General features: G+C 44.2%; 1 long non-coding RNA gene across 1 annotated transcript; it reads right to left on the reverse strand.

The window, feature by feature from the left end:
* Positions 1 to 25,534: 25,534 nt before the first annotated feature.
* On the reverse strand, positions 25,535 to 28,472 carry LOC147679907 (uncharacterized). Its single transcript, XR_015301016.1, has 3 exons — positions 28,367 to 28,472; positions 27,487 to 27,615; positions 25,535 to 25,694 (listed from the first exon to the last, which is right to left on the reverse strand). It is a non-coding gene; the product is annotated as an uncharacterized LOC147679907 (long non-coding RNA).
* Between the last annotated feature and the right edge of the window lie 43,617 nt (positions 28,473 to 72,089).

A 72,089-nucleotide genomic window follows, 5' to 3' on the forward strand; every position in this document is an offset into this window, starting at 1 on the left:
TGTCCAAACGTACCCATGTGTCTGTCTGCGTCTTCAGAAACACCTTAGTGGATCCTAATAAAACGTAACAAACTGGCCTCAATACACGGCGATCTATATATCTGGCAAAGTTTAAACTGACTCACTCTTGCATCTCTTGCATAGGCAGGGGCCCCAGAAAAACCCATGGAGGTCCCTTTGTTTTGCAAATAATAAGCATTGTCCCATTTGAAATAGCTGTGATGTAAACAAAAGTGCAAAAGTTCTAATAAAAAGATCTTATTGACAGGTAAGTCTTCTTGTTTCAACAGGGCCCATTCCACAGCCTCTATTCCAGCGGAGTGCGGTATAGAGGTGTATAGGGCGCTGACATCCATAGTGCATAGCAGCATGCCAGGTTTTACTGTGACTCTCATTAGTTTTTGTAGGAAATGAGTGGTATCCTTGGTGTAGGAATACCATGACTGTACAAATGGTTGCAGAAACTGATCGATGAATTGGCCCAGAGGCTCGAAGATGGTGCCACATCCCGTAACTATAGGACGAAACGGTGGATTGGAAAGATTCTTATGGACTTTAGGCAGCATGTATAGTCCTGGCTGTTTAGGAACTGAAACTGTGAGAAATTGTCTTGTTTTGTTGTTAATCCATTTCATGTTTTCAGCAGCATCTAGTATTTTTTCTAACACCTCCTTAAGTTCCTTGGTAGGGTCATGATCTAACTTGACATATGTATGAATATCTGAAATATGCTCAATCGCTGTTTGTGTTTGGTTTTAGCGGTATGTACGGATAGCCAGAGGGAGCGGAGACAATTTTCGCATTCTGCCACATTAACGAGGCGCAAGCCATTTATTTGGGATACTACGCATCTAAGTAAGTTAAACAGTGAGATGCAAGAGTGAGTCAGTTTAAACTTTGCCAGATATATAGATCGCCGTGTATTGAGGCCAGTTTGTTACGTTTTATTAGGATCCACTAAGGTGTTTCTGAAGACGCAGACAGACACATGGGTACGTTTGGACACCGTTGATTCTGCCAGCTCTTATAACCGTATCACGCCGTGGCTTCTAGCAGTAAGTGTCGTTTCTGGTCAGTGTTGTTCGCCACTTCCGTATTTTTGATTCCACAACTCCTTAACGAGAGTGCTTGTTTTTTTCAGGCACAACTGAACAGACTGTCACCTTTTTCCGTTTTACGAGGCTTCATTTTTCTCACACACGCCTTTTACGTATACAAGTGAGTGTGCAACAATGCATTGTTTTGTCTATGTTGTTTTCACGTGATCACATTATGATTTTTCAGAACAAACAGACATTTGATTAATTCATGAATTATGACCAAGATAGTGACACTCTATGAACTTTGCATCTGGAGAGCCAGATGTCATTTATGTGACCCAGTTTTGTATCTTTTTATTTCAGGTATCGCCCCTGAGGAAGGGCCAAACAGGCCCGAAATGCATTGGGCAGGGCTTAAAGTGTGGGCAAGAAACTTTATTTTTCATGATGTGAAATGAACATTTATCTGTATATACATTTTCTGAAATTTATGAATTCGTGGTATTTACTGATATTCAAGTGAATTTCATGTTTTTCAAATCTGAAATGTTAGTAAAAATTCAATACTTGCAAACAAAAATGTTTATGAGTTTTCATGTGATAAAAATGTGGTGAAACAAGCCAACCGATTTAGGTTGAAATCGCAACAGTGCGTAGAGGGCAAGCGGTTTCCGCTTGATTAGTTTCACCTTAAAAGAAACCCCTTTTTATTTTCCCTTTTAAATTAAGTTATTTCATTTTATTGATGTTCTCTCGGAGAAAACAGAAACCTCACCTTTAAAGGCCCGTTCAACAAGGTCATTCTACATTCCTCAGAGGCAAAGTCCTAATTAGAGGGTCACAAATGTCAACATGACAGCCTTCTTCATTGTTTACAGGAAAACTAAAAGATAACATCTCAGCAGCACTGAGCCAGCCTCTGCGATTCTCTCAGCCCTCAGTTTCTGCCACATTGAAGCTGTCAAAGCCAGAAGGCTCTAACCTGCAATAATTCACTCTATTTTGAAAAATAATTTCTCTTTTTTTAGGCGCTAAAATTATCTCTATTCCCAGATCATTAAACTACATTCACTGTCAATAATTCTCAAAACCTAATGACACACAGACCAGTTTTTTAGAGTAAATGCTTGTTGCAATCCTATGGTACACAATTCATCAGTCTTAAATAAACAAACTTACCGTAGGCCTAGCTGAAGCTAGAACCTTCAACCCTGATATTAAAACAAGCCTTTGTACTGGCACATTAACACACTGAATCATAAGAAGTCACAACCTGCAAATATATATCAAAACCTAAATGTATGCATTTGCTTAAGCCTGAGACACTTTAAAAAGTACTCTGAATGAAAGCAAAATGCAGTTTAAACAGTGCTTTTACTCAAAATCGACTTTCATATTTTGGGCACTAAAAAATGAATATCCTACAATTTCCTTACATAATATGCATTACTAGAATGTCTATTACATAACCCATGAGTCAGGCATTTGAAAATAATAACTTATACTTTATAAAAATGATCTTGCTTGCGCCTATGCCAAGGGGAAATTATACACAAAAATACTTGTCATTTTAGTGATGCAACATAACTTAAATCAAATTTTAATGCTAGGAGGTCATAGTATGAGTGTTAAGCTTTATAAATATTAAAAAACGATTTTTGTAGCACTTATTTTTAATAATTATTTTTCATAATTAATAATTTTTTTCTTCTAAAAAAACAATTATTCCTTGTTGTGATTGTTCTACATATAAGAGTCCGCTGCATCCCTTGCCTATCATTTAGATGCAGTAACTCACAAACCTAAGCGCATATGCCTAACTTAAAATGCGTCACATTCCTGCGTCACATTTTTGCGCCACATTTATTTAAAAGGACGGTTATGCAAAATGCCACCCGTGTTTAAATGGAAAAGTGCTGGCTGAATGAACATTCCGATCAAATATACTGCAGCTAAAAGGTTTGCCTGTGAACATCTAATACAATGCATCTAAGGAAAATGCTGTAAATTTATTTATTTTTGCAAAATAGGTAATTTCGTTTTTGTTTGGGGCCTTATTTATATCCATTGAATGTGACCCACACACACACATTGAGCTCATTTCAGACATAAACAGAAAGTGTTGAAACATTCAGGACACACAATACAGTGCTTTCATAAATTGCGCGAACGCTATTTACATACTGAAATTACACTAATGAGAAAAACCACATAAACATTTAAACATACATTAAACCCACAAATCAACACTCAGGACGAAAACAGGACAGTCCATACTGTACGTAAACCAAACCATTTGTAAATAGTATTTGTAAGGCATATTTACAAGAAACACTTCTCAATAGTGTTCCAAAAGACTGCAGAAACAGCCCAACAGACCACCGTATGTGCAGGAAACCAAAAATACACTCAATTCACTAGCTGTAGCTGGCAGAACACCAAAAATCGTTCTGCATATCTCCATTCATAAAATTGCACAGAGAAAAGGATCCTTGTTTTGTATTATGTCATATTTTAATTCCTTGGGGATACAAAATCACCAAGGAAGAAATATGTTTGTAAATCTAACCTATTTAGATATTCCCTTTAGGGGAAGCCGGCTAATCCAAACATCTACAAAGTTGGCTAACGCAAACCTTCAAATTTGCTAAGATCAGGCATCTTATAGCTCACTAATCTAGCTTCAAACTTCAAGGGGCTATCTCTATCGATACACTCGTAAATATACAAGACCCTTGGTTATTGAAAATTGCAATCTTCAAATAGTACTAAGGACAAAATAAACTAAGCAAAGAACGACAGAACAAAGGACTGGGAGCGACCCACTTATACTTCAACTAAAGCAGATGGAGAAAAAAAATCCCTTCATTACCTGCCTACACAAATTGCAATTCGCATATACAAATCTATACAAACCTTGTCCAAATTCTAACTGCCAAGTTCTAACTGCACTAACAGTCTCTTTTTTTTTAATAAAAACTTACGCCAAAAAGATTCCTCAGTCAGGAGTGACATCTTTTGGAGAGTTTAAGTCAGAAAAATCAAAAATATACCGGGCCGCAGAGACAAAGAATCCCCCAGAACCTCTGTGCACAGAGTACCTCTTTTAGTAGATTTCTGTCTTGCCTTCCCCAGTAGATTTCTGTCCTCTGACAAGATTACTCCTCCAGATAGTCACTTCTTGATGAGGCCCATCGTTGGTCGCGCCATCTGATGTAACTAAAAACTTCATACTCCTTCTCAGGGGTCTTACCAATAAGCAGTCCATTCAAAAGCAGCAAAGAAATCAACAGAGAATCTGAAATATAAAAAGACATCTTTATTACAATTAATTGTGAGGCTACGTCGCCCAGTCACACCTAATGCAACTGAATGAGGCAGCCTGCTGAATGGTCTCCGCAGAGACCTTTTATACCATTTATTATGCCCTAGGCACACATTTTCTCTTTGAAGTACATTATTGTTGGTCACTCCCAGGACGTGCACACAAAGCACTGTATGATGACAAACCCACTTTCAAGATAAGTCCAGGCCATAAACAAGGTCCACATAATGCGTACATTCTCTAGCTGACAAGGCCGGATAAACCTAAAACAGTAAGGTCACATCCAATGTCATAAATAGCTTGTGGAGGCAGGAAAAGGAACAGATGGAAGTAAGATAGGCACGTTTGTGTGTAGTAAATCTTTACAATGTCCTGTGCTCTGATCTATAATCTTGATCAGCTAAAGGGCAGGAACTGGCTTGGCATGGTTAGCCTCAAGCAACAGGGTCAGCTTTCGTCAGGTCATGCAGAAGTCAGCACAAACCCATGCTAGGGTTATGTCCTTTAATACTTGTTCTGCCACGGTGAGGGCCTACTGTAAGGGCAATGCACAAAATGGCTGCTATTCACAAGATAGAACCCGAGGGTTCAAAACAAAACCTTCAAATACACAGTGAATTCATTGGTGTAACATGACGAAAACACTCGCACTTGCTGAACTCACTGTTTACGGTCTGCTGTTACCAAATTCATAACAGAATCATGATATTTAAAACACAGGTTCAGAATTTTCAGTACCACAACCTTCATTGGGCCAAACCAGGTCATATAGGAACTCCAAGTATACGTGCAAATTATGGAAAATCATCAATAATCACTGAAGGTCTTAGCTGAAATCTAAAACCTTGCATATTATTCTACATTGGTAGTTGCAGAACCAGAGCTGAAGGAATATTTCTATTGAACTCTCTTGAAATTCTTCATATTCTGCACTGGAGCCTGTAGGGCTGGGTCAGTTGGCTATGCCATCCCATTCTGTGACATCTGATTCATATTCTGCTGCATTTGGGGAACCATTTGCAAATCTATTTGGATTAAACCTACGATGTTATGTGTATTTGTAAAGCGCACTATCACACGTGAGGGTACAATCTCCTTTCCAGTGATCAGTTTTCCCATAGACGTGGCACGGGTCATTTCTCATCCATCCATTATTAATATTTTGATTAGTCATGTTGTCAACAAAGTCCCTATCTCTGCCATGAGGATTCGTAGTTCCAACTTTTTCAAATTGCAAACCATTGCCTTGTGCAGTGACACCGACACCAGCATCAGAAACACAACCAGGACGAAAGTTCGATGTCTGAAAATCACCTTGACCACCCTTCGGAAAACCTTAGTTTGAGCCATCAGCAATTTCTGCATTCTTGATTTCTTCTTGGCATTGCAACAATCAATACAATACTTTACTTAGGGCTGGATCTTATCCAAAGACTGCAGTCACATCACACTAAAGGTGTATATGAAAAGCATTTCTGAATGTAATACCAACACAAAAGTCAACACAAATATAGAAACACCCTCTTTTGTGGGGGCCCTCAACTCTGTTAATCTTCCTATAAATCTGCATCAATCGCTCATAATAAGGTAGGTCGTGGCTAGCGGTCAAAGGAAATTGTTGCTTGCTAAGGGGGCTCCACAGCCCTTGCCAGAAAATCAGTTAATTTCTCCATCTGTCGATCTGGAGACTTCCCCAAAACACCAGGGAACTCTCCATAAGCCAATCCGACCCGAAGGCGCCGCACGAGAAGAACAACTCCCTAACTTTTGCCTAACATTTTTACCGGACTTCACTGTCAAAGTTCAAGCACAAAGTCGCAGTTTTACAGCAGTTAAAAAAGCCCTCCATGACAAAAACATCAAATACTCCATGCTATTCTCGGCCAAACTACTGGTGGAGTCCAAAGGCAAGACATGATTTTTCCTGTCCCCCGAGGAGGCTTGGGACTGGATGGTGGGGTGGCGCCGAGTGGGGAAACAATCGGATGGATGGAACAATGGCGGCCCTAGCAACAGTCACCAGGCCACTCCCACAACATGAGAGAGACATCCAGAGGGGGACCCAGAGCACATTGACTCAGGCAATAGGATCCTACTGCTTTAACCCACATCTATTAATCAGATCTACAATTACTGGCTCGGTGACTTGCAATGACTCTCTGAGTGAGTGCAGACTATATATTTGAGGTGGGGCTGACGGTACCGAGCACATGCCTCATGGACTTGAAGCTCTCATGAATTACACAAGATGATTGGACTGCACCAAACAGCGTTTAAGTAAACTATGAAAATACTAAGTTGAATTGCGAGGGATGGAGGTGGTTTGCCAGGCACCTCACAAATGGGAATGAGGGCAACAGGCACTCTGCCTTGTTGGGGAGTGGATAGTTCAGATTCCACTGGCAGAGGGCAGGGAGGGGTTCTCAGGAGGAGGGTGGGGGGCAGTTTGGGGTTTTGACTGTTATGTTTTCTTTGCACAGAGCATACGAGTAAGTTGGACGTCACCAATCCACAAGACTACACAGCAGTGTTTGTTGGCATACAGTGGGATGGGACAGAGGGGCTCCCGCTAACACCCTGGTCAAATACCACTTTTCAACATTTAATTCAATGTCAGTGCCACCATTACTGGCACAGGGCTCCACACTTGCTTCCTTTAACTTCTAGACATGGCGGACTTTAAAGACAATAAACTGTCAATATTGACTTGAAATGTCAATGGACTAGGCAGCAAAAAAAAGAGGGGGGGTTGTCCTGCAATACCTTAAACAACACTCGCCAGATTTGATATTAATGCAAGAAACTAACTTTGTGGGTAACAGTTGTAAAGCTCTACAAAGATGGGGATACAGACTTTTGGCCCATGCCGGGTTTACGTCTGGATCTAGAGGTACAGGTATCCTCATCTGCAAAAATCTAGCCCTTACACCACCCGTGTTTGGGACAACACCCAGGGAAGATTCGCTGTTCTAGAGGTGACCTGGGAGGGCAGGCAACTGAATATAATTTTGGCCTATCTCCTGCCAGCGTTGGGGAAGACAGCACTACAAGATCTAGGCAAGATACTCATTGATCTTTCCCCGGGTATTTTTATTCTAGGTGGAGACTTTAACATGACTATGGACGATACGTTTGACAGACACCCTCAAAAACCATCTTCCTGATGTAACACCTCCATGGCGGACTTCGCCCAAGCACTGGGACTCACAGATATATGGCGAACACTGAATCCCTATATAACTGATTTCACGCACTACTCCAATGCACATAACAGTATGTCCCACATCGACTATTTCCTTACGTTCTTCACAGAGATAGGGCATTTCCAACATCCCCAGGGACTCCCTAGAGGCATCTCCGACAACTCTCATCTCAGGGTTGAACTCACTTTTTACCGACGCTTTGCCCGAGGCCCCATAATCATCAATCCATGGTTCCTTACAATTCCAGATATCAAAGAAGACCTTGCTGAACACACAGATCATTACTTCACTGAAAATATTGGCTCCGTCGACTCGGCAAACACTATATGGGAGGCCTATAAGGCAGTAATTAAGGGTTGTGACCTAGCCTTAAAAATCGGATATCTCCGAAACCACAACAAACAGCTGACTCAGATAGAGAGTGACTTGTTCCTCCTTGAGACGGAACACAGTGCCTCTCCCACTGAAGCCACAACCCGCAAACTCCGGATTACCAATTAGAATACAAAGCCCTAGCATGAGAAAAAGTCCAAGCCAGAGTACTTCAGACACGCCATAGAGTCTATGAACTTAGGGAATGGGCCGGCAAAATGCTGGCATGGCTGGAAAGACGAGATCAGGAAGCGCGATGGGTTCCTGAAATCCTACTGGAAGATGTGAGGTGGGTAACAGACCCCTAGGATGTAGTGGAGGCCTTTGCAGATCACCTGGAGGCCGTATATACCTCTAGGATTACATCCTTCTCCAAAGACTCTCGTCAGCTCTTGGAGGAAATGACTCCACCTACACTCTCAGACACTGACAGGGACGCCCTAGATGCAGATAGAACTGCAGCTGAAATCTGCAAAGCTATCTTTGCTATTAACTCTGGAAAAGCAATGGGGCCTAATAGGATCCCCATTGAATTCCTCAAAGGGATGGCCCTTAAAGTAGCTCTGTAAAAGAAAGTGTTTCCCTTGGAATAAACTAACAAATAATTCACATTCATAAATCACAAATACGCAACATACTTAAAAATATGTGTCAACAATAGAGGCACCCATCGAAATTACAAATTTACAAAACAACATATAAAATATCAAAGGAGATTTTATTAATTTATCTTTAAGTACGAACAGTCATTGAAATCACAAATTATTAAAAACACAAATCCATAAAACACATTAGTAATAGCTAACAATGAAAAATATGCAAGAGACAACAGCATGTGATATTATAAAAAATCATAATAAAAAAGTTAATTCAACTAAATCTTTTAATTCTAATTTTAATTAATTTTAATTCATAAGCTTTTATTCGATTTGAAGATACAAATCATACAAGCGACATTAAATACAACACCCTATATATACAATTGGTACTCAATATTCACATTAATGGTGTATAAAAAGCTAATATAAATAGAAACATATACATCAATCATTGGGCAGCAGCTGAGTTAAAAAAAATAGAAGCGATATAGGGATATATACAAATATGTACAGACAGATAAATTTGACACACAAGTGGAGTTTCCTGGCAGCTGTACATTAAAATGAACCAAATCCAAACCGCTCTAATGGTATAGGAAGGTGAGTGTTTAGAGTATAAAAAGGACCTTACGATATATACTATGGGCATAAAACACAAGTGACCGTTCCGAAATTCTAACCATTTAGAAAACTGTTATGTACAGACAGGGATGTATAAAAAGAAAGCAACATTATACATTTCCTGGCAGCTGTACGTCACAAAGATTTACAGACAGGTAAGTATCAAAAGGTTACAGTACTATACTTTTCCTGGAAGCTGTACATTTCAAAATATAGGTGGCCATAAAAAAACAGATATCCACATTCTCCATTGAAGTTAATAGTATTAATGCGGTCTTTGTGGTACGAGTATTGTATTTTATAAAAATAGGCTTAAGGTATTTTAACCTAAGGAAATGGTAAAATTTACAAAAAAGTAAAAAATGGCAACAACTCTGGCGTGAAGTGTTGTCACATGGGCAGGGAGTCTCTGATCTGACTTTCTGAGTTGGAAACGCAACAAGGTGGTGGACAATACCCAATCTAACACGGGTTAGTACAAATTGGTGTGATGGGCGAGTCACGTTCACAAGGTAAGATTGTAGCCCCGGAGTTAAATTCAGGTCTTTATAAAACTTCACGGTGGCTAATTTGCCGTACACCTGGTCCCGCTCCCCTTTTTTAAAGTTTAAAAATGTTAACTTAATTTCTTTTTTGGGGGATGGCAGCAGCTTGCTCTGGATCAAGAAAAACATCGATGTCAAATAGAAGGTTATACCAGAATTGAATATATCACATCCACTGTATGCGCAATGAGTGGTCAAGACCTATACAATCAAGAATAATCTCTTGAGTGAATCGAGTCTCTGACTTAGCCCAAATAGAACGCCACAATAAGAGTGGCCGAACGGCTGCTAAGTCAGATATAAACTCGATCCCTACCTCATCATGAATCAATTGTACTGAGGCGGAGGAAGGAACACATAACAATGTCTTTAGAAATTTGTTTTCATCAGCTTGGAGCGAAGGACCTTCACTGTGGCCCCATACACCTGCCCCATACAGTGCAGAAGAGACACAGCGAGCGTTATAAATGTTAATCATATCTGGGATACTTCTAGAGCCAAGTTTAGAGGCAAATCGAAATATGCTGGTGGTGGACCGCAACATTTTCAATCTGATGTTGTCAAATTCAGAGATCCAGGACCCACAGTTATTATACGTAATACCCAAGTAACAGAAGGTTTTGACGTATGTCATTTTATCTTTGTCCAGGAAAAAGCTATGCTTAGACTTATTTACAGCCTGCTCGCATGCCATGACATACGTCTTGGATTTGTTCACACAGAGCCTCCTATTTTGAATGAACAACATAAATCTATCAATTAGGCGCTGGAGACCAATCTGTGTGCGGGATAAAAGAACAGCGTCGTCCGCGTAAAGTAAAAGTGGGATAGGTTTTCCTCCAATCAATGGGGCATCTGCAGGAGTATCAACCAGGTTACGGTCGACGCCATTAATAAAAAGTGAAAATAAAAGAGGGGCCAAAATGCATCCCTGGCGAATTCCCCGTGAAACTTTGAAAAATGGTGTACATTCGCCTAGGGTGCCATAGCGGACCTTACATGAAAGTTTTTCATAAAGCCTGGCTAAAAAATGGACTATTTCCTTCGGTGCCCCAGATTCAATTAAAACCTCCCAGAGAATAGCGTGGTTAACTAAATCAAACGCGCTGCTCAAATCAGCAAAACATAAAAAAAGGTTGCCTTTTTTGGCCACAGTATATTTATTAATAATAAGGTCCAAGTTAACACATTGTTCCAAGGTGCCCATACCTTTACGGAACCCATATTGTACTTTGGTTAAAATATTCGAATCGGTTGCCCAGGTTTCTAGCCTTTTAAGCAAAATACGACTCATAACCTTAACCGAAGCATCCAACAGAGAGATCGGACGGTAGTTGGAGGCCTCAGATTTACTGCCTTTTTTAAATAGGGGAATTATAACTGATTGGCCCCAGGAAGGGGGGAAATTATCTACTGCCGCACAATTAAAGATCCGCACCAGGATGGGTGCCCACAGGTGTGGTTCGGCTTTTAGCAAGTCGATTGGGACCCCATCCGGGCCCGGGGCTTTTCCTCCTTTGCTATTGGAGAGCCCATCATAGAGTTCCTCCAGTGTTACTCCCAAAGGTAAGGGTATCCAAGATGTAGCCTCGAAAGTTAGCTCGAGGGGTATCCCATCAGGATTAAGGATGTTGGAAAAATGTGTAATCCAGTCATTGCATGCGATATAGGAAGTTAATTCCGGGATGTCGTCATTGTTGAGAAAAGGGCTGTTAATCGTTTCCCAGTATAATTTGCAGTTTTTGGTTTCTGCTGCTTCCTTTAACTTATCCCATGCCTCACACTGCAGGAACTTTTTCCTGTTGGTGATGGCTGTTTTATAGTTAACCCTGAGGAGTTTTATTCCATCCCTATCTCGTGGTTTGGTACCCAAAGCCCTCTTTAATTCCCGGAGTGCAACCATGCAAGGTTTATCGAACCAACCCTGCTTTACCCCTCGGGCTGATGATGGTGCCCTAGTGAAAATACTTTCAATGGTAACATTGATATTAATAAAATTTAACAATAGGGACTTGGGAATAACTACATCGCTTAAACAATAGCATATTTGGATTTTACAGCTGATTATTATCTCCTTCTGTTTGACTTTTGAGTTTGTTCCAGACCATCTGATCCTTTGGCCATTTGGTCTGATAGGTACTAGGTCAGTAGAGCACTTTTCTCCTGACTCAGGTGATGATATACCATGACCCAGGAGTGTAATACAAATACTATTGTGGTCACTGAGACTTTCTACTTTAACATATAAGTTAGTGAAGTCTCCAGTGCTGGACAGCAAGATATGATCTATAAATGTCCCAGCATCCCTTCCTGTAAAGGTAGGACATGTAGCTGCCTGTGCATTTTTATTACAATTTAACAGATAAAGGTCTAGCTTGGTTGACATTTTGTTAAGCAATGTGCCATAATGACAATGTGGGAAATGGGGGAATTCCTCACTCTCACCCAGTCCCCCCCATTGATCAGACGTTACTGCTCCTAGACCACAGGGATTCCCATTGGGCAAATGGCATGGCTGTAAGTTAAAATCCCCTGCCCATAGGATCTCGGCCTTTCTATTCGAAATGCCCATGACCCTTACAATCTCCTTTTCAAGGGGGTATAGAATGTTCCCTCTAGTGGCATCGAAGTTATTGTTATAGAAGTTAACAATAATCAAATCGATCCCCTTACTGCACTTAACCCTCACTACCTGGCTGTGGGTTCCCACAGTCGTACTGCTTCTAACTACCCAGTTATTCATCCTGTTGGACAGGAGCAGCAAGAGACCCCCCTTAGCCCTACCTGAGCTGGATTTGGTAGCTTTAAGGCAATGAGATGAGTACCCTTCGATATTAATTTGTTCCTGGCTCCATGTTTCCTGGAGGAGGATTATATCATATCCTTCCCCAATAAACCTGGTCCAAAAGGGTGAATCTAGTTTCCCTGCAATGCCAGCGATGTTCCAAGAAATAAGGGTAACACCAGCTGGCTTGGTGGAATCCTGGATAGCAGCTCCCGGCTGCGTAACACAGGATATAGTTGAACTAATATTCAGGGGACTAGCAACTGAGCCTATTGTGGGAGCGTCAATAGGTGTGTTCGCATCAGGACTAATGCAGTAGGTGCCTTTAAAGGGGGGAATGTTTAAGTCGTTACTAGAATCAATATATGAGGTAGGCTGTTCGTTGGGACTTCCCTCATTTACCGTATCATATCGTCTGTCCACCCGTGCAACGGCGGGTACACAGTCCGACCTACGGGATGTCATAACATTAGCATAGACTGATACCTTGGTGGCAAGCTCGCTAGAGGGTGTTGGGGCACTACGTCAGTCGACCATCTCCAGACAATCGAATCTGTTGCTAGTATGGATACCTTGCCATCCTTTCCCCATATGTTGGCCTTTGTTGGGGTACCAGGGACGTGATAGCCAATCCTTGTTCCTACTTTTTTGTGTTGCCCAGGGGCCTACAAAATTCCATGGTTCTTCATGAGGAATAACCCAATTAGGGGCTGATATTGGAGCGTGGAAGTTAAATACTGATGGATAGAAAAAGGAGAGCCGCTGAGTATCGATTCCCCCTTTCTTCTCCAACTCAGGCCAAGAACAAATGTGGTTCACAGAGGATGCGTCTTCGCAGGTAACAATGACGCAATCCCCCTGAATACTCTTTGGAGTCGCCCCCACCCATGGAACCCTACGGACAGAAGATATTCTACAAGTATTAGTAGGCTGGAGTGGCCTGTTGATGCTAAGCCATTGTAGGATTTTGTTCAGAAGGGACCAGGAAGGTTCATCAGTACCCACTGGAAGTTCCCGAACTCCCGTTAGGATAACCGTGAATGGTGTAACCTCTGGTGGAAGATGAACTGGGCGTTTTGACCTGGGCCCCCTCTTGGCATCCATATAATGTGATTTTTGAGTGACCGGGGCTTTATCTTGAGATGGCTGCAGTGACCCCTGTGCAACGGTGATATTAGCAACAGGGGGTAAAACTGCAGGGGACAATTGGGTAGGGTTTTGTTGACTGATAGGATGTGACTGCGGTACTGGTTGTGATACAGGTTTAGCATTAGATTTGGCAGATACACACTTGTTTGGAGCAGGTACGGAGGTAGTTGGAGGCTCTTTGGTTTTTGCCTGTGCTTTAGGCGTAACCGGCGGCCTGGCTGTAAGCGTGGGCGGAAAATCCGTTCCGCTCGCGGATTTTGCGGATTTTCGGGAAATCCGCAATCCGCGAGAATTGCGGATTTCCCGCAAAATCCGCAAATTCGCACGCAGCGGATTTTTTTGGCGGCGCGCGGCGTTGGTGATACAATTTTTGCGGCGCGCGGCGTTTATCATCGTTTGCCGAGTTGTTTTTTTCGATAGTTTGCGAGTGCTGCGCCATTTTGGATCTTGCTGTGTGATCCCGCGGGAATTGGCGAGCGCGATTACGTCATCGCGGCTTGCCAGCGATAGTTTGTCAACGCGAGTACGACGAGATCACGTCTCGCGGTACTTCGCAATTGCGAGATTTGAGATGCGGCGAGCGAAAATATAAATTTGCAATTCTGCACAAGAAATCCACCAGCAAGCAGCATAAACCTTCTAGAAATGATGATTTTTATGTGAATAACTCCTTAGTTTGACATTTGCCTGCACTTTTTTAGCGAGGAGTCCATTTTGGGGAGGGGGGCAGGGGGGTGGGAGGAAGGAAGTGCCCCATAGTCTTCAACTTCCTGTTCCTGTTCAGCAGGCTCCTCCCAGTGCTTTGTCCATCTCCTGGTCACTTTTCATTCGGATGTGGACCTGGAAGGATTACTTTTTGTGGATGCTGCTGGATCTTTGGATTTGAGGCCTTTTTGACTTTCTTTGGATCACTGTTGGATTAGAAATTTTACAAGTAAGTTTGTTTGGGGCATTACAGTTGCTGCAACTAAAATTTTGGGATTTTCGATTTTTGGGCTGTTTTGGGGCCTTTTCCCCAGGGGTACTCAGTGGTGGGTGGACTGATTCTTTCTGTGGGTTGTCTTGAACTTAAACATCATGGAGGCCATAGATGAATTGGGATTGTGCTGATTTTTCTGTGTTTTTCGATTTTTTTTTTTTTGTAAAATTTTGTGTTTTTCGATTTTTGACCTGTTGTTGGGGCCTTGACCAGGGGTAGTGAGTGGTGCATGGGCCTAGTCTTTCTGTGGGCTGTCTTGAATTTAAACATCATGGAGGCCATGGATGGAATGGGATTGTGCTGATTTTGCAGTGTTTTTCGATTTTTGGGCCTGTACTTGTGGCCTTTTCACCAGGGGTATTTGAGTCTAGCATGGGCCTAGTCTTTCTGTGGGCTGTCTTGAATTTAAACATCATGGAGGCCATGGATGGAATGGGATTGTGCTGATTTTGCAGTGTTTTTCGATTTTTGGGGGTGTTCATGGGGAGGGACATGCCATGTGGCTGGTGGCCATTTTGAGTGCAGCTACAGGCACTGGCCATGTGCTGGCAGGCAAGTGGCCATTTTGAATGCAGGCTTTGTTGTTAGGCCTCCAACCATTTTGCCTACTTTTCAACCTTTATTTATGCCCAGGGGTAGTGAGTCTTGCATGGGCCTAGTATTTCTGTGGGTTGTCTTGAATTTAAACATCATGGAGGCCATGGATTGAATGGGATTGTGCTGATTTTGCAGTGTTTTTCGATTTTTGGGCCTGTACTTGTGGCCTTTTCACCAGGGGTATTTGAGTCTAGCATGGGCCTAGTCTTTCTGTGGGCTGTCTTGAATTTAAACATCATGGAGGCCATGGATGGAATGGGATTGTGCTGATTTTGCAGTGTTTTTCGATTTTTGGGCCTGTACTTGTGGCCTTTTCACCAGGGGTATTTGAGTCTAGCATGGGCCTAGTCTTTCTGTGGGCTGTCTTGAATTTAAACATCATGGAGGCCATGGATGGAATGGGATTGTGCTGATTTTGCAGTGTTTTTCGATTTTTGGGGGTGTTCATGGGGAGGGACATGCCATGTGGCTGGTGGCCATTTTGAGTGCAGCTACAGGCACTGGCCATGTGCTGGCAGGCAAGTGGCCATTTTGAATGCAGGCTTTGTTGTTAGGCCTCCAACCATTTTGCCTACTTTTCAACCTTTATTTATGCCCAGGGGTAGTGAGTCTTGCATGGGCCTAGTATTTCTGTGGGTTGTCTTGAATTTAAACATCATGGAGGCCATGGATTGAATGGGATTGTGCTGATTTTGCAGTGTTTTTCGATTTTTGGGCCTGTACTTGTGGCCTTTTCACCAGGGGTATTTGAGTCTAGCATGGGCCTAGTCTTTCTGTGGGCTGTCTTGAATTTAAACATCATGGAGGCCATGGATGGAATGGGATTGTGCTGATTTTGCAGTGTTTTTCGATTTTTGGGCCTGTACTTGTGGCCTTTTCACCAGGGGTATTTGAGTCTAGCATGGGCCTAGTCTTTCTGTGGGCTGTCTTGAATTTAAACATCATGGAGGCCATGGATGGAATGGGATTGTGCTGATTTTGCAGTGTTTTTCGATTTTTGGGCCTGTACTTGTGGCCTTTTCACCAGGGGTATTTGAGTCTAGCATGGGCCTAGTCTTTCTGTGGGCTGTCTTGAATTTAAACATCATGGAGGCCATGGATGGAATGGGATTGTGCTGATTTTGCAGTGTTTTTCGATTTTTGGGGGTGTTCATGGGGAGGGACATGCCATGTGGCTGGTGGCCATTTTGAGTGCAGCTACAGGCACTGGCCATGTGCTGGCAGGCAAGTGGCCATTTTGAATGCAGGCTTTGTTGTTAGGCCTCCAACCATTTTGCCTACTTTTCAACCTTTATTTATGCCCAGGGGTAGTGAGTCTTGCATGGGCCTAGTATTTCTGTGGGTTGTCTTGAATTTAAACATCATGGAGGCCATGGATTGAATGGGATTGTGCTGATTTTGCAGTGTTTTTCGATTTTTGGGGGTGTTCATGGGGAGGGACATGCCATGTGGCTGGTGGCCATTTTGAGTGCAGCTACAGGCACTGGCCATGTGCTGTCAGGCAAGTGGCCATTTTAAATGCAGGCTTTGTTGTTAGGCCTCCAACCATTTTGCCTACTTTTCAACCTTTATTTATGCCCAGGGGTAGTGAGTCTTGCATGGGCCTAGTCTTTCTGTGGGTTGTCTTGAATTTAAACATTATGGAGGGCATGGATGGATTGGGATTGTGCTGATTTTGCAGTGTTTTTCGATTTTTTTGTGCTCTATAACTGAACTGATGTTCCTCTGTCTTCCATTTTTTTTAGGTGCACAAGACTCAAGAGAACCACCAGTGCCAGGAAGAAGTCCTGCAGCGGTGTGTGTGTGCAGCATAACGTCACGCGACGTCACGTCTGGCCTCAGACAACTCTACAATTCGTGCAACTGCGGCCTGCTGTCTGACCTGCTCTGAAGAAGATGGCCCCGCCCCCAAAGAAAGTTCTCCGTAGCTCCTCTAGCAAGAAAGTTGCTAGTAAGGAGCAGAAGAAGCAAGTTACCAAGGAGGCTGGTGTGCCACCCGCCACTTTTTTTGGGAGCAAAAAAAAAAGTACGCCTGCAGCAGCAGGATCTGCTGGGGACCAAGCTGAGAGCAGCACCCCTGCTCCATTGGGTTCAGTGCCTCCACCACCACGCCAACTTAAGTCAAAGCCCTTGAGTGCTTCAGAGGCAGTCAGTGTACTTCTCCAATCACCATCGACCAGTGATGTTGGCTCATCGCAAGAAAGTAGCAGCAATGTCCCTGAATCAACACAGGTTGTTGTAACTCATCTGACAAGTGTTGAACAACCACAGCCGCAACAACAACACCATGTGCAAGTACACGCCCAAGTACATGTGGAAGGAGAGGCAGCAAAAGGAGATGCGCAAGCAAAGGTGCATGGAGGTTCACAAGTGCCCACAATAGTTGTTCCTCCCGAAGTAGGGGCACATTTGGAAATCGACAATGAAGCTGAGGTATCATTGGAAGCCATTCCTCCTGATGATCATTCATTGTCTTCCACATCCCTAGCAAGGAAAAGATCAAGGGGGGTGTCTACATCTTCTTCAAGCCCACCGCCTTCTGATGATCTGGATGACGAATGGGTACTACCACCACGGCAGCCTGAGAGTGAGGCACACCATGATCTGACACCGGTACCTCCTAAGCGTAAAAGGAAGGTCGTCCAAAAACTCAAACCTATGGAGTGTGATGAGGCTCAACAAGAAGTGACAGATACTGCTGGTGATGAAGCCTCTCACGATGACGACGAGCCAGTCATCACAAAGCTCACTGCAGCCCCACCGGGCATGCAGCAAAGAGACATTTTGACCCTATCCCGAGAAGCTGCTGAGCGTGATGATGATGTCGGCGAGGAGGCAATGGAAATGGAATCATTAGATTTGGAGTTAAGTAGTACACCAAAACCTACCGCTTCCATATTTCTTCGCAAGAAGGTACCCACCTCGTCCTCGACCTCAATTCGTGGTGGTGAAAGTGCAAAACGTACTGAAGTTCGGCAATCCACATCCTCCACTTCATCTGTCATTAGCAGCAGGACCACCACCACCAGTATCGCCGCCTCCTCCGGCCCCCGAAGACATTTCAAGTCTCCAGTTTGGGACTTCTTTAGTGTTTGCCCAAAAAAGGAAAACGTAGCCATTTGTAGCCTTTGTAAGCTTCGATTTAGTCGTGGTAAGCTTGGTTCTAACTATGGTACCGGAGGCCAGAGAGGTCATCTTGAGAGAAGGCACCCTGTCCAATGGTTTCCGCACCTAGAGGCGGTCAAGAAAGCCGGAATTGCACGTAATGAAAACGTTGATTTGTCATCTGCTGATGACGAGGAGGTAGAAGAAGACGATTCAAACACTTCACTTACACCCAGTTCCCATGTCAGCAGCACACCCCATGGGAGCCACACTAAGAGTGTGGGAGAGAGTGAGACATCAATGCGGGAAAGTTCATCAGCGAGCGTAACTGGGTCGAAGAGATCATCATCATCCCGTAAATCATTGGTCCAGGGCAACATTAAAAAGATGTTGTTTACAGAAGCGCAATATGAACGCAACCACCCAATGACCCGTCTGTATAACACTAAGCTGGCTAAAATGCTAGCTCTGGACCTTCTCCCTTTTTCTTTTGTAGAAGGGGTTGGTTTTCTAGAATTAGTGACAGCGCTCTGCCCTAAATGGAAGGTTCCTAGCCGGTTCTATTTTGCCCGAGTTGCGGTTCCAGCACTACATGAAGATGTTCTGAAGGTGATTGGGGCAGCTTTGCAGAAGAGTGCTGTTCACACTATACATCTGACAACAGACATGTGGACCAGTGGCGCAGGCGCTGATTACATGTGCATCACTGCACACTGGGTCTCTTTTTCAGGGGCTAAAGCAAAGCTAAACTCAGGTGTTGACACTAACATTGTTTTTAAAGGTGCTCGGAAACATGCAACACTAGCCATGTTTGGTTTGGAGAAACGTCACACAGCAGAAAACATTTTGGATGTCTTTAACACAAAGGTCCTTAACTGTCTGTCCCCACTAAAACGCAAGGTTGGTTATGTTTCCACGGACAATGGCTCCAATATAGTTAAGGCCATGAGGGACGGTTACTATTTCAGAGTGCCGTGTTTGGCGCACTGTATAAACCTGGTTGTCCAAAAATTCTTGGGTAATAAACGCAGTGCAGCGTACAGTGTATTGGAGAACTGCCGAAAAATTTGCAAGCATTTCAGGCATTCTTTTAAGGCCCGGAAGCAGCTGAGGAGCATGCTATATCAATGTCAAATGCCAGTGAAAGCACTCATCCAGGAGGTGGTAACACGTTGGAACTCAACCTTCTACATGCTTGAGCGTCTGTATGAGCAGTATACGCAACTCGATCAATATTTCTTGAAAGAGGGTATAGAGGAGCTGAGGATGGGTGGGCCGCAATGGAACATAGTTGAAAGCCTAACACGCATGCTTCGTCCTTTTAAGGTCTTCACGCGTGCAGTCAGCAAGGAGAACTCTAATTTGGGAAAAGCTATCCCATTGTTGTACATGCTGGAGGACCAACTGAAGGAGGTGTGTTCTGTGTTTGGAAAAGATGACAAAAAGAAAGACTCTTTGCTTCTGGCTGAGCAATTATTAGAGCTCCTACAAGGTGATGAACGTCTTAAAAAGATCCACTCAGAACAGCATTACATTTGTGCTACTATTCTGGATCCACGCTACAAAAAGGCGCTGGCAGGCAGAGCATTCTTTCCTTTTGGTGATGAAGATGTTACAAAGTACAAACGTTGGCTAGCCTTGTCAGCCAAGAAGTTTGAAACAGAACGGCTGGAAATTGAAGGAAATGGCAGTACATCAGCAGGCCATCCCCAGTCAAAACAATCCACTTCTGCACCTGTGGCTGTGGCACAAGTGACCTCTCAGCCGTTAAAGACACCGGCAACCGGATCATCTGCACGAAAGACAACAGAAACATTGGAGGCTGAAGAGGATTGGCTAGCTCTGCGTGGGTTTGGTTCTCAAAAGGTCAGAGGCACAGCAAGAGCTACGCAAAGTGGAGGAACCTTGGAGGAGGACCTTGAGTCGATGGTGAAGGACTATCTGAATGACTCCACAGAGGTCTATGTTAATTCTGACCCATTGGCGTATTGGCATGGGAAAAAAGAATTGTGGCCACAGCTCACCAACCTGGCTTTAAACTACTTGTCTTGCCCACTCGCAAGTGTGTCTTCTGAACGGGTTTTCAGTGCGGCTGGTGGGATTGTAACTCCCAAACGGAGCCGCCTCTCGCCCAAAAATGTGGAGAGGTTAACAATGATCAAGATGAATCAGCACCTCATACCACCAGATATAAGAGTACGAGAGAGCGTGCCGGATGAAGAGGAGGTGGCCAGCAACATAGATGAGGGAATTTCTACTCTGTCAGGTGCCACTGACCTCACCCTGGCTGAATTCGCAGAGTATGATGACAAAGCCTTATTCTTATTCCTGGACCGTGATACCGACTTCGAGCCCTGAAAATGAGACAACGAATCAATAACTTTCTTTTTCATCCTTATTCACTTTTATTCCTGTGTGTCTGTCTTTCTTTGTTGTGCACAGTTAATATAATTCAAACTTTAATCAGATAATCACAAAAACAAGCCCATCAGCAGAACTGTCTTCACTTGTTTGCTAATTTATTTGAAGGTGCCGCAGTCTGCATTCCTCAGGTTCACAAGTTCAGAAGAACATGCTCCTCTATCCTCCTCCTCCAGACTCCTATTTCCATCAAAGCAGAGGGCTGGTTTACGCCCAATGAAGAAAGACTCAGCACTTGTGGGGGTGTTGTTCTACCTCTTTGCAGGTGAGTTGACGGGTCTGGGGCCATTGCTGTGAAGCACTAAAAGTGGTTTGGACCAAATCCGAGGCGGAAATTTTTTTGTGTTTTTGATGACTTGCTTGCCTTTGAGGTGCTCTTAGGGGGGGTTCCGTCTGTTTGTGGGTGAGTTTCGTGGTCTGAGAGCATTGCTGGGACACTCTAATCTTGATTGCATTTGCTTTTCAGGAAATCCGTCGTGCCAACCCCGACTTATGGCCTAGCTACGCAGCGCGTTTGGACCGAAGGCCCAGAAATATTGCAAGTATGAGATTTTGCTTTTGGCCTGTTTGGGGGTGTTATGCTTCTTGGCGGGTGGGTTGCCGGGTCTTGGGGCATTCCTGGGAAGGTCTAATACCGGGTAGAAGTGGTTGGGACAAAATCCAGGCCGATTTTTTTTTGGGCTATTTCTGACATTTTGCTCTATGTAGCGTTTTCGGGGGCCTGTTTGGGGGGCTTCCTGGTGTTTGTGGGTGAGTTGCGTGGTCTGGGAGCACTGCTGGGACACTCTAATCTTGATTGCATTTGCTTTTCAGGAAATCCGTCGTGCCAACCCCGACTTATGGCCTAGCTACGCAGCGCGTTTGGACCGAAGACCCAGAAATATTGCAAGTATGAGATTTTGCTTTTGGCCTGTTTGGGGGTGTTATGCTTCTTGGCGGGTGGGTTGCCGGGTCTTGGGGCATTCCTGGGAAGGTCTAATACCGGGTAGAAGTGGTTGGGACAAAATCCAGGCCGATTTTTTTTTGGGCTATTTCTGACATTTTGCTCTATGTAGCGTTTTCGGGGGCCTGTTTGGGGGGCTTCCTGGTGTTTGTGGGTGAGTTTTGTGGTCTGGGAGCACTGCTGGGACACTCTAATCTTGATTGCATTTGCTTTTCAGGAAATCCGTCGTGCCAACCCCGACTTATGGCCTAGCTACGCAGCGCGTTTGGACCGAAGGCCCAGAAATATTGCAAGTATGAGATTTTGCTTTTGGCCTGTTTGGGGGTGTTATGCTTCTTGGCGGGTGGGTTGCCGGGTCTTGGGGCATTCCTGGGAAGGTCTAATACCGGGTAGAAGTGGTTGGGACAAAATCCAGGCCGATTTTTTTTTGGGCTATTTCTGACATTTTGCTCTATGTAGCGTTTTCGGGGGCCTGTTTGGGGGGCTTCCTGGTGTTTGTGGGTGAGTTGCGTGGTCTGGGAGCACTGCTGGGACACTCTAATCTTGATTGCATTTGCTTTTCAGGAAATCCGTCGTGCCAACCCCGACTTATGGCCTAGCTACGCAGCGCGTTTGGACCGAAGGCCCAGAAATATTGCAAGTATGAGATTTTGCTTTTGGCCTGTTTGGGGGTGTTATGCTTCTTGGTGGGTGGGTTGCCGGGTCTTGGGGCATTCCTGGGAAGGTCTAATACCGGGTAGAAGTGGTTGGGACAAAATCCAGGCCGATTTTTTTTGGGGCTATTTCTGACATTTTGCTCTATGTAGCGTTTTCGGGGGCCTGTTTGGGGGGCTTCCTGGTGTTTGTGGGTGAGTTGCGTGGTCTGGGAGCACTGCTGGGACACTCTAATCTTGATTGCATTTGCTTTTCAGGAAATCCGTCGTGCCAACCCCGACTTATGGCCTAGCTACGCAGCGCGTTTGGACCGAAGGCCCAGAAATATTGCAAGTATGAGATTTTGCTTTTGGCCTGTTTGGGGGTGTTATGCTTCTTGGCGGGTGGGTTGCCGGGTCTTGGGGCATTCCTGGGAAGGTCTAATACCGGGTAGAAGTGGTTGGGACAAAATCCGCGCGGAAAAGCCTTTAGTTTTGGCACTTTTTGTAACTTAGGGTTCGTTAGGGTTAGCCCTAGCAGCAGGATTGCATGTGTATCGGGGTGTTCTAGATTTTTCAAACTGAGTTCTGGGGTCTTAGAGCACTCGTGAGAATGTGTAATTTTGGTTGCAAGTCATTTGAAGAAAATCCATGGTGGGAAAGGGGGGATTTGGCATAGTTAAAGAAAGCCTTTGCCACTATTCTTAACTTAGGGTTCGTTAGGGTTAGCAGTATTTCTATTGCATGTGTTTGAGTGGGGGGGATTTCGAGTCTTGGAGCGATGCTGGCTATGGCTACTTTTGCTTGGTTGCTTGCAAGTGGTTTGAATGCAATCCACGGTGGGTAATGGGTAATTAGGGTACTTCGGCCTACTTTTACTTTCAAAGTAAGTTTTGTCACCAGTTTTCTGCTAGGCCTCGTTTTTTGAGATTTGATTGGGGGTCTTCTACATTTTTGCGACTGGCTTTAGTAAGGGTCTGGGTGGGAGCACTGCTAGGAAGATCTATTTTTGTTCTAAAACACAGTTTACAGTACACCTAGCTTGAGGGGCAAGATCCGCTACATTAATTTGCCCATACTTATTTATCCTTCAAAAGGTGACTCAGAGTACGCACTTTCAAAAACATTGTACTGTCTACTAGGAAAAACAAATTGTGACTTTTTGCACTCCACAGCCTACATACCTTATATTTATTTATCAGTGGTGTTGTAATATTATATCACTTCCTGTTTTTCGTTGAATAATTACAGGCCGGGTTTCAGTCTCTGCAATGGGGAAAAAAGGATGGAGTCAGGCTTCACAGTAGCGAGCCACAATTCAGCATCAGGCAGGCAGTGGACAGGGTGTCTTCTGGTGACCAACATCGGTGGACGAAGCGTCGGCTGCAATGGAGGAGTGCCGCTAATAGGAGGATTTTTTTTCTGCGGGCAACTTACTTACCACTTCCAACAGGACCACTACAACCACATAGATACAGTATCCCTTGCCTTTTTCTCTGACTGTGACTGCATTTCTTGGCTCTCTCTCGGCTTCTACATTGATCCCTTAACACATCACTTAGTCCACTCCACTATCTGCACCACACATAGTCATTTGTAAGTGCTCCTACGTAATTCGCAAGTCGCAGCACACCCCAGGCCGTAGAGGACTGGGATGGCCCCAATGATGAAGCATGTCACCAAGGGGCAACCCTGGTGAGTGAGGGGACACCTAGAAAAAAAGCAATTTCTCCTTTTCTATCTACTATACCTTCTGTCAGGTTACGCAGCCCCTAAGCGCCTACCGTACTATGAAACTACATTTCCCATGAGTAGGCGGGAGACTTGCAGACTATTTAGTGAGACTATATGAGAGTACCCTTGTATGTTAGGACATCACTTCACTGATGCCTGTCTTGTCTTCTCTTACAGGTATCCTTTCCCTGCTGACCCTACCTTTACCCATCCCACATTTTTTATTTTAGTTTGTTATTTTTCTCCCCCGCCTAATGCCTCGAACACCCTGTGTTTACACTTCTGGGTGTTGGTGACATTTGGAGGTGGAACCATATTTGCATCGACTGGATCACGGGGAGTAAACCTGACACCTTCCAGACCAACCCCATTGAGTGTTGTTGTGAATGGATTTATAGTGACCAGCAAGGCTCTCGGGTATCTGGCTACAGAGACCTTATGTTGAATATCATTATCAATAATTCCACACAGGCCCTGTACTGTCGCATTCTTTCTTTCCACAGTTGTCGATGATATATTCTTACTCTGCTTGACAAAGAACCATTGCTAATGTGAAAGAACTTCAACCGAATTAGTAGTTATACTTTACCATTTGTTAGGCTACAATGTGGCACTGCTCTACTGTACTTCTGTCACCTGCTATATTCTCAGTTGTACCGTTGAATTGCTCAGGAGGACAAACCAGATTTCATTTTCTTTTTTTTCATAGGCATGCAACTGCCACTGTGTCACACCACTAGTACCACCGCTATGAGGAAATTTTATCCGACCAAGATTGCCAACGTTATTCGGTGTTTCCCATGGAGCCAGCCCTGGGCCTAGCCCTACTTTCAAACACAAATTACAGGTAAGATAAGCGTTTGGTGGTTTGGGGGTATAATGGAGTATTAGTACGAGAGACGAGAGACTGAAGGTAGTACTACTAAAGTCCTAGGACTCTTGGATTCACTTCACTTAGTCTGTGAGAGGCACTTAGTGTTGAAAACATTTGGGCATTTACACTTAAAGGAAGAAAATGGAACTAAACTTTCAGGAAAACAGTCAACGTTAAACCCCCACCCACCAGGCAACCAGTAAAAAACAGGTATGCTCAGATAAAGTTTGAAAAAGTATATTTATATCCCTAACAAAATAATCTCCCGCAAGACCCTCCCTAACCCCAACGATTGTCCTTCAAAAGTCCCCAAAAACCCAACTCCCAATTCCCACCCCCCAAAAGTCTCTAAAAAAGGGGCAAGGGACACTATGGGTGGATGCTGTTAACTTTTTGGGCCAGGGCATCATGCTCCTCGCGGAGCAAGGCGAGCTCCTGCTGAAGGCGGGACACCATCAGGGTAGTGCGGCGCAGGCGTGCCTTCACTGCCTTGCAGGTGCAAGGCCTGTGAGAAGCAGCTGTTGGCCTTGCTGCTCGGCGGTGGCGTTTGCCTTTGGCAGCCCGGCTCAGTCTCGGTGGACCACTGTGCTGGGTGGCAGCCCGTGGGGCCACGGAGGCCGATGCAGACGACGTTGTCGTAGTTGTCGACTGCACACTTTCCACGTCCTCCAGGGCCACCAGCCGCCGATATTCCGCAACAGTGGCCTCGATCCTCCGTTGCCGGGCCGCTCTAGCCAGCTCCTTCCTCCTTGTTCGTTTGGAAGGAGAACCTATATGAAGAAAGAAAGACATAGTCTGTAACCAATGCTCTTTAAGATTAACTCAATCATTCAGCAGAAATTTGTGCTGCAGTACAACTAGCAACTTGCAAGCGCATTACATAACTATTGAGGCCAGTATCTATCTAACCTCACACTTCTTCATCCTTGCTCTAACATTAGTGGGAGTTTAAGGAACAAATTCTATGAGCACTGTGGACTTCCATTGGAGTCGACTATGAAAGTACACCAGTCTTATTCTTCTTCTTATCTCTTGTTTTGGAAAATTGGTACGTTATTTTCTGCAAGCCGGCATAATGCCAGCGCGGTAAACTTGCACCCGAGAAAAAGAGACGCACGCCATGAGGAGTGACCTAGACTTGCGTTGCCGTTGCGTTACTGTACCCGTCCAGTACATGCAGGTGGTGAATCTCTTACTTTTCTATTACGGGTGGCACTGAGAATACTCTGTTACAACTCAAGGGCTACTGCTTAATTAATTTAACTTTCACCCTACAGTGGAAATGAGTACTAGAAATGGAAAATTGAAGAAGATAAATAATCTGATTATCTATCACTTCACATGGGATGTTTTTGCTTATATATGGGATGACTTTAGGTGCTTTGCTTTTTATTGAGTGACCAGTGATACATCCACACATGAATGACTGAGTACTACTAAACTTATTAAGAGAGGTAGGGAGTGGCCACCATAATAACCGGATCTATGCAGTGCTTGCAATACAAACTACTGCTACTATTTATGGTAGTATTTGGACAAAATTAAAAGTTCTTTTCCTTGCCTTTCCTACACTGGAACGGACGTGCGGGTGCAGTGTTACATGCTCTTCAAAGTTACACTTAGTTCATCCACTGACCATCTACTCTCTCTAGATCATGGGTACTCACAAACTTTCTCTCAGGGGCTACATTTACAGTGTAGTTTGGGGCCGAGGGCCGCACTGGTGGGGGCGGAGTCAGAGGGGGCGGGGCTAAAGCAAAACGATAACTTGTGACCATGAGGTTGCACACAGGTCCCTGCAGCAGATGCCCTCATCCACTGAGCCACCAGACCCAGCATTTACATACATCTCTCTCCCTCCTGCTCTCCCTCCTGCCCTCCCTCCATCTCTCTCTCCCTCCTGCCCTCCCTCTCCCTCCCCCTCTGTCATCTGACTGTGTGTGTGTCTATCTGTGTCAGCCTTCAGCCCGGGTTGAGACCGCTTCCTCAACGCGCACACACAGACAACAACACCAAAGTACTTAACAGGTCTTTAAAAGACCATTAACATATTATTGAGGCTTTGTTTGTTTTAGCGCCCCTGCTTCTCCACCCTGACAATCACTGCTTGCCCGGCCCCACAGAGCAGAGGCTTTGTTCTATTTCACCTCTTTGTGGCCTTGCATCTCCACTCTGCTCTGTGGGGGCCGGGGGAGCAGTGATTGTCAGAGTGGAGATGCAGGGGCGCTAACAGGTGAAATACAAAAAAGCCTCTGCTCTGTGGGGGCCGGGGGAGCAGTGATTGTCTGCAAGGTCTGCGCACCGCCAACGAAGGCTTGCCGGGCCACCACCGGCCCGCGGGCCGTACTAGGAGTACCCCTGCTCTAGATACACATATGCTATCTAAGAGTCAGATAGTAGCATGATCCAGGTATATGGACACATACAGTTTCTGTGTCACCCACCCAGGCTGTTGTCCTTCCACCCATCATTGCTTCATCATTCACCCAGCCATGCATCTCATATTCTTGCCTTCCCAGCTAGTCTTCAATCTCAATAAGTAAGGAATATATAAGAGCTTACCTCTGGCCGCCACCACCACCGTCTCAACTCTCACAGCTGCCGCCGCCGCCTCCTCCCCTGAAGAATCGCCCTCCGCCTCCGTGTCGAGCACCACCACCTCCACACTGGCCCCGCCACCAGATGTTCCACCTACAAAGTACATTTAGGAATGTTAGAATAAAGCACTCACTAGTCACTAGTATTTGGTCTAGGAATGAAGACATGTGAAAACAATGTAATTTGTGACTGTCTACGTTAAACTTAAAAAAAATGTCCCTTTTTCCAGGGAAGGTTGTCTTGCTGCACTTTTAGGCACAACTGATGAAATCTGTTTTTTTAACACGCACCATTTTTCTCCACACAGACAGAAGATGGACTTCTAACAACAAGATCAAGTTGAAACCAGGTGAGAGCTCGGCTCGACCACAAGAAATGTCTTCAATTAATCGTCAGCACTAACCACTTTTCCATTATCAGTTAAACGTTTAGTTTTATTATGACTTCATTTTAATAAATGTGTTTACTTTTAATAAAGCTTTTAAACTTAAATACAATCTGTGTTTTTTGGTCCAGACTAGAGTGACTGAGCGAAAGGTTTTGCAATTTTTGCAAGCATGAGTCCAGATAGAACAGTTCAAAAGACATTATGGACAATCCCAGAGGACTGCACTAAGTTGATAGAGCTATTGCTGACTAGAATCATGGGAGTTTCGCCAACCGTGCAATCTTAGTTAGCTACACAGACAGACTAATAAGAATAATCTAGTAATACCACAGGGAGTCATAGTAGAGGCAGGATAAGAATTTAGATACAGTCTACAAGAAGAGCAAAGACAATTTTGAAAAAAGTCAAATGAGGAACGCTAGGAAAAATGGGTACTAGTCTAAAATGAAAACTTACTGGGGCCAGCAGAGGAGCCCTCGCCTGCCCGATCCTGGCCCTGTTGATGAACAGCATCCGCCGCCTGCTGCTCCTGTGTCCTCCTCTCGCCCCTGGGGGGAGCTGACGTACAACATGAAAGAAAGAACAGAAAACATGGATGATTGTTGCTTGTCAATGTCAACCAAATCAAACATTTCAAAAGAACAATAACAAAATATTTCTGCGAAATTATATTGATTATGGTTACTTTTCATTTATTTGCGGACCTGTGACTTCGAAAGTCACGTAACTCACTAAACAAAGTACTGAAACATTCACCTAGGACTGGCAGGCAGCAGTCCGCAGGCAAGACGCAAAGTGACAGACAAACTCCATTGTGATTTCAGTCAGATCAGTGACAACACTAACAGTTGCCTGCTACATTACCAGTCATTTAAATAGTCAAACTATCAATCCACCGCCACTATTTTTCTTATTGTCAGGGTTACAAAGGAAGGGACAGATTTAAGCCCTTGCGGCTCTTTTGCGCCGTTCTTGCGTGACTTTTGTGACGCAGCAGCTAAACAAAAAAGGGCGCCATGGTGCGGCGTATAATATTATAACAACGTGACGCGTTTGGGAGATGCATCCCGTTATAAAGCCCTGCGCCATCAGGGGGCGTTCCGGCGCAAGGGAGGGCATTCCTGCGCTGGAACACATCCTAATAGTGGCTGAGGGAAATCTACAAAATATCAATCAGTCACCTTTAGGACAATGATGCGTCACACAAACCCTGCACCTGCTTGAAGCAGACGTACGGCTTGACCCAGCATTGGGGAGATAGGGTACCCCAGAGCATTGATGGAGCTGCGCCATCGTTGCGACGCAACTCCAGCAGTAAAGCTTCGGTGACGTTTTGGGCCCATGGTGCGCCGCATTGCAAATACGGCGCACCATGTTTGGTGGTGGTAGCGGGCCGCACAATTAATGGCGCATCCCTGCTACTTTGCAGGGATGCGACGGTAATTGCAATTCTGCCCCTTAGGGGCATACTTACTTACGCGTTCTGGCGCATCTCCAGAGATGCGCCAGATCAAATGCGTCACGCAAAACTACCCTTGCGACACGGCAGATGTGCCTCATTTACAATGCGGCGCGCCCTGGCGCAAGGGTAGGCACTTGCGTGAGGCATCTCGTCACGTAAGAGCGGCGCATCGCTGGAGTCACGTCGCCAACGCAATGCAACTCCAGTAATGCTCAGGGCCACCCAATACTTAACATGCTGTGTCAGTCCTTTCGCCTGCTTCGAGCAGACATAAGGAATTGAATTGACGTAGCAGCGTCGCAGAAGTGCCTGCGTTAAATCTTGTACATTTCACGCAGGCAATTTTGCGAGGCGCACAGCCGCTGGACCGCGGCGCCCACCCTGCGTACTAGGAACGCACCCATTGTGGTGCAGGCCCATGGCTTTATAACATGACGCATCTCCCTAGATGCGTCATGCTGTAAATGACTCGCAGGGATGCGGCACGTTTACGCCGCTGTTGCGTCACGCAAGGCAACGTAAACGTGGCGCAAGGGGCTTGTAAATGTAATCTGCCCCCTAGTGTCTAGCATTACGCAGTTCTGTAAAGTACACTCATACATAATAGTTACTCAGGCCAATGAGACCACGAAATAGAAAACAAATAAGCATAGTAGCAACGCCACTGAGAAGGAGAGCAGTGCACCTGAAATGCACAGAAGATTTTGAAATATAATTTAACTACAATGTAATCGTCATCAGCGGCATTATTGGCTTGCTCCATGTAAAAAACAAATATTTGCAATACAACAACACAGAGCAGGAGAAAACATCATAGTAGTGAGTGATTAAATGGCTACTACTACTCACCAAGCCCGGGGATCTCCAAGCCGAGCTGGTCCAGCAGGTCGCGCTCGCGGTCCAGGAGGTCCGTCCAGCGATGGGTGACCTGGCTGTAGGTGCGCTGGACCCCGTAGAGGTGGGATATGGCCCAGCACACCTTCTCCCACCGCTTCCGGCGCTCCCGCATGTTGTAGCCGCCGGCCGCGATCCTGCCGCCTCCCGCGATGGTCCTGGGCAGGCGGCGCTGGACGAAGTAGACCAGCGCGCCCACTTCCTCCGGGCTGAAGATCTCCCGTCGCGTCACCTGCTCCCCCCTCAATCTCCCGCATGCTGTCCTGCCACTGGGTCCAGCACTACTCCCCGCCGCCGCTGCGGCCCTCAAGTGCCTGGGCAGCTTCACGGCGCCTGGCTTGACCATGGTCTGGGCAGGTAAGGTAGGAAGAAGTAGAAAATTAAGAAAGAATAGGATAGGGAAGAAGAAAAGAAAAGAGTTTAAAAAAGTAGTTTAAAAGTAAAGAAAAATAGCAGAAAAGACAAAAATATACAGCTAGGAAAAGAGAGGGATAGATAAGAAGCAAAATCGTAAAAAAAAAACTGAAAACAAGCAAAGGATGGCAAAGATACCAAGAGGATTAAACACCATGCCCAGACACAGGAAATGAATGAAAAACAAGATGGCCGGCGCCCGTTCACGAGCGCGAAAGAAAGTTCGCGCGAGATTTTCCTCGCGATCTCGTGCGAACCTGTAGATTTCCCGCGCGATCTCGTGCGAACCTCTACTCGCAATGCGCTTAGTGCGTGAGATTATACATAGCGGGCGGAAACGGAAATACGTCACGGAAACAAAATGGCCGCGCCCGTACTCGACCTTGGGGTAAATTCGCGTGTTGCGCTGCAAGCGGCTCGCGAATACTGCAAAAAAACTCGCGAAACAACAAGCCGCAAAAAAATAAAATGCTCATTCGCACGAATTGGCGGCTTCCGCGGTCGGTTTCGCACGACGCCGCGCCCCGTGAATAGCGCGAAAAAAACCGAAAAACGATTTCAGCAAAAGCAAAAGCAATGAGCAGGTGCAAAAGGTCAACCTCATGATTTGTAACGATTCTTTGTAGTGCTTCCTGAGGGGGCCCTCCAGAATTCGGTTGCCTGCTTGCAACTATTTTGTGTGACCCTGCTCTGACCTTAACTGTATGCCACAAAGGTCCTGATTTACAGCTAAAGGAGCAGACAAGCAGGTGCCAGGCTGGAACTTTAAATTCTTTCAGTGACACATTAATTAGCCCCTAATTCATTATTGTCAGTTGGGGCAGGGCAGGTGTTGTAACTAATTTTGCAACAATGAAAGCACTTAGCAAGTGCAAAAGATCACTAATCAGGGCGCACTAAGGAAGCAGGTGCCAGCTAAAAAAATATTCTGTGACACATTAATCAGCCCCAAACTAATTCAGGTCACTTGAGGCAGGGAAGGTGTGCTTTGCTTTGCCGAAAATAATGTACACTGGACAACCAGAGGGTGTGGTGATGAAACAGAGGGTGGCATGGGTGGGCCAGAGGGTGGCATGAGTAGTCAGAGAGTGGCAGTGGTGACAGAGAGTGGCAGTGATGAAGAAGAGTGTCCCAAACAGGCTGGACATGTAGAAACAACAAGTTCGCAAAACTTGCGACCCGACAGGTAAGTTCGCAAATTGCGACATTGTAAAAACCCTCGCGAACTGGCAGAAACACGGGCGAACACAAAAAAAAAAAATCCGCAAATTCGCGGGAATTCGCGGATTTTGCGGATTGCGAATCCGCAAATCCGCAAAATTCGCGAACGCGAGATCCGCAAAATTCGCCCATGCTTACCTGGCTGGGTTGGTCGGTATAGTCCCTGGGTTGGTGGAAACGAGTCCCCCTCCAGTTTTGGTAATACCCGCCCTGGTCTGGTTAGGTAGTTTGGTGAGGAGTGTGGCAAGCTGTTTTTCTATTGCCATGATACTCTTCTCCAAGGGTTGAAGGTGGATTTTTAATATGTCCCTGAAAGCAGCAAGGAGTCGTGATGTGTCGCTGTCAGGCGAACTATGGCCGCTTTCTTGAACATTGCCCAATTCAGGACATTGTGGGCTCGAAGGATCTGAAGTAACAAATGTTTTGCTATGAGAAATATTCTTGGATGAGGTAGTAGTTGGCCCTTTCTTTTTGCTAATGGTATGGGGGTTTGGTTTGGTATTCCCCTTTTTGTGCTGTGCGGGCTGCTTTGGAACTGCACCTTCCCTGGCCCCCCTAGGATTGTTAGTTTGTACAGGGTCCTGAACCGGGTCTACAGAATGGATATGCTCAAGGTCAGGGGTTATCTCGAGGTTCTCAGCTGAATCCAAATCCAAATCCAGTGACAAGTTAGTAGCTGACAGATCCACCGCACTGGGGATGGAGTGGACTTGTGCTATAGTGCCAGATTGAATTAGGATAGGAATTGGGGTAGCTGAAGGCAATGGGGTTAGGGCAGTTGCTAAGGGACCCAATGAGGATTTCCGGGCAATTGCAAGGTCCTGTGAGACCCTGCGTTCTAGAACAGCGATGTTCTGGTTAATAGCCTCAGTTGTTTTAGAAATAAATAGGTCGATAGGACCTGTAAATGAGGCAGCTTTAAGGGCTGTTTTACTTCTTAAACCCCTAGTCATGGTTATAATACTTTAGGATTTCACAGTAAGTTAGAAAAAAGTCCAATGTCAGTGTTTGGAAAACAGTACCTTTATGCAGAGTCCATATGAAGATGACAGGGTCAAGGGGGGTGGCCCAGCCCAGCCTGGTTCAGTCTGGAACGGGCTGAAACGGGCCCGCCCTTGGCCCGGGCTTCGCCCGGCGTCCCGCGAAGCGGGGCAAACGCCGGATTTAAGCGCCAACGGCGTTTGTCTGTCAGGCAGCAGGCTCACTATGGCAATGGCGATTCCGGGATTATTGGGGCAGACGCCGGATTTAAGCGCCTCCTGGCGCGGCTTGCTACGTTGCAGCCCGCTTGGGCTGATGGGACTTGAAGTCTCCTGCCCCGCGCTCCACTCGGCGGCTCAGCTTAACAGCGAGCGGCGGGAGGCGGGCAGGATGTACAGAGGCAGGATCGTTCTTCTTTGCCCCTAACGGCGTTTGTCTGTCAGGCAGCAGGCTCACTATGGCAATGGCGATTCCGGGATTGTTGGGGCAGACGCCGGATTTTCACTAAATCTATTACTGTCGAGTCATAACTATATAGGACCTTCCGGACTCAATAGTTCCTCGAATTTAAAACAGTGAGGAAAAATTGACTATAGCCATCTCCTGCACTTATCGTAAACTCTGCAATAACTTACCTGACTCCTTTCAAACTCTTTGAGATCGCTGGCAGGCAGATTTAGGATCGCTGGACGATAAGGACTGGCAGTCCGCACTAATGTCCCCCAGGGAAACAGCTATAAACCAACTCTTCCGCCTCATACAACTAAAAATACTCCATAGGTCCTACCTTTCAGGCGTACACCTGGCCAAAATAGGTAGCCGTGGTGAGGCGGTGTGCCTTATGGGCTGCGGCCAAGAGGGTACATTTTATCATATTATGTGGGACTGTCCCCGTATACGTCCTTTTTAGGGCAGAACAACCAAGAAAATGAAAGACACATTGGGTAAACACATTTGATTATTACCGCGAATGGGAATTCTAAATATATGGGAGCCCACCGACTTGGCAGAAGTGGAGCAGCAATGGGTGGCACTGGGATACTTATTGGTAAAACGAGCTATAGCAATGCTCTGGGGTTCCAACAGACGGCCACTGACGATTGGTTGGGTGGCGGAGATGGATAGATGTATGATCGCAGAGAAGGAGGTCTATAAACAAAGAGGCTGCCCTAAGAAGTGGGATAAAAAATGGGGAGGATGGAATGCCTTTAGAGGGGAAATTTGTACTTCTCCCACAGAAGATATGGCGATGAGAAGGACTGGGGTTGGTGACCCCGTCAATCCTTAATATTTGTAGTAATATACTGTAATGTACTAACTTTGGACCACACTGTGATAATGTAACAATGACTCTGTGCTTAATCTTTAATAAAAATGTTATATTAAAAAAAAGCTCTCATATTAAGCATGCAATGATTCCCCTGAATCTTGCGTCGCTCATGATCTTTGACTAATGTACTTGTTTCTCGGGGAACCCTTGTTTTTAAATGTTCGGTAACCCCTTTATACTTCTGAATAATAACCAGAGAGGGTTTATTTCAAGGCCCTTCTCTCTGGAGCTGTCCAGTTGGCCATTTTAGAACTGATTTACACTCATTCTATAAATCTCTTGGGACAATATTTTCAAATAACGAATTTAAATTCAAAGCACCTTTTAAATAGTTACAAACCTTTCCAAATCTGTACACCACTTGTCTGTTTCTTCTCAAAGCTTAGAAAAATGTGTTGTAAGTGTACAGAGCTCCCTTCTCATCTATGGTAGGGGCATGAACGCTCCTCCAAGCACTTCTTTCCTTTTTGACAATCTCTTCACTCCCAGAATCACTCACATTTGTCTTCGTTCTGCTCGTTCTCAATAATTCAGGCTTATCAGGTGGTTCCATCCAATCTTGTTGATATTTTGATGCATATAAAAAGAAATGAACAACACGATCTTGGTTGGTTCAGACACAGCAAAACATTCATGAACACCATAGGACTTTAACCTAATGGACTTTAACCGATAACGTAACGTGATGAGATGTGCCTTTTTAGCAACCATAATATTTTATTTCAAGATCTTGGATTTCCATAATCCGGTAACCTTACACATGAATCGAGAAAAGCTTTGCATATAAAACACATAAAAATCACACTATTTTTTCATCAAGAACACATTTTTAATAGCTTCAGCAATTCATACAAAACATTATAATGCAGTGCAGAGTTTGATGTGTTTGCAAACCGAAACACAAAACACCATTGACATAGCACCACCAAGGGTTATGCAGCACGCCACAGAACAATTAACTCCCTCCAAACTACAAGGCACAAGACAACACAAGTACATCATCACAATCTGAATACCAATCCACATAACACAACTGAGCATGCTAGACATCTCACTTCACAAAGCCCTGTTGATACTCATGTAATGCAACTCCTAACAACCTTAACATGATTAGTACATCTGGTGGATTACTGCTGGCATAACAATATCTATCCACACAATTCTTGGAACAACTATCCCTGACAATTTATGTAAGGGCAAATTTCAATTAAATATTGCACCAAATTGGTACCCATTTGCCGCAATTTGCCTAACCATCCTACTTGTGAGAACCATGCTCTGCTACCAAAATGTGCCAGTCCTTTCTACTACTAATTTACCAAAGGGCCGATTAGACGGATCAAGCTGTGTGTGCAAGACCAAACTGACCATATTGGGAATTGGGTGTTTGCCCTGGAGGCTGGAAGTGTGGGGGCCTGTTTTGCTAGTGGGGGCCGGTTTTGTAGAAGTGCAGCAATTTTAAAAGCACTGCAAAGTTCCTTGTATATCCAGCAATTTTTGAACAATAATAAAAGTGTCAAGATAACTCTGGTGATTAATGCACCTGCTGGATAGAAATGGAAGTTTTGTCTAGTGGCAGTTTTGACTCATCGAATGTAGCGCAGAAGGTTATGTACCTGATGCAAAGAACTGCACAATGCATGTCAAAGAACAGTATGTGAATAGCTCAGTGGGTTACTACACTGGTATGATAGGTGCTGTAACACAGATGAAATACATGTGAGAGGGAGGCTTTGGAGAGATGTGAGGCACTGTTGGTGGATGAAAGTGAGAAAAACATTGAAGAGCTCCAACAAAGATTTTCGTATCCTGGTGCACAGTAATATCATCATTAACTATGCTTTAAAAGCTAACGCCATTGAATATATAATGACTTGTGTGTTTTGGAATGAACCATTCTTTCCCAAATTTTCTTGGGGGGAGAACCTCCCAAAGTCCTCCTTTGTAGAGGTAAGGCTTGTGCACTGCAATCCCTATGCACAGTAGAGGGCTGGTCTGACTACATTTCCCTGGGATGCTTTGGGCTCACAGTCCGGCCCTGTACGTGAGTCCCGAAGGATGAGAGCCGAGGAAAATAAGAAAACCTACAGAAGACCAGATTTAAGGTCCGAACTATAAAGGTTTATTTAATTTTAGGAATTAATACAGATAGCAAAAGGGTTACTGGTTAGTCAATTCAAATCAGCATCAATACCATAAACCAAGAGGAAAATCTAAGTACAGAAGCAGCAAGAGGACTGACATGAAGTCTGCACCTGGAGGGAGCAAAGAAAAGTCTGGCAATCAAAATATTCTAAGAAGAGTTAAATAGCACCCTGACATAGGAACTGCTTAGTTCAAAGGCTTGAAAGTTCTGGCACACATCCTAAAAGCAGAACATTTTATAGGTTCATATGAGTAGAAAATCATTCCCTTTGCATGGTGTGAAGTGGCAGCATGGACTGTACTAATAAAACTAACTTTATCATTCATTCATTCAAAGGTCTTTATTCGGTTTGAAACAAACCATAAAATCACAGATTAAAATACAGTCAATTTTTAAAAAAAAACATTAATTTCATCATGATAAAAACAACCATGATCTTACAGTACATTGAAAAAAGGCTTTGTACAATAGAAGGGTAAAGTGACTTTGTGCATAAAAAACAATCACCACACGCCCATGTCCTCTCCTTCTGTTGAAAACATTTAATTAAAAACAAAATACATATACAATATATTTTATTTCCCAACAATTCTCTTGCAGTCGACTACAGAAATCATAAATCTGCAAATGCTGAAGCACACCTCATCAGTCTGGAGCAACTAGAGTTACTCTAGTGCCTCTTTACATTATCATAAACAAATCAACGTTGCAAAAAATGTGTAATGTAAAATGGGCACACTCTAGAAACCTGCCTAAAATTAATGAGCAAGTGTCCCCTTTAACCTAGGTACAAGGGGAAATGACATTGCATTACTAACCAATGAGCTACTATATTATAAAGAGAAGCACAGTTGAACCAGGAGGCAGCATAAGCCTTGAACATTTATAATATTACATAAACGCCTCTGGCAGGCTTCCTTGGAAGTACATTCATTGATACCGTGCAAATAAACAACACCAAGAAAAATATCAAATTTCATCTATTTTTTGGAAAAGGAAAATCACAGAAAAAGAAAGAGAAATCATGTACCCAGTCCAACTATAATGTTACTTTCCCACAGAAGCCTTTTTTTTAGACTCTTATAATATCAGATCATTGGGTAAAAGTCTGCACATATTCAAACTCGTGCCTTGGAGGTCAAATGAAGATTTTTGTCACTGGTGCATAATGCACTAAGTTATTTTCCCAAAATTGTGACTAAAGACGTGCATGCTATACAAGGACCGCTACAGAAAACTCATTATACCACTACTGGGATATCTTAGTAAGAATACAAATATGTGACCAACATGTTACATACAGTCCTGTGTAGCCGGCAGTGGCAGCTTCTACCTGGAAGCAGAAGTGGGGCGGGGTGGGGGAAGGGGTCGGGGAGTCGGGTTAAAAGAAAAAATATTCACTTACCTCCCGGCCAGTCGGCTGGCCGGCTGCTGCCACCTGGCTTGTGTCCTCTTCCTGGCTTCTTGGGGGAAACAGGGCTCTAATGCTTACCCAAGCCAATCAAAACACTGCAATGCAGCTTTGTGATTGGTCTGAGCACCATGACACTGCGCTCAGCCAGGGGCTGGAGAGGTGGGCATGTTCTCCTTGCTGGGTGTAATGTTTGTTAGAATGGACTTATAGAGTGCACAGCTACTCAGCAGAGTATCCTGGTGCTGAAGCTGAAAGATGTCACGACCAGAGGGGGAACAGATATTCCAGGGGGGGTGGCTCATAAACTCCCTTTTGAAACAGCCAGATTGTCAATTGTTGTTTCCCGAAAGCCAGCATGTTTGTAGCCTGTCTGAGCGAGAGAGGCAGCTTGTTCCAAAAACTAGCCACTTGCACTTGAAACGAGCGACCGCCGCGGCGGGCTCTGTGACACTTTGGGGTGACCATAAGATAATGGCGTGCTGACCTGAGAGATCCACCAGGGACGTAGTATGAAACTCTCCTGCAGATGGAATGTGTCTCCATGCCATGCAGAGCCTTGAAAGCCAGGACCAGGGCTTTGAAGAGTATTCTGCATCGGACAGCAGCCAGTGCAGATTCTTTAGATGGTGGGAGACAGAACTGCCATGGCTGCCGCATTCTGCACGATCTGGAGTCTGTTGAGTAGAGACTTCGGGAGACCCAGATAGAGGACATTCGCATAGTCTAATATGGAGGTGATAATGGCCTGAACTACTGTCTTTCTATGTGAGAACAGTAGTAGGAACAAAAACCTACGGAGCATTCTCAGGAGACCGAAGCACGTGCCCGATACCGACTGTACTTGAGGTGTCATAGATAGGGCGTCGTCCATTTTCACACCCAGGTTTTTTACAATCCCAACTGCTGCCTGGGGGGGAGACATGTCTGGAGGCCACCATTGTTTCCAAGTGTCCATCGGGGGGTGCCAAAAAAGATAATTTCAGACTTTTCAGGGTTGCATTTAAGATGATTATGTCTGAACCAGGCAAAGGTTTCTCTCAGGCACTTGTTGATCTTCTCCCCATTAAACTCCTCTCCCTTCTTACAAGTGAACAGCAGTTGGGCATCGTAGCCTCATTCGCTTCAGCCAGGGTAGCCAGTGGAGCCATATACAGATTAAAAAGAACAGGGCTCAGAATAGATCCCTGTGGCACGCCCACACTCAAGGGTGGCATGCTGGCCGAGAACGGGGGTTGCCAGACCTCCTGATATCTGTCCTCCAAAAAGAAGGAGAACCACTTCAGCACTGTGCCCCCGAGCCCACACTCCCCCAGCTTCTACAGGAGGTGGCTGTGGGGCACGGTGTCGAAGGCCGCAGAGAGGTCCAGAAGGACCAAAACCCCTTTACCATCTTTATCCAGGGTCTCTTTGATCAATCGGAGACCTCCAGCAGAGCCGTCTCCGTGTTAAAGTTCTGCCTGAAACCAGACTGACTTGGATGGAGAAGATTGTTGGCTTCCGCAAAATCACTGATCTCCAAGTTGACATATTTCTCAATGGTCTTTGCAAAGAAAGACAAGAGAGAGATAGGTCTATAGTTAGTTAAGAGCGTGGGATCAGCCGAAGGTTTTTTCAATAAGGGAATGATTTCCCCGCTCTGCGAGGTAGCTGGGACCTGATTGCTCAATAGAGACGTGTTCAAAACACTATTCACTGCTGGGTTCAAAATCTCCGCCCTTGAAACCAGGAATTTGGCAGGGGACGGGTCCATGGGAGAGCCCGATTTGAGGCCCTTCATTATTGAGAGGGACGTCTCTAGGGATATAGGAGGGAAGATGGAGAGAGAGACCCTGTCCTCCTGATTCAAGGGAGCAATTAATAGGGACGCCATCACATCTTTACCGCTCAGGCCATCAAACGAGGATTGGATTATTGTAATCTTTGTATAAAAGAAGTTGGCTAATTTGCTGACCCAATCGTCAGAGGGAGGGGAGTGCTTAATCGCAGCCCCAGGCGAGGAGAAGCTTTTGACAATATTAAAAATTTCTCTGCTTTTATTACCTGCAGTCTCAATTTTAAAGGCAAAGAAGCTCTTCTTAGCCACCTGTATCTTTTTGTGGTAGTCTCTTAAGGCCTCTTTATAGTTACTTTTATTTTTCACGCTAAAATCCCTCCTCCATGCTCTTTCCTGACCTTTACAGTCCTTTTTACACTGTCGCAGGGTATCATTGAACCAGGGGGCTTAGCGTCTTGTGATTTTAATAGGGCAAGGGATTAAGGGGGCAAGGGCCAGGCTGCCCCGCGCAATCCACTTTACAAAGGCCTCAGCATCCTGTTCTCTATCGCCAGTCGGCGTGAAAGAGTGTTGCTCCAGTTCATATTTCAGGGCAGCCAGGTGATTTTATGAAAAGGCCTAGTAGTAGAAGATGGCTGATTGACCTGGGTCAGTGAAAGCTTTGTCAGTTTTGGTACTTTAAAACCCACCAAATAGTGGTCTGACCATAGTAGAGGCAAGGGAGTCTCTATCTGGATTTTGCAGATTGCAAATACTTGGTCAAGGGTATGGCTTTTAACATGCATGGGGACAAAGACATATGGGGCAAGATTCCCGCAGAGAAATGGTCTCCGGGGTATCCCGTCTATCTATATGTACATTGAAATCTTCCAAGACAAGGAAATGTTTAAATCTGGAGACCACGGGCGCAATAGCGTCATTGATAGACTTCAGAAAGGCTCCTGCGGGACCTGGGGGTCTATATATGAGGACTCCCGCTAACCACTGATGGTGGGACAGAGTGGCCTAAGAGCAGAGACACTCAGCCCCTTCAATTTCTGCTATGGGAATGCAGGTAACAGCCATGTCCAGTTTGCTAATAATTCCTCCTCCTTTGCTTCCTACTCGATCCTTCCTAAGAATGGAGTAACCGGGGGGGATGGCTGTGGCAATAGTTTGATTCGACGTATCCGATAGCCATGTTTCAGTCAGAAACAAGGAATCAGACTTAGTCTCGTGTAACATGTCACATATGTGTAAATCATGTTTTTTAAGTGAGCAGCAATTTAGCAGCAAAGCGTTAATGTATTCTTTTTTCTTTAAGATTACACCTGGCTCGTCCATTCTCTGTATATTGAGCTCTGACATTCTATTCAAGGTGTGTTAGTGGGTCCCCAACTACAATACTGACATCATGGAAGTAAGTCGCCAGTCCCTATATCAATAACATTCTTGCACTTGGTAGTGGAACCTGCTTCCATGAGAGTCTCTCTGCCATAGGATATTACCATGGTCGGGTCTAGAGCGAAGCCGACAGAGTTCCCCTCCCCAGCCGCCTCCGGGATGCTGACGGGCGCCGACGGGCTTGCCTTTGGCGTGCGGCAGCCAATCACTCATTCTCACATAGTGAGTGCAAACCACTCCTCCCCCTGCTCTGAGAGCAGCTCGACCCACAAAGACACTGCAACAGAAAATAATAAAATCATAATATCCTCGACTTATTATCATTTTAATTTTCCTTTTTTTGCACTGCATAAAGCAGTATGCCGACGCTCCTCCGCCTCAGCAGAAGAGATGCCACTGGTAGCGGCACATTAACACATTTATTTTATATTGATTCAAGTCTGTCACAAGAGCTTTCACATAGATCTTCTCTAGCAAGTACATCAACAACCTGTGTTATCTTACCAGCATGATAATAAGAAGCTTGTTTGATGCACAGATCTTTGCAGAAAGTGCTTTAGTTACATAGGCTATCTTAAAATGCATTTTCCTTGTGGTCAATTATTAATTCAGAACAGCTTTACTAAATTATTCCTAGTATCCTTCTTAGGGGAAGACTTAGTAAAAAATAAGGCCTATGCACTGGCACACCATGGGTTGACTTTCCTGCAACGCTTATTCATGATTGTATCCTAAATAATTTCAGACCCTACTGTTGTGAAAACCCCAATAAATTGGGAGGAGAGGGAGCTCACGTCCAGTATACTTCATAAACCCCAAAGGAAACTGTGACTTTTTCAGAGAATCTGAAACCTAGGAGGTGTTTCAAAGCCCTGGAGTTATGCCCACAGTTTCTTGCATCTGCATGCGATAGTGCGGAGCCCCACCCTGAACTACCAAAATCAGCACACACACAAATATTGGCATTTTATAATGTATTAGAATTCATTATGTGCTATTCTTCTGCCAATCATGAGTAAGGATTATCAATATCATCATGATAATAAACAGCTCAGCATTTAAAAATAAATAGGAGTAAAAATGAAATGCAGCCCACACATTGCTCTTCACACACCCCTATCTTGTTGGTCTATATTAAGCTCTATTCCATCTTCATTTATCATTCACAATATTTGCTTTGTCATGTAAGCCCTCCTGCATACCTGCATGCCTCAGATCTGATCCCTGTTTGCCATCAATGCATCTCTCCCGCAGCTACTTGGCCCAATCCATTCGCTAGGGTCTGTTATACCCTTTTTGCATTAAAACCTTCGATGCTCATGACGAGCTCAGCTCGTCATGAGGTACACCTCTCGTACACTCATGACGAGCTGACCTCGTCATGAACAATGGGAATAAATCAGTGGAGTGGCGTGGCTCACTGGTTAGAGGCGGCAGACCCGGAAGCAGAGGATGGCCCGGGACCAGGGTTCAATCCCCGGCGCGGCAGGGTCGTGAACCAGGGTCAGCGGACTCGATAATTCTCGCCTCGGTGCCTACTCTAACCAGGGATCACACTCTGCAACTCTGGGCATTAGCTTGCCTCATCTCCACAACGGCCCCCCACTAACGCTGGGGATGCCTGGTTTCACCTTGGAGATACCCAGGAGGGAACATCTCACAGGGAAAGCCAGGACGGGTTCCCCAGTGGTCTATAGCGCCAGGACGCCTCCGGGTAGCAGTGCGCTTTACAAGACACACACATTTACATCAGAGCCAGCACAGGAGGAGTCCATGGACCTAGAGGGAACTCACAGAGCTTGGATTTTGCGTTTGCAACACTCCATTGATAATAATGCTTCTAGTATTTAAACAAGAAGCACATGGAAGATGTGTCTGTTTAATTCCATCAGCACGGAACATGGACGTCATTTAGGGGTTGCCAGGGGCCTCAGCTGCAACTTCTGGCTTGTCCCTTGAAACCCCTGTCACCGACTTTGTGAGCCCTGGCCTCAGAGGTAGCAAAATCTCTGCCCAAAAAACTGCTACAGCTCCTTATGGTCGTTGGTGCTCACTCTTGTTTTCTGAACATTTTGTATTTCACTATTTGTGAATAATAGTGTATTATTCACAATTAGTGTAATAAAAATTGAGCACCATAAGCTGGAACAAGATCTAATTTTCCAGCTTATGTTCACTCAGTGAGTGAGTTAGAGCGAGTGTAAGATAATGAATAAAAGTGAATGAGTGCAAGTAAGTACGAATGAGAGAAGGAGTGTGTGTGTTTGTGAGTGAATGTAAGTGAGTGAGTGTAAGAATGTGATGTTTTGCTTTCTAGTCGGCCCACATTGAAAAATACTGCTGTTGGCATATTGGAGATAATTGGTAGCATGAAAAGCACCTGTGAAAAAATACTGCCTCTGGCATAAAGCTCTGGCATAATGGTCACAGTTGGTAAAATACTGGTCCTCAAATATCGGAGGCAATTCTTGGCATATTGGGCACCCATCACAAATGCTGGTACTGGCATAATAATAAGAGAGGAAAATCATGGCATATGGAAGGGGGGCAACCATGACACCCTACTGGCCCTGACATGCCAGAGCTAATTTTGACATGTGGCATTAGGGGGCACCCATGGCATATGAGGGGCACACATGAAAACATGCTGCCCCTGGCACAATAGAAATAGGTTTTGACCACAGAAGGGGGCAGCCATAGCACGTACTGAAAGTAATGGGGTGAACTCCTCGGGAAAGTCAGCTTTCATTGGCTTGGCACACCATGAAAGGACTTGAATATGAAGGGGACCTTTCAGAGTTTGTGGCTTTTTACCAAATATGTGTGAGCATCGTGCTTTTAAAAACACTATTTGACCCCATTTTGTTCTTAGTTTTCTTGAGGGAAATACCCCTCTGAGCCCTCTTAGAAGAATGGCCTGCTAAAAGTCAGTGCAAATATTACTTCCCACCACTTTCAAAGATCATGTCAGCTCTCTGATTTAGGTGGCCTTTAAAATTGACATTTGCCTGCTTTGCATTATAGTAATCATGCAGTTATGTCACTTTAGCGATGTCAATTATCGTAATATCTGCAGGGTTAAGCTAATTTGACCCCACTTCCTGGGGATATTCAAGGGTCATATGATGTCACTTCCTGTGATGACACTAAGGTCAATAGGTATGTGATGTCACTTCTGCTACCCCTGGCATTTTGGTGAATGCACGTCCATGGTATGGACCTCACATAAAATCTACAAGAGGACTTTAAGCCACTGCAAACATTGCAGCACTGATTGGAAAAATCTTTCACTCATTAATACAGCTTGAGCACTGAACATAACATGACAATTTAGCACACACAAACTTTGTTATCTAGAATAATAATATAGCCAGGAAAATTCACACAAGCTTTGTTATCTTGATTAAAAATAAAGCCAGGAAAAATATGCTATTAGAGGTGTGAAATCCAGGCCTGTCACACTTTTGTACTTAAATTAATAAAACACTTAAATTCATTTTGTAGACGGAAATAGTCTATTTTAACATGCATCAAGGCTTGTTCCACATGTAACCAGTGGCGGCTCCTCCTCTAAGGTGGAGGAGCATCGCCCCACTGCTTTGCAGCATTGAAATAAAAGAAAAAGAAAATGATAATAGCTTGAGGTTATCATCTTATTTTTTCCTTCTGCAGCAGCTTTGTGGGCAGGGCTGCTCTGATGACAGAAGTGCGGGGAGAAGCGGTGGCGCACTGTAAGTGTGCATGGCTGTTTGGCCAGCTGTCTGGGGCCGACCAAACAGTCATGCAAATTTTGCATGTTCTCCACCATGGCTGTATGGAAGCCTGGGTGGAGAACATGCCCAGGCTCCCTTGGCCTGTCTCAACTCCAAAACCACAGCGCTCAGACCAATCACTACGTGATTAACTTAGAGGAGCCTGGGTGCTTCCTGTTCTGTTGCGGCTGGGAGAGACGATGGAGGAGAGACGGGTGAGGAGATCTGTTTTTTTTTCTTCTTTTTTTACATCAATAACCCCCCACTCCCGATTCATTACGGCCACCAATGGTCAAATCATTTAAAAACGCTTGTGAACACCCGACACCATGACTTCCCTGCTCATGGCTCCGCCTTTTTCTATAACCCCTCAATATCAGGGTTCCCAGAGTGCATTTTTCCTTTTCCAGCACTGTACATTACATACATTTAAGGCTCCCAACTTTCCACTTTTACCGATTTTTACAAATACATGCTAACACAAAACCATCTTTTTCTTTTTCTTTTTGTTTAAATATCGAGAAAAAAATATGGTTTTCCTTCAGTGACACCGATGCCTTAACATCGCTTTAACCCATTCTCCTCAAAGTATAAATTGGTTCCACCCACTCATGTCCTTACAAACCACACTATAGGCGTCCAGAAGGCCCAGTAAGTCCTGATGCCCCATCGACTAATTGCCATTGGCCTTATGCACCCCTCCTCCCTTTCCCCCCTCTTTTTTTTTAATTTCAGTAATTTTTTATTGAAAAAATATATATATTTACATGGAGCATTACATATACATGGGAGGAAAAAGAGAAAAAGAAGGGATGGGGGGGGGTGGGGGGGGGGGGTCCGTTTCAGTCTTATTGGCATTAGTCCAAACGCCAGTCGTTCAAGCTCTTCCTTGTCGTTTGATTCCTCTGTCGCCCCATCTTGCATTGATTGTCACTCTTTGATCCCCAGCCCCATACCATCAAAACTACTACTACGACGGCTAGGATTCAAGATACATGTGTGGTCTATGATTCCGTGCCCCCACCTTAACCAAAGGGGACTGGTTAACGCAGCTGTTTCCATTGTCCAGAGTCAGGAGGCCCTCAACATAAAAAAAAAACCTCCAGCAACTTCAGCCACCCACTAAAACCTAACAAAAATGAATGTGTCCTTCTGTAACGAAACAGGTGCTCCTGTAAAGCGCTCTGATAACTGATGTCTCGGGTCTAGTTCGCGCTATATAAAACTCTAAAAAAAAATCACTCTTTATGGAATCCTTTTCAGCGTCTGCTTATGAACAGCTGACTGTTCCCAGCACCAGTGCGATCCATACTTCCCGAGCAGGCGCATATTGTCGATGAAGACATTATGTCTTGTGTGATGGGGCCACAGTCATTTCCTGCTGCTTCTACACGAATACGATCGTTCTCTGGAAACATGTAAAATATGGATTATACTGCACCCACCGAGATTAAAAGTGCCCCTCCCATGTCCATTTCTATAAGTACCTTAGACACTCCATGCTGCACAAACAGAACATCGAACATCCAATACTACAGCCATAGGACTCCGCAGCCTCTTCCTATCCATCTTTACTGTTTTTTTCATTGTCCTTTTCAACGAGGACATCTTGTTAATGTAATGTCTGTCTTCCTGCAACTTTCCATCAGTATTCAAGGGTTTACCATGTTATTGAAGCCCTCTTTATGTACATGTGTCTCTGTTAAACCACTAAATACATGTGCATATTTAAAGTACACAATCACATTAGGTTTTACCTGTGGTCGAAGTGTAAAAAAACAATTATGGAAACTGTCATCTTGCGAGCAATGGGATAGAGGCATACTTGCCGATATTGTTATCAAAAATAGATTTATTTTTTAGCTTTTTAAGTAGTCATTAGCATAAAATGACGTCACAGGAAATAACATATTGTGTTCCAGACTAGGCCACATTCTACCATCTTTCTTAGTCTCTCCACACATGACTGACTTCTTCCCAACCCTGCCTATCAATCCATGAACCCACATGCGCCTGCCTTGATCAGTCAGTGGCGTAGTTTGTATAGCCTGGTCCAAGAAAGGGAAAAGGCCCTCTTGCTGGTGTTTGAATTGTAAAGTACAACAGTTATCAGAATTTGGTGGGGACCACTACACCTTCTGCACCAGTAGGAGCTATTACCATGGTCTGAATGATCTCCGCCTCACATGCAGCTGCCTCCCCTCCTGTCCTGCTACCGTAATGATGTCCTGGCATGTGACTGCCCTCCCTAATTATACAGCGTCTGTGACACCTGATTCCCCATGCAGGTGATTTACTAATCTATGATTCAGCCCCGCCAATCTTTCTGCCTCCGGAGAAGTGGTGTTGCAACAATCTCCAGAGTGTGGGTGCTGTCAGCAGCATTACATCCCTGAAGTCATAGGAGTTGTGAAAAATCCAACGTCACAAAAAAATAAGTACAGCCGATTCAGCAGGAGAGTGGTAAGCAGGGGAGTCGGGGTACCACGCGGGTGGACGGCTTCCCCCCACTTATTTTACCGGATGGACGCCGACCCCCCTGCACAAAAGCTGGACTTCACTCTTTGGCCTCTCTGGCAGCTCGACAGCCTGGCAATTAAAGCGCCGAGCCGCATAATCCGCTGATGCGTAATTACAGGTGAGGCTTTGTATTGGGAAACAAACCGGCAGCCTCTTCCATACAGCGGTAATCAGTTTTTGTGTAATTGTTTGCGACGGTTTTTCAGCTGATCTGCCCTGCGTTTCACCTTGGCACCAGGCCTCAGGTGTGGTGTGGGGTGCAGCAGGTTGCAGACTCATCTAAAGGCATATGAATACCCCCGTGACATCCCTTCCGGTGACCGCGTCCCCCACTTCTTTTTTTAGGACGTGTGCCCTCGTGGTAAGGGTGTGGTATGTAGCCGGTGATGCATCTTCGAGCAGACTGTCGTGAATATACCCCTAAAGCATGGTGTAGTAGCACACTGACATTTACAGACAGCACATTTTCAATTGAAATGGCCACAGAATTCGCACTGGCATGCAGATTGACTGAAAAAACGATACAGATCGATATGTGTAGAAATCGTTTTTCAGCAAATATTTATCATTTGCATCTCGCCAAGTCAACTGTCTTGATTTTTTATATTTTTTTTATTAGTCCTCATTCTACGAAACATGCTCAAAGTTCGAAGTTATAACGCTGGTTGGTCTAATTGCAGCCTAGTACACTCAGGAAAAAAGAAGGGCCCGGTCTCTTCTTATAGAAGGATGGGAACGTTGAAAACCCCCGGGAACTTTTTTCAGACAGGCTGATCAATATTAGCGAAGGCTCCTCTCCGTTAATATCTTGGTTTGTTTTGATCCTATTCAATTCTTTATTTCCATTAAAATCTGTGTTTCCTTTACACTTCAGAATTTCAAAAAAAGTGTTTCATTAGTGCTATCTTAACTGCTGTTTAAGATAAATAAGTACCAATATTGCTTTTGTTGCAAACAATTAGTATGGAAGATGTTTCAATTCTGAAATTGTGAGACTGTGAATTAAACATGAGTGAAGCCTGTGAAAGAGGTTGTGGTCTTCAGTGTGTCATTCACTCCGGTTACGTTCACTCCATGTTAGACATATACACCTTTTTTCTCTATACCTATTCTCCATCAGCATATCTCACACCTCATCTCTTTCCTCTTCAGCAGCTTGTTTTCACGCTCCAGTGAATGTACTTCCTTACTTCCCCTTAAGTTCACCTCTTCCAAACACACAACACAAACACACTACACACACTCACCGGTAAGTGCTGAATTTTCTCTACTTTCATTTTGTCAATATTTTTGAAAACGGTGTACCTCCTTTACATACACTTGTACAGAACCAGAATTGGAATTCACAATCATTGCTCTGTGCGCTCTGCAGAGAGGCCAAGGATTGGATGACCATATCTTCTGAACACCTTTCTGGGTAGAGCTCTTAATCATGGGCTGTTATAAACACCTCAGGGTGATTCAGTTCAAAGTACCATTAGACAAGAGCAACATGCTGTATGCACAATAATACAGAAATACAACGTCCTGGAAAAAGCTAATCCCAGGGAATGTAAGAGTAAGTAAAACATGTGAAATGTAAACAAACTACATTGCTGGCATGGATTACCCTAACATTTTATTTACATTAATTGTTCAGAAATTGATCAGTGTTCCTGCCATTAAAGCGAAGGACATGGATATAAGGCCTGATAGGGACCCGTTTTAAGGTCCGATTTTAATTACTATTGGCTCTGAGACCCAGAGGCACACAACACACTTAAACCCCTGCCACAGGGCACACACCATAGGCCTGGGCGTAGGATTACGCTACGCTCGTGTAGTTAGAATTGCATATAGCACAGTGCAAAAATGCGTAGCGTAGTAGGCATTTTTTGCTTGCTCGCAGTCTTCAATGTCAAGTTGGTGACCACGAGCTAGTAAAATAACATCCCAGCGAGACTTTTTCCTCGTTCGCAATCAGCAACATCAAATTGCTGATCGCGAGCGGGTAAAGTAAACCTCCCCGTGAGATTCTCAACGCGGGGAGGTCAGGCTTCTCATTGGGAGTGGTCGCGCATGCTTGCGACCACTCACAGTCCGCGTTGAGAAAGCTGCCGCTCAAGTACAAATCTACTCGTGCAACAAAAAACGACTGCTTGCACTGTGCAAGATGTGGTTTGCACTGATTGCACAGTGCGGACAAGCATCTGGCACTGTGCAATCAGTGCGAACAGCATTTTGCACAGTGCACTTCGCAGTTCGTGTAGCTACGCGTAGCTCTCATAGTGCGAAGTGCACTTCGTGTAGGTACGCGTAGTTCTACTATGTGAACTATGCCCAGGGTTAACACACACATGCTAGGAGGCCATGCTCATTCACAGAATGTCTAGTCTCTGGACTGCTCATCTTACTCCTGGCAAGGCTATTATTCAGTCTTTGGCTGGTCCAGTTTGGCTCAGAACAGCATCAAGTCCAGTTTGATGTACGTGGACAGACTTCTGTGTTTGATGAAGGGGTCTCAACGGGGGTGCCTTTTTCAATTATTTTCTCAGTTCTAGCGTTCTCCTTTCACAGTATTTTTCCCATACAAATTCATCATCCTTCTTGATCATTTTCCTCATGTTTATACCTTCTACATATAGTTATTTATAAATCTTTTTTCTTGGTTTTGAAGCTTCTGGGAGACACCAAAGATACTTTTGGAGATACACCTTCAGCACTGAAATGTGCTTCACCTATTCCACCCTGCGTTGCTTAAACGTACACTTTCCCTTTTTGAGTGTAAATTCACCTCTCTGAATTCTCTGCAGCACCCCATGTAACCTGGCCACATTTCTCCTCAGTTATCGAACAAATACTAAATGAGAACGTTATCTAAGAATACTCAGAAACCTACATTCCTTCTAGTTTTTTTCATGACTTTTTAGAATACTGCTGGGGTAGAGTTTAGGCCAAAAGGCATGCAATAGAATTGGAATCATCTATAAGGTGTGATGAACACAGTGAGGTTCCTTGAATCTTGGTGCAGACTTATCTAATGATATGAAAGTGTGAGTCGAGGGTTGGAAAGACTTATGCATCACCCATAGTAGTTACCATTTTGTGGGTGAGCGTCTCCACCACCACTTGGCAGTTTAAAGGGCAAAGATGATTGAGTAGCCTTTTTACCATGCTTTTTTCTACAAAGGAAACAACAGTCTGGATATGATTCAAATGCAATGATGCCATCTGATGCCACCAACTTGCTACTTGCCTAGAACTGCTTTCACTTCATTCTGCACTGATAGAAGTAGGTTGCGTACCTCCTGTTTAACTGGCTGTGACCCTTTATTTAGAAGTATATGGTGTTGCAACTCCCTGAGATGACCCAGATCATGATTGAAGACTTTTTCATAGTCCTGTAGGACACTTTCCTGAATGTTCTCCATCACACTGAACACAAATAGCTCCTTACATGGGTTTATTAGCATGCATAGACTTCCTTGCTTAGACCAATACAAAATGTTCACCCCATGGTCAACAACATAAACCGTGGTGGTAACGCATCTTTCTTCAGAGCATACTTCTGCTTTGAAAACACACTCATGCTTGTTCTTGTGGCCTCCATAGACACCAGGCCTACATAAACAAGATGGATGCCCTGTCTTTTTGTGTTACCAGTGCATTACAATCTATTGCACTTATAACACAACGGACAGGATATCCGCTACGGTATGACAGAGTATCACATCTGTCAAACTCTAAATAAGGCAATAGGTTCCTTCTGGAAAAGTAATCTCTCCTGCACATTGCCATTAGTAGATCTCAAGATACCTTGTTCAAGCTTGGTGTAGATCGTGCTAAGGGTGTGACTCAGATGCTGGCCACGCCACGCATAAATCAGGGACTGGAAAGAGGCCATTGTGAAGTGTGGAAGAGACTGGGACGGACACACCAAGAGTACACAGTGGACAACACAAAGACCAACAAGGATCAGTGCAAACAGCCGGCACTATCAGGACACTATAATAGGGACACAGATGATGAGAGAGCCAGCGCAGGTTTGGATTGCATTCTCAACGCTATCGCGATCTAAGCAATGGTGACTTAGGCAAGGTAGGAGGCTTGACACTTCAGTCCTCTCACATGTACAACCACAACGATGTATACCTACTGCCCTCCTCCTGCTCCCCAAACGTTCTCCCAATATTTAAAGACAACGCGTGATGCAGCACATGCACAGACACACAAGGAAGGGAACGGATAGGGAGCAAAGGACAACAAGGACCATGTGCACAACGTAAATCGATCTATGGTGCTGTAGAAAATTACAATCCTGCTGTGGCTGCAGTCACTCGGAAAGCCTATGTCTTTCTTCATTAAAGAACTTCTCTTTTAATATACCTCAGCTTCCTGTGATTTTTCCAGTGGACTCGGCCACTACAGAAATTAGACGAGTTATTGGAGCACATAGGAGTAGCCTACACTGCATGGCTTTTGAAACTACAGCACCACTGATGCAAACGTTCTGCAAAGTTGGAAATTTAACTACACAGTGAAAGTAACTTGATGTGAGAATAGATGAGATAGCATGATTTTCTTGGGCCCAGCTGGAGGGGGAATAAAACAAGTATTTACAATGCAATGGTCTCAGAATTATTAAAGGTAGAGCTATTGCATTGCTCATGACATTTTTTTAAAAAATCATAAATAAATGGCATTGTCATTTACATTGCCAATAGCTTACTCGTTAAATAAATGGCATTGTCATTTACAATGACAATAGCTTAATCGCTTGAAAATGCATGACCGATTGCATTTACACCCACACAGAGCCACACACACAAAGCCACCCACACACACAAACAGAGCCACCCACAGAGCCACACACACAGAGCCCCACACACACACACACAGCCCCCCCACACACACACACAGCCCCCCCACACACACACAAAGAGCCACACACACACACACATAGAGCCCCCCCACACACACAGAGCCCCACACACACACAGAGAGCCCCCCCACACACACAGAGCCCCACACACACACAAAACCCCCACACACAGACACAGAGCCCCACACACACAGAGCCCCCCCCACACACACACAGAGCCCCACACACACAGAGCCCCCACACACACAGAGCCACATACACACAGAGCTACACACACACACACAGAGCCACACACACACACCCAGAGCCACACACACACACCAGAGCCACACACACACACCCAAAGCCACACACACACACACAGAGCCATACACACACCCACCAGAGCCACACGCACACACCCAGAGCCACACACACACCCAGAGCCACATACACACTCAGAGCAACATACACACACAGGAGAGCAGGCACAGCGAGTGGGCAGGGAAGCAAGCACAGCGAGGGGGCAGGGAAGCAAGCACAGCGAGGGGGCAGGGAAGAAAGCACAGCCAGGGGGCAGGGGAGCAAGCACAGCCAGGGGGCAGGGAAGCAAGCACAGTCAGGGGGCAGGGGAGCAAGCACAGTGAGGGGGCAGGGGAGCAAGGACATCGAGGGGGCAGGGAAGCAAGCACAGCCAGGGGGCAGGGAAGCAAACACAGCTAGGGGGCAGGGAAGCAAGCACAACCAAGGGGCAGGGAAGCAAGCACAGCCAGGGGGCAGGGAAGCAAGCACAGATAGGGGGACAACAGCCAGGCGGACCAAACTGCGCATGCGCAGCCTATGGCCCTCGACCTAAAAATGCACACCATGGAATAGTGGATGTAGGAAGGAGGGAGCAACCCCCCCTCTTCTTTGTAGAATTGAAGCAGCAGCGTCTCAGCCACCTTTGCCTGGATCCGCCCAGCTCCCGGTTGCAGAGATGCCAAGGTCACAACGTGCTTCATCCGACTCCCGCGCACCAAGTCAAGTGCACGCCTGAGGACATGTCCGCGCGCACAGGTACAGCTCTATACATATAGATATACTGTCTTCTGGGATGGCGAGGACATGTTGAGCCCACGACCCCTTGCAGGTCGTGCCTGGTGAAATGCACGCAGGCCCGCTCACCTGCTCAGCTCCTCTTAAATGCAGGCGGTGGGAGATGTCACCATGGGTGCATCTGGGCACAAAAAACAGTGGGAGTTTCTCTAAAACTGTTGGAGTCTTCAATAATAATAATAAATAAATATGACAATATCCTGAGGTCTCCAGGGCATTGGAGCTGAGTCCGGGGTCAGTGGGAGGAGGTGACAGATGTCCCCGGACCCGCGGGTGTCTGACCTCGGGGTTGGAGGCTGCCCCAGCGCCGTCAGGTGAAGGGACCCACACATACAAACACACCCCACTGCCCGTGAAGAGCCCCAGAATTCGCTCTGTACAAGTAACTCAAAAGCAGGGCTTACTGTGTGCTCTGGTCCGTGCGCTGCATCCCAGGGGTCGTGTCGTCGCGCCTCTGGTCGTTGCAGGGCAGACATACTCCTGTCTCAAACGTCAGGCGGGCTTCGAAGGAGAGCAGACCCCGAGAGCCCCCTGCAGGGCTCCCCCCACGCCCCGCCTGCGCCAGGTACCGGACTCGCGCCAAACTAAAAAACATAAAATCTTAGGACCGAACTGCGCAAGCGCAGCCTACGGTCCTCGACCTAAAAATGACTAATGCCCCCTACCCAAGCTACTTGAATAGTCTGTCACACCTGTAAGAGTGTAGTGTTTAGTAGTTGCATTGGTTCTGTCACTGGCAGCGCTGATGGATGGATCAAGCTGCAGTGACCTCCTGGCTGGCACTAATATTGTGTTACAAATTAAGCACTGATAAAGGCAGGTGTGAAAGGCATCAGTGGCAGTAAAGCCCCAGTGGCAAGGTGCCCTGCCACCTCCAGAACAAAGCATGCCAACCTGCATTGATGGGGCATCAGCACTGCGCAAACCAACCTCTCAATGGATACTTCAAGGAGCCATTGGGCTATAAAATGCCACCACCGCCCTCAAACAGCCCGACCACTCCATCTGTTCACGAAAGACTGAGAGCCTTCTGGAGGAGAGGAGGGAGTTTGAATGACCTCTCCATCAGTCATCTGGGACATTAGTCAGTAAAAGAAGCCTTTTTTTCTTCAAACATTGGGTTGATCGCCGTAGCCCTTGGGTCTGTGAGCTGGAGGAGCCCCATGGCCTATTAACGCCAGCACTCACACCGCACGCAGGTTAGAGTTTCATGAAATTACCCCCGCCCACCCCTCCAAAAACCAAATGTGACCAGCGAGCACCCGAGGAGATACAGCGCAGAGGTCTTACGAGAAACGCTTTTCGGCGAGTAGTAAAGGACTAGTGATGAATTCTCTGTTAAAGCGCTCACATTTACTTGCAGCCACATCTGCAATTGTGTCTAATTGTTCAAAATCCCTTGAACTCACGCTGGGATGAGAGATTGAGGGGGCGAAGGGTTGGTTAGAAAGGGGGAGACTTTTAAATAGATAAGTAAAATAGATAAAGGTCAAATAGAGAGAGTTGATTTCCACTGGTGATTTGCCCGCTTTACCTGCGCCTTAGTGTCTGCACACAGACAGGATGTACCACGCAGATGCCGATAGCACTTGCTCCAGTCCAGATTTCCCTGCACTGTAAGGGCCCTTTATGCTCCTGAAGGACGCCTTTAAAGCCTTTCTGGTCACATCATGAAAGGTGTGGGGAGGAGACGAGATACTAGTTACACCCGAACCTTGTGCGAACACGGAAAGTCCGGGTAACTCCAGTGAAAGCATGCCCTTACCCTGCAGCTAGCGAGAAGTGCACGGACAGTGCACGTTTTAACAGAATGCTGTGTGGGTTTTGTCAAGTTGCAGGGCTGTGGTGGGGAAGGCCCTCTATTGAAACGTCGCCAGTTTGCAAGCACCTGTCCTTTTTAGCCCCCTTGTGGCATGCGTGAGGCAGAGCCCAGGGTGGTGGCATGCACTGTGCCGTCAGTGTCTCCTCCAGAGTATGGTGCCCAGACATGCCCCCGCCCCCTGGAGCAGAGAGAGGTGTGTGGCCATGGAGTCCCGCAGAGCTTCTGGTGTCGGCACTTAGCCATCATCAGGCGCCGCCCTCATGCCTGTGTGCGGCAGTGTGATTGATGCCTTGCCCTCCCTGCCCAGCTTTGATGAATCTACACCGGTGTGACGAGGGAAGCATTGCTTCCTGTGCTCAGGGCACAGTTTTAAGGTAAATAGAACCATTCTCCATTTCTTTTCAGATTTACAAAGTGCTCAGTCCGTAGACTTTTCTTCTTCAGGGCTACAAACAAGGCCAGACAGTGGGATGCGTCGTGACACTGAGAGGTCAGACGTCAAGCAGAAGAATCTTGAAGTCACATCCTGCTATTACGTTGACATTTTGCGAGACAGGTGAACAGGGAACTACCTTTCCTGTCTCCACTTATGCTACCGCTGTATAACTGTATGCGAATCATTGTAACCCTTACCGGGATGAAAGGCACATGGTAGACGCGGCTCTGCAGCGATCGTGTAACCCACTGAGCTGTCGAGGCACTGTAGCTTCAGGGCGCACTGCGCTTGTTCTCCGTGACTTTTGTGGCGTCTCTAGTGTCCTAAATTCCCCTGCGTTTTAAGCGCTCCTCTTTTCGCTGTCTTACGTATGTGGTATGTGGATGAAAGCTGCGCTCTTTTCCAAGGTAATAGCGTCCAGAATGACTTTAGAGGCCAGTTGTTGCAAACCGGCATCCAATAATGTGTGTTGTCCGGACCCCTCCAAAATCCTCAAGATGTCAGTGTGTGCTTGGCGAGGACGCTGTGTGTGAGATAACCCGTCCTCGACCTAAAAAAAAAAAAAATGGCGGCCGCAAAGCTCCAAAATTTTTGCGATTCAGGGGTGTGTTTTTTGCTGAGTGACAGATGACGCCACAGATAGAAAGAACGCAAAAAACACGCCCGAATCCGAAAAGGCGGGGCTTCAACCGAGTGACGCCCCTCTCCTCCAATGGCTGGCCTCCATTTAGGAAGCCAGCCAATGGAGAAGAAGGGCGGGTTCAAGCCCCGTAACCTAAAAACATAAAATCTTCTGACTCCGCCCAATGCTGCGCAGTGCGACGGTCCTCGACCTAAAAACATAAAGTAGCCCCTCCACTTCCTGCATGCATTGCTTGGTGGAAAGCAGTCAACAGTGTGAGCGTTACTGAATGTATCTCGGTGTTGGAAAATTAAAATAGGACAAGGTCCGTCCGTTTGCTTCACTGGGCCATACTTCTTGAAAATACTGGGTAGACGCCGCCTAATTGCATGCACCCCCGAATTGTACCCTGTATCACGTGTTGGTCAGGCAGCAACATTAAGTATTGCTATGTCACTCGCTGAAGGACAAATGTGCTGGCGAGAGAAGAACAAATAAAACACAAGGAGATGATGGACAGAGCGCTGTAACTTTTCAGACACTCACCCCCAGTCACAGAACTGCATTTAATCCATCACCATTGTTTAGCTCACTTCGCCACCCCAGTGATGAGGAGTGCTACCCCAAAACAGGTCCTAGGATGCTTGTTTCTGGTCCAGGGAAGACCTGGCTTGGCCTTTGGGGCTGGACTGTTCCCATGAGGCACAGGGTCAAGACTGAATTGCATATGTCTGGGTCTGAACTGGGGTGATGAAGTGAGCTAAAGAACGATGATGGATTCAACTCCGATCTGTGACTGGGGGTGAGGGCCTGAAAGATTTCAGCGCTCCGTCCATCAGCTCCTTGTGCTTGCGTCATGAGAAGAACAGGCATCAAGCACTGGTCAGGCAGCTATGTGCTGCGTTGTGGTGTCATTCGCTTGAAATATAAGTACGTTCAGGAAACATAAGTGCCTTACATCCCTACTTTGCACCTGGTCATGTATTGTCAATAGATGTCTGGAATTCAAAAGATCTTTCTGTTTAACTCCATTGATCATTTCAGCCACAAAGCTCTGCTTGCACCAAGCGAGTGAGAGAAACCAGTGTCTTGTTAGTCATCAAGTTGTTTTCATTATTTGATAATTTTCTGCCAGATCTGTAGCGAGAAATTACATTTATGGTAAAGTTTTTCATACAGATATATGTTATTATCAAGAACATTTTTTGCTGATGCAGTAATAAATCTCTAGTTCTTATACTTTGACTATTGACATTCCATCGTCCACTCATTTTTTCAAATGCAGTTTTGTTTATTAAAACAACATGCCTGTTTCCCAAGTATACAGTCATCAAGGGACTACCTTCCAAGCCCAGTGAAATCATGCATGAAATGGAAGCAGTAGTTCTGATTGCTCTGGAACTACTCGGTAGCAATAGAAGGGAAGAGATAAGGACTAGAGCTAAAACGCACTACTTTTCAACTCTTTAGATTCAGAACAAATATATGATAGCCTGCCTGAGATGGTACCGGCTAACAGAGGGAGTAAATTCTAAGAGTGATATTGTTAAATCTATTAGAAAATAGCCTTAAAATTGATACTTGTATAGCGCACTACTCACCCGCAAGGGTCTCAAGGCTCTTGTACGAATACCGCTGTGGAACCCGTCCTGGCTTTCCTTGTGAGGCGTCCACTCCTGGGCACCCCCAGGGTGAAGGCCAGGCATCCTTAGCGTTGTGGGGGCCGTTGTGGAGATTAAGCAAGCTATTGCCCAGAGTTGCAGAGTGGGACTCTATGATTAGAATAGGCACCGAGGCGAGAATTATCAGGTCCGTGGAATTTTTGAGCCCAAGACCCGCCGAGGCAGGGAATTGAACCTTGGTCCCGGGCTAGACCTCTGCATCAGGGTCTGCCGCTCTAACCATTGAGCCACACTTCTCCAACTTCACTGCAGGATAAAGATCAACTTAGATCATATTATGTATTTTTATGCCTAAGTGAGTATTATGCAAGAGTTGTGCACAGACGTTCTAGTTACTGAAGCAGTGAAGGGTGGAGAAATTGATGGAAATACATTTAGAAATTTAAAAGAATGATTTTGCACACACCAGCTTTGAAATAATTTGTGTCTAGTAGTGAACGTACTGTTACTGTTGATGTGAATGCCATTTACCCAGGTGCCACATTAACTCAATGGCTACAAAAATACACAGAGATGTTCATTGTATGTAGCCTGGAGTTGCTGAAATAAACTACAGCACAATAGAAAGGGAGAGATTAGCATGATCCTCAGCAGTTGACAGGTTAAAGCGATTTTATGTATTGTGTGATTCACATTAGGTGTTGTCCACAAACCCTTGATGTACCTAATGAATCCTGATTTAGGCAGGCTATTACCAAGCCATATATGTCTGATTTCAAAACTTCATGAGTACTATTTTGAAATCAAGCATATCTCTGGTGGTTGTGATCAACAGGTGGATTGTTTGTCTAGGTTGCCCATTACTGACGCATAAAGTGAGGGTGGAGGTGAAGATGTGCATTGTGTTATGACATCAGTTGAAGCTAGGTAGAGTTGCAAAGACAGCATATAATTCACTATAAATAGAAGGGCCTGTGAGAGGCTCATACAGTCTAAAGGACGTTTACAATTTTATGCTGTTTGGATTGCTTCTCGCCTACCACCTCGGAACAGAACTACAAAGTATGCTTGCGATTTGTGTATAGAAGGAGGTAGTCTTCTGCACAGTGACAGGTTTGTACCGCTTTCAGGTCTGTAAAATAATATTATATCACTTCCACATGAAAGACACCTCGGCACCACATCCACTTGGAAAGTTTTGAGTCGATAGTTTTGTTGGCCTGTTATGGGCAGGTATGTGGAATATATGTTGATTCTTGTAAAGAATCAACATATATTTCAGACGAATATTGAAAGTATGTAACACTCCACTTCAAACTTGTATAAATGCATGTATGTGGTGTTGCAATAGCGCAAACCTACCTAAAAGGCAGCAGGATACTATACAGAGGAAAAGGCAAGCAAAAAGTCAACAAGTGATAGGAGAAGTAGCTACTTTGCAGACTATAAGGTGCTATGACGTGGTGCTTTTCAAAGAGGTGCCTCTTCCACATTTTCCTAAATTGGAGAAGTTTCGCGGTGGTCCTGATGGATGCAGGGAAGTTGTTCCAGATTCTGGGCCCATTGATGGAAACCTCACCATCAAACTCTCTGTTCGCCCACCGGGCGGTGTGCCAGGTTAACACCGACTAAATAAATTGTAATCTGTTGGCATAAACCTTCCTCCAACAGCCCGACAGAGTGGGAGCCATTAGTGGAAGCACATTTCACCATCCGGCCTGTTTAGGGTATTATATGTATCATTTCCTGTCTGCCACTGCCAGGTAAAACATAGCGGTGAAGGACAGTAAAAAATAAATAATGAACCCCACACTGTGGGGCCCATTAAGATTTTTATTTTTCTAAAACAAACTCCTGTTTTGGGAGTTTGTGTTTGAAAAATAAAAAAGTTTGGAAAAGTTTGACGGCAAGCCATCAAACTTTTCCAACATTGACTGGAACAACAGTAACGGCGGTTCCTGCCAACATATAGAGATGTCTGCAGAGCAGCAGGACATCTCTCAATTTGGCGGGCAGAGAAAAGGCAGGGTGGCGGACATAAAGGCCGCCACCCCAATGCCCGCCTTTACTGTGTCTGCCAAACCCTAAATCAAGCCCTGGTTTCTTTGTAGTTTTGTGATAGGCCAGGTGAGGAAGCCAGATGATGTGTGTTCTAACAGTTAAGATCAGTGCTTAATTTGAGCCAGTGGTTTCCGGTGCTCAGCACCGGAACTTAAGTCTCAAGACAGGTACTTATGATAGTTTGCACTGTTTATCTAAATTAGAGATTAGCACAACAATTGTTGTTTATTATTTCAATGAACGTTAAAAATGACTAATATCTGCTGCCCAAGCTATTATTGTAGCTTTGGGGTCTGGAATAGTCTGAAATGTCATACTTGTAGGGTTGTAGGGTGTGCTTATTTGTAGTTGTGTTGATTCTGTCACCGGTGCCACGTATAGGGGCAATGAGTAGTTCAAGTTGCAGTGCCCTCTTGACGAGGGCCCGGCACTTTACATATTAAGCACTGGCTATGATGGTTGTTGAAAGACACTTCGAGATATAACGTGAGATGAGCTGATTCGAGCTCGAGGCACCTTTCTATTGATTTCTATTGATCTCGCGCTGGCTGTAGTTGCAGGCGTTCTGGGTTCTCTGGATTCAACTTGGCAATTTGACAGTTGATGTCCGGATTCTGCAGTGGATGCTCTCGAGGGACCCTCTGTACCATTCTTCATTGAAAAACTTATCTTTCAAGGTACCTCAGCTTCCTGTGATGTTTGAAGAGGACTCGGCCACTACAATAATCTCGGCTGGTCGGGGAAGAGGGGCTCGAGAGAGGGAGCTCAGTCCGGCGATCCAAGTGTTAAGCAGCATTGTAAAATGTATCTCCTGAGGAGCAGACCTGTCACCCTGACACATCCTTCTTTGGTGGAGAACAAGGAAGCCAATAAATCACGCTCGATGAACTGTCTCTACAGCCACAGAAAATTCGAAAATTCTCAGAATGCCTAGTTTAAGGATAAAAACTAAGACGAGTTAATCATGGCAGCTGCACTGTTCACTAGGGAGGCTCTGCTCTGACTTACAGAATTAATTACCGAAGCATTACCAATGCAAGGCGTGATGTGCGTCACACCGGCGTGCCTAGGCCATGAAGGTATATACATGAAAATCCTCAATCCCACTCCTACAGGCCCATTAGCTGAGCATTCGCAGAAGGCTCGTGATTGGCCACATGCCATGTCATCTTCCGCTTACACCACATCATCATCGTCACTTCAATTGGGCAGAACCTACATTTGTGTTAAAGCAGTGGCAACAAGTAAGCTGTATTTATGTAAGATAGCTATATATTAATTTGTTTTTATACAGAAACCACACAATTATTTCAATGTTCTTGTACGGTTGTCACTTAAAAGTGTTGAATGTCAGAGACACTGCATGAGCCTACGTTTAAAAATAATACATGCAATTTTAAGCATTCAGTCATACCTGCCATGGAATAAAATACACATTAAGTAATGCCAAGAATTTTTAAGAATCTCGTGCTGTTATCCCTGTTGTGTGAAATGTATCCAGTTAATATTGCTGATAATGTATCAAATAAATGCATGCACTTATTTCTGATATATTAAATCATGTGAGCCATCGGATGTGCTTTTTTGCACTTTTTCCGTGATGGGCTTCTGATTTCATTAGTACTCTGAAGAGGTCTCCTTAGTGAGTAAGAACTACACAAAAATTACAAATACATTCAGTGCTAGAATTGGAAAGCATGTGTACTGGGAAACCATAAAATGGGGATTCAAGGTGTGGCAGAGAAAAAAGGGTGGCGTCACGAGGGGCAGTACTTGAAAAGCTGTGTCTGACAGTCAACTCATGCAGTTATTTAAAAAAAATGCTGCAAATCAATTGACAAGAAGGACAAACGTGAAATCAAATCTGTTCAAGCTTATTTAATCGATCAGAAAGAGGCTACCTTTTAAAATATCTCACAGGGTTAAGACACCACCGCTGAGAATTTTGGGTGCCCAGAAATTGTGAAGGGATTATTAAAAATAACTCTGGTGGTTAATGCAGTTCTGTGTTTGTCTGTTCACAGTTTTGACTCATAAAGTAGCATAGAGGGTTAATGTGCCTGCTGTAGAGCACTTCATGTTACATGCAGAACACACATTTGTATTTTATCTGGATAGGTAAGTGGGCTATTGCATACGACACTGAGCTCATTTCAAGTCAATTAAAATATGTATGTGATTTCTATATGAACACATATAGTTATTCCAGTTCATACATTGCAATCCTTCTAATATAGCATAGAGATCTATTTATTGGCATCGAGGCTACATTTAAACTGTAAATCATGGGTTTATATCCTTATTGGGTTTTTGTTCAATCGGTTGTTGTTCTAAGATTGAAAAGAAGGGATTATCTGGCAATTCATAACGTCTTGTTAGTACAGACAACCACAATCACTGTTTTACGTTTAATATCCTAACTTTGTATTTCTCCCAACTAGTGCTTAATTTGAACCTGTAGTTTCCTGTGCTCAACACCAGCACTTCAATATCCACACCAGCTCTTTTCATGAGCACCAATTAAGGACACTTTCATTATGGTAGGCAAAGGGAAATTAAGTGATTTGCCCTGAATCACGGGATTTTGAGCCAATGCAAAGACTCGAACATGGTTCCCCAGGTCTGAAGTCGGCCACTACGCCACATCCTCTCCCCACTTTCCTGGTTAGTAGTTGGGTCTGTTTTAGGTTGGCACTAACAGGAGAAGTTGACTGGTGCAATCTGCCTCCTGGCAAGAGCCCCAGCACTTATTTATACTGACAAATTAGCCACTGCTCCCAACCATTCACACTTAACAAATAATGTCTCCAAGTATGGACGATTCCTAATTCCTACACCTTATAACTCTCATTACCTTAAGTAACATTTCCTGTACATTGGTTTACAACCTTGTATGATTTACTGTGAATCTGTGTGTGATGCATAGCGCTCTGACACCCTACACTTCGATGAATCGCCCTATAAAAGAATTAAATAAATAAATAAATAGTAGGTGCCATTATAAATCAATATTAGTGTTATTACTCAAACACACAGATACATCCTTGCATTCTTACAGTGCATGCACATCTCTTGAATGGGGGTTGAACAAAGTAAAAAACCTGCCCCCAAGTCATAGTTTCTCTGAAGTCCTGATGAAGTAATAAGCTATGCACCATTGTTTCCGTCCATTGCATTGACATCTAGGCGTTAGGCTCCAGATGGCTTCCAGGTAGGATGGTACAAAAGAACAGTTGAAGGCCTTTCAAATGAAGTGTTTGTGTTGTGTTGAGATGGAAATTAACCAAAAAAAGCTTTCAAGCTGCCTGCAGGCTGCAGCACTGAATGGAATGCAAATAATGTGCTGGAGCTGCTGAATTGTGCCCTGTTGGCACAATATCACACCAGGACTAATTCAGCATATTTCCGTGGGTCAGCTGGATCCCAGATCCAGCCCAAAAATAGCTACTGGGACCTGACACGATCCTCCTACTTTTTCCGAAGTTAATACATTCTACAATGTTGCACACAGATCTGTGCCGTTTCCTACATATTTGTATATAGCATAATGTTGCTTGGTTTCCAAAGTTGTGCATTGTGGAAGAGAGACATGCTCTGATCTGATCTAGGTATTTGGAATTCTGATGTGTCTGATCTGCGGATCCAGCAGGATAAACTTCATTTGATTGACATTTATAAATGCGTCCTTCACTTTGGGACTCAGTCACGTGCAGCAACATGTGCAACACTACAAGTGGACGGAACAAAGGTGGGTGAGTTGAAGGCAGAACAGGGGAGCTAATCTTGGTTGGTCCATTTAAATGCCCATTTAGAAAGCAGTTGTTCTGCTTACAGGCACATCTAAGGCAAGCCCGCTGGCGACCATGGGCACCAGGAGCAAAACACTATGGGATAATCATCTAATGTCTTGAGATTCTACAACAAACTCTCTTCTTTCTCAACCCAGAGATATTAGCTTGTGTAAAGCAGATGGTAAATCTGCTCCTCCATTGGATAGCCCTAACACCACAGGGACTGTCTCTCTTGTCCTCCGAACTAAAACAATTACATTTGCTTGTAAAAACACTTGTTCTTTATTAAAAGATGTAACAGTGGTTAATATAGATGTGGCATCCTTGAGAGAAGCTTGGCTATCAAACTCACCTGCGATTCTTCCTGTTCAAAATAATTTTATTAAGTTTTCAGAATAAATGACAAAAATAGACAATACAAAAAAACATAGTTAACATAATGGATGATACCTTATCAAAAGAAGAGTAATAAATATAAAAATTATCGGCATCTTCTACAAAGGTAGCAAGAATTTCTATATTCAACAATAGGATGAAAGTAGAAAAAGAAAAAGAATAGAGGGGAATGGGAAGAGGGTACATATTATATCATCTCAGATATATGAGTTACTGTTGACATACAAATAATGCAAAATTGTAACAATATAATTTAGAATAGATTAGTAAATACGTTTATAATCATAAATAATTATCTATAGGTGACCAAAACAAATGATAAAAATCGGAATTATGATTTATCCCGGTAAGAGATAATTGTGCACCTCTTCTTGTAAAAACGACCCATGACCACCAAGCATGGACTGAAAGAGTTGAAACATCTTTCCACCAAAAAGTAATGGATTTTAAAGCAGCCGACATTAGGAAAGTAAACAATTTTCCTTCTAAATCAGTGAGATTATGCATAAAACCAACTGATTTACAAATTAACAATTTATAAGAAAGGACATCCTGAATAGGTAGAATCTGTAATATAATACTCCAAACATCAGAACAAAATTTAGAAATGAAAGGGCAATCAAATAACATATGTTGTAAGGAACCAGCATGCAATTTACAATGCCAACATGTATCAGATTGTAGCAATTTAGCACGGAATAAACGTAGTGGAGTCCATAAACAATTAAATAAGATGTAAGAGTTGGTCTGGTAAAGCGATACAGAAAGCCATCCAGAAATACTATTAAGCCAAATAATTTTGTAAGTGTCATTAGATAAAGAAAGAGAAAGTTCAATATTCCAAAATGTTGAAATTATTTGTAAATTATTGCCTATTAAGGCATCCATTTTCTTATACAAAATAGAAACTGTATGTGAGGATGAAGACACAGCTTAAATATAAATTATTAAATCCTTAGAGACAATGGAAGGAATACCATGAGGAAAGGAGTCTAAAATTGAATTACACAAATATTCATACTTAACAAAATCAGAATTAGAGAGCTGAAATTTAGATTGCAAAGCATCAAAAGGAACAAAGGCATTATTGCAGTATAAATCGTTAAGATAATAAATACCAGCATTAATCCATGAATTCCCAAAAGTTGTATTTCTATTCAATTTAATAACATTACTATGCCATAATGACAAATCCACAGTATTACCCATAGGAGATGAAAAATTAGCATCTAAATCATTAAGAATTAGTTTCGCAGATTTTATAATAACAGAATGATGTAAAACTGTTGATTTATTAGACATAGTAAGCACGGTAGGAAATGGGAAGGGGTTAATAATAGATTTCTCTATACTGTACCAAATAGGAGGATTAATTAAAGAGGTAGGAAGAAGCCATATAGAGCTCTGTTTCAATATAAATGCTTTATGATATAGGTGAAAGTCAGGTAAACTAAAACCAGAATAACATTTAGGTATTTTTAGTTTCTTATAACCAATTCGAGATGATTTAATATTCCATAAAAAATTTGGATAAAAGTCCGTCAACATCTTTGTAAAATTTTAATGGAAACTGAGTAGGAAGCATAGCAAGTGTATACAAAATTTTAGGAGCTATATTCATTTTAATGGAATACATTCTACCCCACCATGAGAGATGGAGTGAGGACTATTTAGACATTTTATTTCTAATATAAGCAAGAATAAAGTCACTATTCAATGCTAAAGTTGCTTTTACGGAGGACGAAAATAATATACCCCGATATTTCAATTTATCTCTTCGCCAAATAATGTCATTCATAGGTAACATATCAGGAGTGCAGAAAACATTTAGGGGGAAAAATTCTGTTTTATTAATATTAAGTTTGTAACCAGAAATTATGGAATATTGTGTAATGATTTCTAAGAGGGAAGGGATTGAAGAGAGAGGGTCACCAACAAATAATAACACATCATCAGCATATGCTAAAGTTTTGATAGTAACATTGGCTATTGTACTGCCTTTAATATCATCACATTGTCTAATATGATGAAGGAAAGATTCAATTCTAAGCAAAAATAAAAATAGGGGAAAGGGGACAACCTTGACTTGTACCTCTAAAAAGTGAAAATGTAGGTGATATTTGCCCGTTGATAAATAACCTAGCCGTGGGAGCAGAATATAAAGCAGAAATCACCCGGATAAACAAAAAGTGTCAGGGTCTGCCAAATGCGCCTACAGAACTACATGACCCACAAGGCCTAGCGACTGGGAGGAGCAGGAAAACCTATATAGCTTGCTATAGTGCATTGTGGGTCATACGTGATTTGCTGCTCGAATCTGGACCCGAGCTTTGGACCCTTTCAAACCCAATATAGGCTGAGTTGGTTGCTCAGCAGAGTTCTACTATCAGTGGACTTGTAGCATTTCGGCGGCTGCCGAACGCTGTTGCTGAGAGTATCTCGTTCCTGAATGACGAGACGCCTGTTAAAACTGGAATCACTAGTGTGTCGGCTGATGCCCTAGTAAGGCTGTTTGTTATTCAGCTGTTGTCATCGTGCGCGGCGGCTGCCGAGCGCCTTCCTGGGACCCCTCGTTGTCAGGGAGTTTGATCAATTGAGGTGGTGCCGGTTGGAGTGTTTCTGGGGGGAACATCACTTACAACGCATTTTTTACAATGCACTACCATTACATCGCAACCATTACATCGCAAACCATTACAACGCATTGCGCTGGGGGGCGCTCTAGGATAGGGAATATATTTAATTTACTATCCAACACCTTCCCTACTATCCACGGGGACTGGAGTTGGAATAGTAAATTAAATAATTCACTATTCAGCGCCTAAAAGCATTATGCGTTGCAATGGACTGCGTGGTAAAAACCGCGTTGTAAAGGCATGTGATGTAAAAGCATGCGTTGTAGTGACACCAATCCGTTTCTGGATATTCGTGAGTACGCGCTTCGTTTCTTTTCACTCCCCTTGACTGGATATAAAGGATTACCTGTGACTGTTCGTGGAACTTCAAGGTCGTGACTTTGTTCAGTCCTTGGAATATGGATATAAAGGATTACCTGTAACTGTTCGTGGAACTTAAAGGTCGTGACTTTGTTCAGTCCTTGGAATATAAAGACTTGTCAATCCTCAGTTTCTTGGATTTGGTTCGTTGAAAACTGGGTTGATCTTGAATCCCTCTACATCATTTTTTGTTCACTTTTTGTCCTAATTCGTTATCTTTGGAGAGGGTTTATTTTTTGTTTCCGATTGGGAAGGCTGGAAGGTATGCATGGAGTACAGAGTGACTTGATCTATTGTGTTTGGTTACGGTATCGTTTGTATGATCGTTTATTCTTCTTTGTGTATTGCAGAAGAGCTAACAGGGTATAGAGACATTTATCTGATACCTACCAAAAGGGAGAAGAACAGCCTACAGCTAGTTGATTTGGTAGGTGGTGTTTGAGCGAGAAATTACTGAGAGTAGTTAGATATTTCATGTACTCATCAGTGTGTTTTCTTTTTCTTCTCGTTTCAGACTCCTTTTCCCGTTCCAGTCCCTTCCTTACCCTTTCCCTCGCCTAATTTCCTTTATGCTCTGTGTTGATATACAGTCAGAGTGTAGGGCAATTGGGAGGTGGACCCCTTTTAAGCATCTACTTAATCCTGAGGAAGCCAGGTCATGACACAAAGGGCCAACATTAAATGATAATAGGTTCCTAAATAAATATTGCCAAAGGATTTTATCAAAGGCTTTTTCTGCATCTAAAGCCATAATTCCCGAGGGAGCAGTTAGAGTAGGACTTTGTTCAATTACATGCAATAAGGTTCTGGTATTATTTGAAGAATATCTATTCTTCATAAAGCCTGATTGATCAGGATGAATAATAGAATCAAGTATAGGGGATAATCTAGAAGCAAGAATTTTAGCATACAATTTACAATCCTGATTAATTAAAGATATAGGACGATAATTTGAAGCAAGGGTAGGATGTTTATCAGGTTTGGGAAGAACAGCAATTAAAGCATCAGGAACAGAACCTGAAATAGTTCCAGAAGAACCAAAAAAAGTAAAAAGTTGAAATAAATAAGGTAAGAGTTGGGTTTGAAATTCTTTATAAAGTTCAGCCGGAATGCCATCAGGGCCAGGCCACTTATTTTTTGGAAGAGACTTTATGGCTGCCAAAATTTCATCCATAGTAATAGGAAGATCTAATGTAGACCTATCAGTTAGTGAAATTTTGGGCAAATCATAAGTATTTAAGAAAGAGTAAATTAAGGAGGTATCATGAAAATCTGATTTATTATATAAATCAGAGTAAAAATCTAAAAATTCAGTAACAATATCATAATGAGATAGCGCAATTTTGCCATTAGGACCATGAATAGAAGTAATCTGCGTCTTATCTTTTTTTAATACGCAGATAATTCGCTAAGAGCTTTCCAGATCGACTGGCATTAAAACAAAATTTAGCATTGGATTTGGAGATTTGGATACCAGCTCTTTTACTGAGAATCGAATTAAATTCATATTGAAGGTTTTGCAACTTAACTCTGTATTGGGGGTCATTGGACGTAATGAAGAGTCTTTCAAAGTGAGCACTTTGTTTACCTAGCTGATTGATATGAGAATTAAAATTTTATTCTCATAGGCCATGATAGAAATAGTAACATCCCTAAAATAGGCCTTAAAGGCGTCCCATCTAGTGACCATGGAGGTTGATTCTTCTGGGTTAAATAAAAAATAATCTTGAGTGGCCTGGAAGAGTTTCGGTTTGTTATGCTCATTAGGAACAATGTTAGTATTGAAGCGTCATCTAGTTTGTTTTGCAAAAGTGGAAGGTAGATTAAAAACAAAAGAAATTCAGGCATGATGAGATATATCAATATTACCAATCATAGGATTAGTTGCAGATTGAAGGAGTTGATTGGAAATTAAAAAATAATCAATTCTAGAATGTGAATTGTGGGGATTAGAAAAAAATGTAAAACATTTGTCAGTAGGAAAATGTAACCGCCAAATGTCAGCTAATTTGGTATTATTAATAAAGGATTTGAGAACATAAAAACCTTAGGAGGACGGAATATAGTATTAGATATTCTATCTAAGAGTGGATCTGAAATAACGTTAAAATCACCACCAACAATCAACGGAACTTTACCCAACTTTAAAACTTCTGTGGTAATATTAGACCAGAACAGAGGGTCATCAGCAGTAGGACCATAAATATTAAGTAAAAATAAGACTGAATCATGAATTTTTATTTTAACTATAAGAAATCTCCCTTCTGTATCTGAGGTTTTGCTTACAACTTGACAATGCAATTTTTAGCAAAGAAAATAGCAACACCATTTTTCTTACCATGAGCTGGACATGAAACATTAGTATCAACCCACTTTTTTCATGTCATTCAATATTTTATCATCAATATGAGTCTCCTGAACAAAACAAATATCAGCTTTACAGCTACCTAAATATTCTAAAATGTTGGTACGCTTAACTGGGTGGCGCAAGCAAGGAGAAAGGGACAAACAAAACACATTAATATGAAGAAAGAAACGCACATGCGTTCCACAGAAATGACCGACACTGTAGGAACCCAAAGTAAACCTCAGCAGGTATCATGTCAGGACAAATGAGTTTGGTTAGGATCAAGTATTAGAGCCATGGGTATCCATGGAATGGTGCAACTGTTGATCCAAAAAATGCCGTAAATCATCAGGACGCTGAAAAGATTTTGAAAAATTGTCTTTCCAAATACGCATAGTAGAAGGGTCAAAAAGACCATATTTGAAGCCAAGACTTCGCAGTTGAGGACGTAGGGCAGAAAACTCCTCGCACATTGCTACAGTTTCTTTTGTGAAATCCTGGTGAATGAAAATTTTATTCCCATGAACCATCAAAGAAGGAATCTCTCTCGCAGCTTTCTGAATCAGGGCTAGATGATGATGTCGAAGAACTCATTTGACGAGGTTTAGACTGCTTAGGATTGCTATGTGAAGGAATCCTCTGGGCCTTATCAATCTCTAATTTTTCTGAAAATTTAATTTGTAGAAGGCCCGGAATCAAATTTTCTAAATACAATCTGGAGTTGTGACCTTCCACCTCTTCTGGCAAATTAAAAATGCGCAGATTGTATTGCCTGTTGTGATTTTCCATGTCTAAAAATCATAGACATAGGGACTATTTTTGCAACAAGTGGAGTAAAAGAGTCAAGCTTAGATTTGTTATCCTGAATTTTAATGGCATTATCAGAGATCTTCATTGATAAACTCGCCATTTCTTTACGGACATTTTTAATTTCTGAAGCAATTATATCAGTATTATTACGAAATGCTTGAATTTCCTCCAAAATTAGAGACAATGAAGGTTCTGCTGTCTCAACCACCTTGGATTTAATTGTTGGAGGTGAAACGTGTTGCCTTCTTTTGGAATGAAGAGGAGCCTTATTTTCCATATTAATTAAATGACTAAAATAAAAAGGAAAAAACAAAACTTGAAGGCAGCAAAAGGAAATCCTTAAGAAAGCTGGTGCAGCAGCTATAATATGCTGTGGGAGTGGCTAGGTCCAGACCAGGCCCTTTCCTGAGGAGTAGCTCCGCCCATCTGACAGACTGTCCTGGGTACTCCAGAGAACAAAGCTGGGAGCAGGAAGCACAACGAGGAAAAACACAGCTCACCACACCAAAAACTTTGAAACCCTCACATCAGGGAGGTAAGACCTTCAGCTGCTAAGCGCCCTGATTATCGCTGGTTTTCTGACACAAAATCGGCATTTAGTTGCTAAAAAAACGGGTCCGTCACGCCGGAGCTCACTCGGCAGCGGCTATTTTGTAGTGCACGATCGCGCGTCTCTCCTCACCTGAGATTCTTAAAGTAATATAGCCCATAAAGCTAGAATGGGGAGGGATGGCAGCTAAAAGTAACAAGCAGAGGCAAAGTTTTAGACCTGAATCCTTTAGGTAGCGGTGCCCCAAATGTTTTGTTTTCTCTTCCCGGGTTTTGCTGATTCTCTTGTTAGGGCCTTAGGGCCTGGGGCACTTTCTCACTGTTAATGCAGTGCAAAAGTGTGCTCACCCTTCCTACCCACATTAGGAAGTGGTGTTTACGTGGGGTTGCAGGCTGGTGTGCACTTTTCACTGATGGTGCTCTTAAATATGTGTTTAGGCTGCCATTGCAGGCTGCTGTGTACTTGCACCAATGGTGCTCTTAAAGACGTGTCCAGCCTTCCATTGCAGGCTGATCCGCGCCATTGCACGTTTACTCAGACTGGCCTGGTTGAGTTACTAGCCATCCTAAGAGGACCTTTCAATTCCACCCAAGAAGCCCGAGGGTACATCTTAATGGGTGAAGTGAGTGGCTGGTGAAGGGCAGGGCAAGTACGCATGTGTGTCCCCTGCCCAGGTAGTGAGGAATACCCATGCATCTTTTCACTACCTATGAGCTTTGCTTTTCTCATAGGCTAACATGGTGAAGTGGTAAAATCCCTCCAGGCTGCAATAGTGGATTGCAGAGGAGCAGCCTCACGAGGGATCCTATAATTGGATTCACAGCAGCAACCCCTTGTCAGCGGTAACAGTGGTTTTGTCGTAATTTGCCACTACTAGAATGGGACCATTTCTGTGCCCTAAACTCTTTGCTTTGTGTGCCTTTGTGCCTGGTTAACTGTCCACACAGGACATAGGGGGAGCACATCTGGGCATTCCTCAGTGGAAGCTGTAAAACAATGGGAGTGCAACAGAAACAATAGACCTCTTCCATTTGTCGGTTGGCTGGAGAAATTGGAGGAAGAGGTTTTGACACTTGGCCCCTGGAGCTGAATTATGACCCCACTAAAGATAGAGATCTGTATTCCAGAGCCCTATGGGAGACAGGACTGAAATTTAGGGGAGACATCTGTGGTTCAAAGGGAGTCCCTTTAAACTACCCCCAACTTCAAAGGCACACTCCAGTACAACTACTGGTGCCATACTTCAGCAGGAGGTGAGATGCGCTTGTAGGACTGTAGGAACAGAGAACCTGGAACTACGTGGCACACATTATCAGAAGACTCTGTTCTACACTAGGAGGATTATTGTCATTGAATAGTGGCTGGTTTTAGCCAACTACCTGCTGCTCTGTGGCACTCTGAAGTGTGCTCTTCAAGGGGCTTGTTGAGCCTGAAGAAGTTTTCTTTATAAAAGATGATTCTGATGGCCATTTTAAAACCAGGCAAAGTTATTGTTTT

This window comes from Lissotriton vulgaris, chromosome 11 (assembly GCF_964263255.1).
Source record: "Lissotriton vulgaris chromosome 11, aLisVul1.2, whole genome shotgun sequence".
Classification (NCBI taxonomy): domain Eukaryota; kingdom Metazoa; phylum Chordata; class Amphibia; order Caudata; family Salamandridae; genus Lissotriton; species Lissotriton vulgaris.